The sequence below is a fragment of the Gossypium hirsutum genome, chromosome D11 (assembly GCF_007990345.1).
Source record: "Gossypium hirsutum isolate 1008001.06 chromosome D11, Gossypium_hirsutum_v2.1, whole genome shotgun sequence".
NCBI lineage: Eukaryota > Viridiplantae > Streptophyta > Magnoliopsida > Malvales > Malvaceae > Gossypium > Gossypium hirsutum.
The window spans coordinates 12,821,840-12,893,928 of record NC_053447.1 but is presented as its reverse complement, the minus strand read 5'-3'; the positions used below and the strand labels follow the sequence as shown (position 1 = coordinate 12,893,928).

Genomic DNA, 72,089 nt, shown 5'->3' with positions numbered 1-72,089 from the left:
AAGGAGCATGATTGCGTATTCTACCTTACCTGAGTCCTTCTAGGGAGAAGCATTAAAGACAACAACTTACATTCTGAATAGAATACCCACTAAAGCAAATAAAAAAACACTTTATGAGCTTTGGACAAGTTAAAAGCCTAGTCTAAAGAACTTTCACATTTTAGAATGTCCAGCTGAGGCAAGGCTTTATAGGCCACATGAAAAGAAATTGGACTCCAAAAAAGTGAGAAACTAATTTGTTGGTTATTCTAAGCGATCTAAGGGCTATAAGTTTTATGATCTCACAATTAAGAATATTTTTGAGATGAGAACTGCAACATTTTTTGAGGATGTTGAGTTTAGAGAGAGAAATAAGGTTAGAGACATTACTTTTGAGGAGGAATTGGATTCTAACTCAGTTTCTACTATCACTTTTGACGATGTTCAGGTTTTCATACCTATCATTGATCAAAAAGTGAATCCAGAACCTCAACAAGACAATGTTGAACAATTTCCTATTCAAGATGATGTAATTTTTCCAAAAGAACAAACTCAACAACCTCAAGAAAAAGTGCCATTAAGGAGGTCCACATGAGAAAGGAGAAATAATATTCCAGATGATTATGTTGTATTTCTCCAAGAACATTAATGTATGCTTGATAATGATAAGCTTCTTTGGAAACAAAAATCCTGAAGTGATTGGTTGTCACTCAATGCCAAAACACTAAGTATTTTCATTGTTTAGCTAATACAAGGCGAAGATTATTTCATATTAAAGCCTTGAAGTTAGAGGATGGGTCGTGGTGTTATGATGAATATAGGCTAAAATACGAAGCTGTTTCGTTTTATAAGAGATTGTATATTGTTGATGTACCTAGTTCAGGTAGTTTCTCTGTTAAAAATATGTTTCCTACTGTTGAGCCTGCTTTATTAGAAGCTCTTGGTCGAAGTTTGTCTACTCAGGAAGTTTAAAATGCATTATTTGGTATGGCGTTGCTTAAAGTTCCGGGGGTTGATGGCTTACATGCTCAGTTCTATCAATTGCAGTGGAATGTGGTCAATGAATCTTTGGTTTCTTTGGTTAGGAAAGTCTTTGAAGGCTGTAATCTAAAGGGTTTCTTTAACAAGACTTTACTTGTTCTTATTCCTAAAGTAACTGCCCAAAGTCTATTACATATTTTTGACGCATAAGTTTATGCTGTATGCCGTACAAGATCTTCTTTAAGGTAATTGTGAATTGTCTCAAACCTATCATGCTGGTCTTTATTTACATATGGTGGTAGCGATCTATATGAAGAAAGCATATGATCAGTTAAGATGCGATTTCATCAAAGACACTCTTGAAGATATTCAACTACCCAATTATATTATTCGCATAATAATGCATTGCATTTTGGTGTCATCAATGCAAGGCTATTTTACTCAAATAACCCAAAAAAATAATTAATTACATAAATGACCCTAATTCAAAAACAATTACCTAAATAACCTGAAATGAAAAATAAAATTGGGTTATGGGGACTAGATGGCCAGCACCACTATTTATTCTGTTAAAAAAGTATTTTTTGAGGTTTTGAACACTAGATGGCTGGCACCCATATATTTTTTTTCAAAAAAATATTTTTTGGTGTTGGCACACTGATGGCCGACACCTCTTTATCTAATTAAAAAAAATTATTTTTTGGGTTTTAGATGCCGGCCAACAAAGACCCAAACTCACCCAACAAAGAGATGGGAATATTGCAACATTAACCCCTCATTGTTTTCTCATCTTTTTTATTTCCCATGTTTAATTACATATTTTATATTTTAAAATAATATTGAACTACTTATCATGTTTGTTAATTATTATTGCATCACTCACATTATTATTTAATTTAAAAATTAATTTAAATTTAATATGCACAATTAAATTTGATTTTCTTTTATAAAATTGGAACTTGCTTTAATTATTTTCATCTTTTATAATAATTCAAATAAATATTGCTAAATTATTTTTTCTTTTATTTTAAAAAATAACATGTAATATATTTATAAAAAAACTTACCTTCTAGATTAAATTAATTTATAAAATTAAATTTTAAAATATAAATATAACGTGTAAAAATAATGTAATTATATTTTAAAATTTAATTTTATAAATTAATTTAATTTATAGGGTAAGTTTCTTTTATAAATATATTTTAAAATAATTGTGCATATTAAATTTAAATTAATTTTTAAATTTAATAATATGAGTGATGCAATAATAATTAACAACATGATCAGTAGTCCAATATTATTTTAAAATATAAAATATGTAATCAAACTTGGGAAATAAAAAATATGAGAAAACAATGAGGGGTTAATGTTGGAATATTCCAATTCCCTTTTGTTGGGTGAGTTTGGGCCTTTGTTGGCCGGCACCTAACACCCTACAAAATTAATTTTTTTAATCAGATAAAGAGGTGTCGGCCATCAGTGTGCCAACACCCAAAAATAAAGTTTTTGAAAAAAAATACACGGGTATCGGCCATCTAGTGTTTAAAACCTCATAATTTATTTTTTTAATAGAAAAAATAGTGGTGTCGGCCATCTAGTCTCCATAACCTAATTTTACTGTTCATTTCAGGTTATTTAGGTGATTGTTTTTGAATCATGGTCATTTATATAATTAATTATTTTTTTGAGTTATTTGGGTAAAATAACCTCAATGCAAAGATTGTGGAATGGAGGTTTTACGGATGATTTTACCAACGAGGGGTGTAATGTAGGGTGACCCGATCTCGCCATATATTTTTGTTCTGGCAATCGAGAAGCTTGACCATGCGATAAAGTTGGCGATGTCGAATCGAAAGTGGAAGCGTATAAATTTGGGAAGAGAGGGACCGTCTCTCTCATCTATTTTTTGTCGATGACCTGATGTTGTTTGGGGAAGCAAGTTAGGAGAATGTTGTAACTATGAATTATATTCTTGAGCAATTTTTTGTATACTCAGGCCATAAAATGAACTCTAAAAAAATCAAAAATCAGCTTCTCGGTTAATACAGAGGCTACGATTAAGAGAATGCTTGTTAATGTCTTAAGATTTTAGAAGGTGGAAGACTTGGGCACTTACTTAGAAGTATCGATGTTTCACAAAAGAGTCACTAAGAGCACGTTTCAGTTTGTTATTGATAAAGTTCAGAGGAAAACAAATGGTTTTAATGCCAAGTTATTGTCGTAGGTAGGAAGAACGACATTGGCAAAATCGGTGTTGTTAGTTATACCGGGTTATTTCATGCAGTCAACAATCATTCCTATAGGTGTTTGTGATAAAATCGATTAGATTGTTCGGTATTTTGTTTGGGGTTTAACAAATAGTGGAAAGAAGATGGCATTGGTCAAGTGGGATATTTGTTGTCAACCTATGAAGATGGGGAGCTTTGGTTTGAGGAGGTTGGTGCCTCAAAGTACCTCGTTTTTTTATGAAACTAGCCTATCAGATCGTGACAAAGCCAGATACGCTATGGGTCAGAGTTCTGCGCAGTAAGTATAAGATGTTGGATGTATGCCCTCTCTTGGTAAATAGATCTAATGTTCTTATGTATTACGCTCAATATCCAATGTTTGGGATCAGTTTAGAAAGAATTTGTATTGGAGCTTAGGGAATGGCAGATCAGTTAGTTTCATTCAGGATGTTTGGATTGTTGACTTGGGGCCTCTACATGAACATCTATATTCTAATGTAGTTATTTTGGCACATCTTAAAGTGGCTGATTTCGTGGATCCAGATGGATGTTGGAAGTGGTCAAAGTTGAGACATTACTTTAGTAGTGAGATTTTGGATTATATTGTTGTATGCCACCCACCTAATGATACTTTGGGCAATGATACATGCTTATGGAGGCCGAATGTTAATGGTAGGTTCTCAATTAAAGCTGCTTATAAAAGTATTGTGCAGCTTGATGTCTCCCATGTTAACACTAGGTGGAAGGAAATTTGGAATAATGCCTTACCTCCAAGAATTAAACACTTCCTATGGTTAGTGATGCACCGAAGACTTCTTACTAATTGTAAAAAGGTTAGGAGAAGGTTGACTAATGAAGCAGGATGTTTAATCTGTGGAGGCTCTCAAGAAACTGTCTTACATGCATTACGAGACTGTGCGTTTGAGACTGAAGCCTGGATGAAGAAAATTTTAGCTGATTGTGTCTTTATATTTTTTGAGTTGGATTTGGCCGAATGGGTGAGTGCCAATCTTCGAGGGGAATTTGGGATTGGATCTGGTGGAGTTGAGTATCGAGTTATCTTTGCGGTTTTGTGTTGGATATTGTGGAAAAATAGTAATAAGTATATTTTCCAACAGGTGATTGGCAAAGTGGAAGATATGGTCAGAAGCACCGAGTGTTTCGCCGTCAATGTTTGCGAAACAAATCTCAAGGGTAGTAAATCTAGAGACTCCCGAGCTGTGATGGCTAGATGGTGCTCACCCAATCATGGATGGATCAAAGTCAACATGGATGGAGCAGCCAATAAAAATGGAAATTGGTCGAAAGCTGGGATGTATTATGGGATTTATCTAGGAATAGGATTAAAGGGTTTAGAAGATTTGTTGGGAGGGGCTTGGCTGTGAATTCAAAGCTGTAGGCGATTTTACATAGATTAGAAATAGCTTGACTTAGAGACTATACTAAGGTGATTATAGAAACCGATTGCATGATAGTTGTGGATATAATTAAGGAATGCTTGGGGAGTACACCCTCAATGGCTCTTGTCAAGAAAATCAAGGAAGTGTCTTGATTGTTCTCGACAGTGAAGTTCCAATTCGTGAATAAGGAAGGAAATATGATGGCTAATTAGTTAGCTAGATCATGTTGCTCTAATGATGTTAATTTAGTTAATATTGATGTTCCCCATTCCATGTTAGGAGACTACTTTTAGAAGATAAAATAGGTGATTCTCATGAAATAATAATTTGATCCAAGGTAATGTTATGCCTTCTCTTATCTTAAAAAAAAAAAAAAAGAGAGACTTGGAGGTGAGATTAAAATATGAGCATTACGAATTTCCAGTTTATCCAATATCACCACGTTTTAAGCAAATAGTCCATCATCCATTTTAACCGTACCAAACCGGACACTACGTAAGTATTTGCAGACATCCATCTCCATTTTCACAGGAGATATTCTTTCGAAAATACAGTCTGAATTTAGTATAAGATCATACAATTCTATTTATTACTATTCAGATTTAGCATTAATTTTATCTATATTAACTCCATCTTCATTATATGCGGTATAGTCCAAAATTCTTCTTCTCTCATCCTATAAAACATCAAAGAGTACATTACAGAGAGGCTTAAAGCCCAAAGTAATAGAACAGTAAGCACAAGGCCTAATAAGCCCAGCCCAAGCCTAAGGGGAGTAAACCCTAGACATCTCAAACACTCCAGCCACCGCCGCTGCCTGAAACAGGGGAGGAAAGACTGTGATCGGAGAAGCCCAAGCAAACATGGCTGAAATACCCAGGACCAGCAGTACCACCGCAGAGGTTGCCGTCGACACGGCGGAACCATGGCCACCGACTGAGCTTTTGTCCAAATCCTTCGAACGGGCATCAGCTTCCGGACAGCGAGGTTCCGGGGCAGCTTGATCGGCCTTTTCATGCACGAGCCATCGAGGCCGCCACTCGTAAACGGTGCTCCACCCTGAACGGAGGTCTTGCTAGATCGTTCAAAACAGACGCCGAGCAGACATGATAAGGTCCACCGGCGGGAAAAAAGCAGAACACCACCCATCACTGGCGAAAGAAACTCGTCACAAGAAAAAGGCCAACACTCGTGGTCAGAGATGTGAGCGGCGCCCGCCCGCCGGCCGAGCTGCGCTCACGGGGGGACCGAAACGGCAAAAGAAAAGACGAGAAAACAGAAAAAAAGTGTCGGCGTTTTTTGAATGGAACTAGATGGTTTTATACATGTCCTAAAACAACCAATTCGCAACAATGAATTGAATTGGCTAACATCAACATCCAACAGCTTGGCTTTCTCCATTCCACATGATTGGCAAGCAAGACAAGGTGTTAAGAGTAACCATTTTCCCCTTTACATAACGTTTCCAAGTAGTCATCTCACAACTTTTGCATAATGAACATCATTTATCCAACTAAAAAGGCATAAAGTCGTACGAAGTATGGCGGGAGCCATTCACAATTTCCTGAAAAAGAATATCTTAAATCGTAACATACAACCAATGGAGGATGCAACTCAAATAGTAATTCTATAGTTGTGTCTGCATCGGCAGAGGATTGCACAAGCCTAAATAGTGCCCACACGATTGCTTCTATTGAGCAACAGATGATGAATCAACAAAATTTCCATAATAGTTGAGAGATGAAAATGGAAATTTTAAATGATCTGTGCTTGTAAGATTTCATAGCCCTCATCAGCTACAGTGATTAAACAGATAGACATTGGCAGAAAATAATTGACATTTTATGACAAACTAACTCCAATTTTGGCTAATCAACAGGACGCATCTTCAGTTTCTTAGACCCTGGTCTCTCAAAGTCAAAATTCAGAAAAAAAGAATCAATCAGTGAAGGATGCCCACTTTGATAGTAATGAGTTCCCACTTGAGAAAGAAAATAAAAAACCTAGACACCTGAAAGTTCATGAGGCAAAATTAATCTAACAACAAAGACCAGCATCCTTCCTGATTGAATATTTAGATTATGCTCTATCAACTCCACATGTCAAAATCTTTTAAAGGAGTTATGAAAAATTGTATAGATCTCTCTATTCAAAACATGATATCTATAACTACAATAAAAATCAAACAAACTAACATGTTTTAAAATATTGATATAAAACAATAAAATAAAATTATTTATTTAGCAGTATGGAGTCTATAAATAATATACTTTTCTTAAGATATTGGAAAGTCGGAGGTGACTTCTCAAGTAGTAGAGCAAAATCTTTAGAATGGGACCCATGCTATTTATCTTCCAACTACATACTTTATTCTGTAACTAGGAAAAAGTCCAAAACTATCCAAGAAAGAAAGTGTGATTTTTTCTTAAGTCCAAATAAATTACATGAATTTTTTAAAATATTTTTTATTCACTTCTATCATATGATTTTACATGCAATATAAATTCTCTATTAAAAAACTCTGCTTTAAAAAATTTCCTTCATAAAATAGACGGCGGGATTTCGTCTTCAACATCTAAATATATCCATGTTTCAATTATATAATATAAACCTTATAATTAATATTTAATTTAACAAAATAACTAAATTCAAATATAATAAAATTTATATATGACTCTCTCTTTTTTTCCTCTTACCAATCTTTTCTTTCTTCACAAATCATGATAGATGAGTGATGGCACCCGTCGTTGCTGTAACTCCACTAGTCACCAACAGCTTCTTTTGAAAAGTAGGTAGCTCTTCGTCAGCTTATTACTCTGTTTCTATTTCGAAAATATTTTAGAATAATAAATGATTTCACTAGTCGATTTGGACACGTGTTGTCTTAAGTTTTATAAGTTTTTTTCATTGTTTAATAAGTCATCAATTTTAGAAAATTTTCTCTACTCTTCCGGCCCGACGGACCGCCCGAAATATGGGAGGGTTCGGGTAAAAATATAGGCCCGAAATATGAGTTTGGGTAAAAAATGATGCCCGTTTAGAAAATGGGCCAGGCCTCGATAACCACTTTTTTGGCCTGAGCCCGGCCCAGCCCGGCTCAAATATAATAAATATATATTTTTATTTTTTAATTTTAAAATAATTTTTTTATTTTTAAAATAAATTTTTGGTGTTTATTAAAAAATGGGCCCGGCCGGGCCTGGCTCGGGCTTAGGAATTTTTTCCCGGGCTGGGCCAGGACAAAATTTCAGGCCCATATTTTAGGCCGGGCCTAGGACGCGGGCCGAAACTTTTTTCTGGGCCCAGCCTAAACCCGACCCAGCTCGGCACATGAACACCTCTACTCTTATCGCATATTTTTTAGTCTTGTTTATGAATGAAGCCTTACCTTTGCAAGTAATTTTAGGATGGTTTTGCAGTTGTCCTTTCTAGTTTGGTAGATACTTGGTTCTTTTGTCGATTTTTGCCCATCATTTTGGACCATCCGGGGTTGAGTTCTTTATTATATTAAGTGCTTAAAATCACTCTAAATATGTCGTGCTTGAGTTGTGATAGAGCCAATTGCTAATGTGCTTTAATGTTCTATTGATGTTGAGGCTGAAGCCTTTATTGTATTAATGGAGCTTGTCCTTTATCGTTTTTTATGGGTATTTATTTTTTCCCCGAATTATATGATCCCATTCATGAAATGAATTAATAAATTTTCTTTAAAAAAGTTAAAATTTTAATTTATACTTAAGTCTTATTTGACAAATAATTGAAAAAAATAATTAAAAGTTTCGCTAATTTAATATTTTACATACATTTGATAATTTAAAAGAAAATCAACCCCATAAATTTTTTTTCATAAGAAGAGACACTTATAATTTAATAAAGAATTTTTTGTCAAGAAAAAAGAAATATTTTATAACAAATTTGATTTTTTTATAAATAAGATGAAATGTTTAAAAAATAAGAATAAAATTTTTCATTATTTAAAATTTATTCTTACCAAACAATGTAATTAATTTTATTCTTACCAAATAATCTAATTATAATCAATATTTAATTTTAAATAATATATCAAATAAATTTATAATTTGAATGTAGTACTTAAATTTTCAACACTTACTTTTTCCTCACTTAATTTTTCAGTTTATGAAACAACACATTGGTTATAACATATTTTAATATTATTTATTAAATTAAGCATCTTCAAAACTTATTTTTTAGAATATGTTTTTTAAGAATATCTTGATACTTGTAGGTGTCAAGCTTGGGGAGGATGTCAATAACACTAAGTTTTTTGTGCCTTATCAGAATCATGGTAATTATTACGAAATGATTAAAACATCTCAACATTGGTGGGAATTTGTGCCATTAGATTTGTTGACCACGTCTCATATTGGACCAATCATCTTCAACATAGGCCACCAATTGTATTGATTGATGATGATAATATTGTGACTTTTTATATTTACATGAAATGGTTTACATATATGTGTATTCATTGGGATATCAACATGCTCCAATGCTTCAGATTAAATGTCCAATTTCACAATATCGGAGGAGGAACACAAAAGCACTGGCCAACCTGTCGCAATAGGTCAAGACAGAGGAGGGAGAAATCTACGATTGCGTTGTTGTATAGTTGTACTTATCGACAAAGTTGTTAGATCTAGGGCAAAAAGGTTTGTAACTGAGGCATCGTGTTCTTGCAAAAGTTACTTTGACTATTGTACCTGTCGAACATGATGGGGCATTTGACTTTTAAGACACAAAGGTTGATCCTAGATTTTCCAAATTATGGATGAAGATTCAATGCACCAATTATACACTAACAAGGAATGATATTTTTTTTATTCTATCATATTACTTTAACCATATAATTTGATGTATTTATGTTACGCTTTCCATTGTATTTAATTCATACAAAATTTTCATTCATTTTATTTCAGTTTTAGTATTTATGGTGATAAAACATTGGAGAAACAATGAGACACAAAGATTTATTACGACACGTATATTATAGTATGATCAGAAAAGATTCACCCTAACGATTGATTCGAGCGACCAATATAAACATCTATATATGTTTTTTATGTCGTGTATGTCCCCATGGTTAAAAAGGTTTGTGCGTAAGTGTGCAAAAACCCAAAGCCCATTTCTTTGGTCCCTAACATTTGACTACTTGGTGACATTTTCTGGTCAAAATAGTCATATGAACCCATCAAATGCAGTAACCTATGGCCTATTTAACTGAGTCACTAGGTATCATTTTTCTCGAAAACAGGCAACTTTGGTAAAAGTGCTCCAATGGTTGAACAAACCCATTGAAAATTTCTAACTCAATAGAAAGCATTAACCCATTCCCCTAAATCATAGAAAGTGTGAGTTTGCGGTGTTAAGTAATGGTACATTATAGTTAGTATTTTTTTTCACTCAACTACTTTTTCAAAGCACTAACAATCCTTAATCTTTCCCTTAAACATGTAAACACTAACCTTTGTAATGAATGCAAAATGAATGTGTCCGTGTAAGATATTTGTAGGGTTTAGGGTTGATGAGGTAACCTAAGAATACTAAACTCAACATCCAATTGGTGTCGTAGTCCCTGTAGTCAATTGTCTTCTCAAAAAGTAATACCATCAATAATATCTAGAAAATGAGTACTTGACATACAACTTTATTGAACTAGACACACATGAGTTATGAGTTCAAGAAAAAACTTAGGGTTTAGGAATCTCTATTAGAGTTTCGAGGAAAGTAACAAGTAACACACTGAACTCGACATTAGTGGCTATTAAGTTCAATAAAAAATAAAGTTGTGACCCATGATTTGGAATATCGTTTAATAATATTCGTCTACAATTTGTATCAGGTTTTATTTATTTTCTTGATAGATTCCTTCTTTACTGATACAGAAATAAATTTTCGAAGTAGATGGTATGCACAATGTATACCTATTTGTTTTGATTAGTCTTGGAGTCAATGTCACGGTGTTGGTAAAATAAAAATCGTTATACAATTTACAGAAATGGGTTATTACTTTGTCTACAATTTATTTTGGATGTTACTTTGTCAAAGTTGATTCATTTGTACAATTTCTGTTTGACCGAGTGAAATATTTCCAACCACCATCAGACCTTTTAGTTTCATCAATAATTGTGATCAACATCCATAATTTTTTTATACTTGATGCATGTAATGTGATGTTGATGTTTCAAATAAACCTTAAACCACCAAATTTATGTTAAGTTTTGATTTATATTTTAACCTATGTACTGTTATATAGAAACCTTAAACCTTAAAATTAACCTTTATATCTTTTATTTTTATGGTTTAGAGCTAGAACTTTATGAAATTTCAACAAATTTATATATAATTTCTATCTTTGTTTAAAAATTAACTTATGAAATTGCCAGTGTAGGATATTTATAAGTTAAACATTAATCTCAGTGACATTGACGTAGTTGATGCGTTCGACAACCTAGTGGATGATAGTTTTGTGTTAGATTTCGCCATTGTGAATCTTGGATCAATGCATCATTGTCCCTCAATTTATCTTTCATACATAATTCGCATTATATACTAAATAATTTGTATATAATTCACATTATTACTAATAAGCCTAAGTACATGCTAAAGTAAGGTCCAAAATTTATATACTAAAGAGCTTGAACTTGAAGCTTGAAAAGTGATGTGATCCAAACTGAAACAAAAGTCTTCGAATCTTTACTACTTTTGTCTTTCACCTACACGTTTAAAACAAACGTGTTAAGCTACGTGAATAGCTTAGTAAGTACCTAATTGAATTCAATAGCTTACCAATTCATTTATTTAAGCATATTTTAAATCTTTTTAAATTAAAACAAATTAATAAACCACTTATATTATGAACTAACATAATTTTACTTATTTCATACAACCTACTATTAAATTTACCAAGTATTTAGCTAATTTCATTATTTATTTATATTATTTGGTCCTATTGTAACAGCCCGTTTTTAGTGAAATTGAAACAATGGTTTCGGGACCACAAATTCGAGACTAGAATAAAATTTATTTTAATGTTATTTAATGGTGTACCATATGATAAGAATATCGTATAAAAATTTCGTTAAGAAAATTTTATCGATTACATGTTTAATTGATAAAAGGACCAAATTGCATAAAATACAAAAAATAAATAAAGAGGAGTTAGTAGACCATTAAGAGGAGTTAGTAGATAAGTATGATGATTCATCCAGAGAAAATTAAATAAAGAAAAGGACTAAATTGGAAAGATGAAATAATAAAAGATGAGATTTTAATTAAATAAGAATTATCATCATTTTATATCATCTTTTACAAATAAAAATCCATGGAAACCCTAGATATGGGTATTGAGTTCTAGCAAGCTTATTTTGCTCAATTAGGTATGTATTCTTGTATCGTTTTTAATGATTTTTATGTTTTCGAGATCGTAATAGCTTAATCTAGCTATCTCGGGGATTAATTTGTAAAGTTATCAAAGTATTAAAGTTTTTCCATGGATGAATATATATGAATTATGAAGTTTTATGATATAAAATGAAAGGTTGTTGATAGATAAACAACTTTTGTAAAGTGAATTTTAATGAAATTGTGATTTAGGGACTAAATCGTAAAGATGAAAAATTCATGGAAAACTTCTAAATTTTATGAAATACATGGGTTATTATTGTTACATGTAAAAATCAGCTAGGCTTGGAATAAGGATTAAATTGCATGAATTTCATTTTCTGAGCCTAAGGGTGAATCATAATTAATTAAAAGTATATGGGCAAAATGATAATTTTACCTAAGATGTGAATTAGATTGAATTGAATATGGATTGTATTAAATTTAGTTAAATTTACTCGTATAGATCTAGATAGACTAAATACGGAGTTAGATCGTGGAAAAGAAAAAGTGTCAGATTAGTAGATTTTGCATACACAAACACTTGTCGAGGTAAGTTCGTGTAACTAAATTGTATATTTATATGTTTAAATTAAATGTTGTGTATGTGAATTGTGTAATTGTCATGCATGAAAACCAAACACTTATCCGACAATGTCCGACAGATATTAAGTCTCGTTCGAATAAAAGAAATTCTATGGATACAAGGTTTCTGAATTGGTTGTATTCCTGCATGTGTTGCAGACACACCACAGCTCGAAAGAGCATCCCATTATTAGCTCTCATGAGCTTCCCGTTATATGGTTCTTGAGAACTTCCCGTTAATAGCTCTTCGGAGCATCCCGATTGGTTGTGATCCTACATGTGTTGTGGACACACCGCAACTCTTATGAGCATCTCGATATATGGCTCTTCGGAGCTTCCTGACTAAAGGCTCTTTCATGAGTTTCCCGAATAATGGCTCTTCAGAGCTTCGTGATATTGGCTCCCTTGAACTTTTCGATTACGGCTTTTATGAGCTTCCCGTTATACAGCTCAAATGAGCTTCTTGTTACATGGCTCACATCAGCTTCTTGTTATATGGCTCGAAGGAGAGCTTCTCGTTTAAGTGCTCGTATGAGCATTCCCGAATATGAATTGACAAATTATAGATTTGTAGAGCTTTTGTGTACTACCCATGTGTCCATCGATATTTTTAATGATTCAATGGGAAAAATCCTAACATGAGAAAACTATGAGTTCAAAATGAATCATTTCCCGTATAACCTTTAAATACATGGAATTGATATAGTTGAATACAAGATGTGGGAAATTTAAGAACATGGAAATTTGATACTTGATGAGCTCATTCATGTTTCTTGAGATTCATACGAAATACATGACTGACTTGTTTGATGAGGATATGTGTTTAGGCTATTGGCTAAATTGCTTTGGAAGTGTTTTGTATGATTACCTTAAATGTAAATGAATGGTAAGTAATTTCCTGTTATACGAACTTATTAAGCTTAAAAGCTTACTCTGTTTTATTCTCCCCTGTCTTATAGTATTTGGAAGCTCGTTGGATTAGAAGCTTGGCAGAGATCACTCACACTATCCATCAACTTATTTCGATAAAAATAGTAAATTAATTTGATTATAATGACATGTATAGGTTAATTAGCTAATGTTGGCTTATAACTATTTTGTTGTAACTAGCCATTGGAATGACTTATAATGGTTCTATTTTGATATATATAAGTAAATTTATCATGTTAGAAGCATGAAATTGATTATGCATTTATGCATTTGGTACCTAGATAAATATGAGTATTAGGATGTCATAATAATAAATTATAATTTGAGGTGCTTAAGAGCACATTGGTTGTATGTGGTAATATGTATGTTTAAGACATGATTTTAGCATGTTTTGAGTGCTTTGATATGGTTTGTAAATGTGAAAATTTGTTGTGATAGGTTGATTCCAAAATTGCATGAGAAATATGGCTTAAAAATGGCCTTATTTCGTCCACATGGGTAGAGACACGGGCATGTGTCTCTGCCGTGTGTGTCACAGCCGTGTGTTACATACGGCCTAACACATGGGCGTGTGTTTTGGCCGTGTGTCCCTTGCATCTTTAAAATTTCAAAACAGAATGCTCAAAATTTCTTACACGGTCTGACTCAAGGGTGTATGGCTTGGTCGTGTGACCCTTGCACTTATTTAATGCAAGTTATTAAGTTCACACGGCCTAGCACATGGGCTTGTGACTTGGCCTTCTGACCTAAGTCAGAGAGTTACACGGGTATGGACACGGGCTGGGACACGGCTGTGTGCCCTATCTCGAATGCCCACACGACCTGAGACTTGGGCGTGTCTCTTGGCCGTGTGAGCCACACGGCCTGACCACACGAGCGTGTGTCTCCTGCATCTTGGAAAAAATTTAAAATTTTGCGAAATTTTTTTTAAGTACCTAGTTTAGTCCTGACTTGTTTCTAATACATATTTTGGGCCTCGTGGGCTCATATAAGGGACAATATGATTAAATATGATTTATTTCTATTAAAAATGTTAAATGATATGAAATATTTGTATTTGATCTGTAAATTCGGTAATGCTCTGTAACCCTATTCCGGCGACGGATATGGGTTAGAGGTGTTACACCTATAATTTTCATGTCATATATCATTTTTATTGTTTATAGACCATGAACATTATCTTACATAATTCATGTATTTCGCTTTTCAATTTTATAGACCATTAAATTAAATTCATTAGTCTATTCTTTCATATAATCATACAACTTCTTACATTTTCACTTACTTTATGGCTTATCATATCATATAACTTTTCATTTATGTATCACTTGTAACTTATATACTTTACAGATCATAATCAGAATACCGGTAAGAGAACTCCCAAAATCCTTAGCCAAAACAGAACTCTCGGCTTCTAATGAAACTCTGATAACATAACTCCAGTATCCAATCTGTACACCATGTTTGGAAGAACATAAACATGAATATATCGTAAAAAAAAACTCTAATATCCATTTCACCCACTCTAACCCTTATTTCACCAACCTTTTTCCCAAATGAACCTCCAGCCCCTCACCACACCATAACCATATCATGTATCATTTCATTTATTCATTTTAGTTCCTTGACATTTAACTTCACATATAATTATATACTAACTTTTCAATTTCCTTTCAGTGGTTGTATATGTAAACATTTCATTTTAATTTCACATGTATTTTCTTTTCTCTCTTACATTATTAACTTATTTTTCTATTTTCGTATTCGTCATTAAATTCATTATACATATTCAAATACCAAAGTATGTCTTATTCCATAAAAAAACTATTCACTTTCATTCTTACTAATGTATAAATTTTGGCATTCATAACTTACTTCTATTTACACATAATTATTACAATAATTTAACTTATTCACATAACTTCTAAACTTCTTTCATCATAGTATACTTTCAAATTAATATATTACTTAGTTATTTCATACTAAATTTAAATACTCAAACATCTAAATTAAGGTAAGCAAACATAAATTCAAGTACTTACCTATTTCTTCACTAGAAATTAGCATTTCTCTCACTTTCCCAAGCTTTCCCTTCACTTTCATCTTCATTTAAGTGGTCTCCATGATTGAAAATATTTCCATAGCACTTTAGGATATGAAATTAAACTATGGTTTTAAGAAAAAAAACTCAAGAAAAATGCATGGGAATTTTTTTTTCTTTCTCTCTCTTTTCCTTTTGCCTTTTCTTTTTTTTTCTCCCTTTCTTTTTTTCCCTTTTATTTTTTCTTCCCCAAGCTGCTGCCATTCAACCTTCCAATTATGTAGAAAATTCTACACCTATTTTATTTCTTTCAATTCCATCCTTATTTTATCAACCAATCACATTTCAACATATTTCATGCTTCTTTACCATTAATTTTATCTCTTCTTTACACCTCAGTGCATGTAAATTTTAATCTCATCCTCATGTCTCCAAAAGTCTATTAATAATGGTAAAATTGTATCTAGGCCCCTCTCACAAAATGGGAAAATTACACTTTAGTCCTTGTGCTTTTCCACTTTATTCAATTTAGTTCATATTTCAATTTTCCAACTTCACATATCAATATATATTCATGCCATATTCATAAAAATATTTCTTAAATTTTGCCCCTTTTCTTAAAATGGTAAACTTGCACATTTAATCCTCCAACTTTCAAAATTTCTCAATTTGATCCTTATCAAATTTCATTATTCATACTTTCTCTCACAATACTTAATTCACCTTTAAAATACTTATCCTTTCTCAAATACCAAAATTTTAGGGTATTACATCTTAAGTTGTTTTCCTATTACCTACATAGTTAAAATTTGATATATTATGTTTTTAAGTATGAATGTATATGCCTTGGACTTATTTTAACATGTTAAATTTGTAGGAGTACCTTCGGTTCAAAGCCTAACATGTTAAGGAACATTTAGAAGCATGGTTGCATGACTTGGGATGTTATTTTTCAACATTTCTAGGCTTAAGTCTTGAAACAAAACAAACTTGTCTTGAGATAGGTTGAAGAAAATTGAATGAAACATGTATATTTGGTGCATGTCTCGAGACATGTAAGCCAATAGCTATAATTTGGTTCTAGATGTTTCTAGTCTCTAGGCAAGGACTCCATGTCTTAAGATATAATGCCTTATTTTGATATTTTAACACAATTATCGAGACCTAGCTCCTTGTGTGACTACCTAGTGACTTCGTAATAGGACCTGCTTGAGCTTAGTTTTTATGTATAATGACTTATAAACATCTCAATTGTTTTATATCATATTTATAGTTCAACTTTATATGGAATCTTATTTTATGAATGGTTGTTTGAGTCACTCTTGTGAAAAATATGGCGCTTTATATCCATTCATTTTCTAGATTTGGTGTATGGTATTAAACATGGAATGCGTCATTTCACCAGTCTACTAGTTTTATTTAACCTTACAACTTTTCTCATATATCTTTGTTTTATATTCAATGCCCAACTCTATACTTGCCGCACTATTTCATCAACATTTTAATTTTTTTATTAAACACAACCTCGTATCTATTTTTCTATAAGAACAACTAATCCAAAAACAAGTTTCCCAATCAACATCAATAAACTAATATTTTAAAGTATTCAGAAGATTTGTAAGGAGTTATACCTCAAGTGATGAATAAAAAAAGTTACTTCGCATAGATGCAACTATGATTTTTCCCGCACTACTTTTGCCACACCACAATCTCCTAGAACATCTAAACGATCTTCCATGCAATTACGACAAACATTGCAACTAGGATCAACACCCATTAATCTATGAATTTGTTAGTAATATGTTATGGCAACTACCGAAGGAAATGGTAAATGCATCGGGGACTTTGTGTATTCCAAATCACTTTCTAGTTGTAACACAAAAGAGACTTATAAACATTTGATATAGAAAACAAACTAGTTTCGTTCTGCAACCAACTAAAGGAATCAATACCAACTTGACTATGAGGTGGTGGTGTCACATCAATAGAAAGAAGCTTTTTATACAAGCATCTATGTCCACAACTCTAAAATCCTTGTAATTCTCCTTCAAAAGTCCAACATCTGATAATCAATAGTTAATCCAAAACTTTATTTTTGCACCATTTCTTACAATAGAAGAGATGTTGTCCTTCAAAGTTGGCTAAATTCTATATAAATGAGAAATTTTGTCTATCAATCTAGTCCAAACATCCCTCTCCCATTTTATATTTATTCTGCAACATGGACACAAGAAGCTCATTCCTTTGTTAAAATGATAAAGCCAAAATTAATCATAAAAGCTTCATTATGTTCCTTAAGTGGCATTAATCTAGTATTGAATTTGAATGAAATATTTTATATCAAAATGAATTATTGCAAAATTCACCATCTAAGTTTTATAACTGACTCAATCAACTTATTAGCAACGGTTTTGATTGTGAATTGTTTGCTACATAAGTGTTGAATTTGAATGAAATCCTTTATATCAAAATGAATTATTGCAAAATTTACCATATAAGTTTTACAACTGATGCACTCTATATTTATAACTAAAAATTTTAATGGAAGTAGGTAAAACTTACAAAAAAAAAAACTACCATTTTAAGTCTGAGCTGTCTTTTTTGGAGGTATATTTATAAATTAAAGTACTTTCCACTCTTGCAAAGAATATCAAGTGCATGTGTCATTTGAAATTAATTATTGTTAAGTATGACTCCTATTTCAGTCAAATTTGAGAGATAATTTTCTAGTTAAACTGTGTTTATTTGTTTAAATCAAACTCTGATTAGTTTAGATTATGTTATTATTTGACCTATGAATTTAGCCTATAAATAGACTCTTTTACAACCTTAGAAAATACACCAACTAGAGATTAGAACTCATAATACATTTAGAGAATATTGTGTTTAAGTTTTAAGAGTTCTTTGTTTTCGAGGTTTAGTTTTTATCTCCATCTTTTGTACTCTTTGGCCGTGATTTTTTTTATCCTGTTTAGAGGAGTTTTTTCGCGTTAAATTTGTGTGTTCAATTTCTCAATTTCTTCTGCTATTTTTTACTTGTTGCTTAATTAGGTCGATCCCCAACAATTACTTTAAATAATTTTAACTAGTTATAATGTTCTTAGTGTTATTTTGCCAAATAAAAGTTGTTTCATAATTATCAACATATTTATAACAAATATAATATATTTCCATCAATTTATAGTAAATAAATCTGTTAAGAGATTTTCATTGGAAAATTAGTGAAGTTATTGATGTTAAAGGCAACCTTGGAGGTGAGATCATGATGCCATAAGAGCATTTGGAATAATTTAGTTCATGGTTTTTTTTATGTTTTCTTTTCATTTTAATGTCTGGATTAATGATTTCTTTTCTGTTATATGAAAGACCTATATATATTTGGGGCTTTAAATATTGATGTGACAATCTTGATTTATTTTTATTTTTTCCCTTTGCTGAATCTTGGTTGAATTTTTTGAAAGATAATCGATGATTTAGATTAGGTTTGGTTGTGTAGGCAACATTTTTACAGCGCATGATAATGATGATGGTGATGATGTTTGCAACATTAGAAGTTAGCGTTGAACTAATAATTAGGAATGAAAATAATTGGCATAGTGAAATTTAAAAGGAAAAGAAGAAACGACAACAACAGGAAGATTCATGGGTTCCAGTCCATCCAAGATACCCATCAACTTTTCAGCAGCAGGTGAAACCCAAGAAGAGAAAGTGCAATAGAGAAACTAGCAGTGGTGCTTCATCCACTAGCTACATACCTCTGGCATTTAAAGAAACAAAGAGGGATGCCTATATTTACTATTATAAGTGAGGTTTTGGTGTTGTTAATGGGTTAAGTTTCAAAATCCTATCATATCATCTATAGCTTTGGAAACTAGCGAGTTGGTTATCTTATTTCATACTTTTGGATTTGAAGTTCGTTTTAATATTTTTGACATTAATGAAAATTTTAGGCTTATCGTTTCTCTTTCATTTCTAAGTGATAACTGTCATACCTATGTTGATGGCATAATATAATATATTTAGTGTTTGGATTTTAATTTTTATAAATGAATTAGGGATAAATTTTAAATTTACACGTGAGATTTGATTTAACATGAATTTTGAGTTGATATAATTTTATGACTTAAACTTTGATTTCAAGTTAATTGTATGAATAAAATTTAAATTTAAGTTCTTTTGTAGAAATAAAAAATACATACTTTTATTTATAAATATAATCAATTGTACATGTAATATACAAATATAAAATAATGTTAAATCAATTATCGTGCTAATAATTTTTTAAAATTAAATCAAATAAAAATATTACTAATGCAACTGCATAATATCAAAATGACTATATTGTATTGAAATTTAAATATGAATATTTGAGTTATTGTAGTAATTATGATTTAATTTCATTGTGGCTATTGTGGTTGTAGCTAGTAGTTAAAGCAAAGTTATCATTATTGTTCAATTGTTATCTATTAAAGCAAACTTACCATTATTGTAAACATCTCAATTATTGTATATCATGTTTATAGTTCAACTTTATATGAAATTTTGTTTTATGAATGTGTAACACCCCTATACCTGGTTCAACCCAAGGAACCTGATATAGGAATATTACATTTGGTGCCAAAGTGATTTTGGCTAATCACTAAAATATTTGAACATTACAAAAAATAAAGTTTTCATAATTTATATTTTAGTTCCTACTACTTGGAACACACTTGATCTTCCTAAGTACATGTCATTCTATTCCAAATTATTAAACATACCCTCTTGGCACTTGGAGATGTGATGAGATGGATGTCCACGACCTCAACTATGACTCTTCAAAATCACTTTACCTACGCGTTGAAAATAAACGTGTTAAGTTGGTGAAGACTTAATAAGTACCCATGATATTCAAATTCTGTTAAATTTCTTAATTTCTAATATCTCGTTTCTTTGTTTATTTATCATATTCATTTATAACTTTTTACTTATTTCGCAATTTAGTCCTTAAGTCCTCAAATCAACCAATAAAAATCACTATTCTTCTTACACATGTATCATATTCCACTATTTAGTGTAAATTTTCATGATTTCCTCACAATTTCTTTCACAATTTCTTTTTACATATTTAACTTACTAATCATTGTCTTTTATATACTTCCTCAAATACATTCAAAGTACTTACGTCATCACTTTACTAATTCAATATTTCGAACATTAATCGGAGATAAACCTTTACCTTGTAACGAAAATTATTTACCTTTTTAGCAGAGGCCTAGTAGACTAAACAGAACACTTGGGATATACAGAACTAATACAGAGGTACATTATTATGCACTATTAAACAGAAAGCACTAAAGTGCTATACAGAGAGCACTAATGTGCTAATAATCGGAGAACGCGCTAGGGTCCCTTAATGACATGCCACTAATATCCTAGTAGTTCTAATCTCGTCTACTTGGGCAAATTATGTCATGCACATATATCACTTTTACACTTTCTACATAATGCTTTTATATACTTTACAATTTAATCATTGTACCAATAATCTGTATACTTATATCTTCCATTATCTTTAATACATGTAATATATCTCTAAATTCATTATTCATCCATAATTCACTAATAATCCTTATAATGTATTTCACATATCACTTTTATATCTTGTGTAATTTAGTCATTAGCACAATATTTTGGTGTAGCAATATATTTTACTCTTAATAACAAATATAATTTAATTCAAAATTTATTAATATTCCAAAATTCACTACAACATCAATTTTTCTCATTCTTAGTGTTATGCACTTCACTTTTCTATTTCTAATATAAATTTTCTCAAATTTACGATTTAGCCCTTAATTTCCACAACTTAGGAAATAATTGTTGTTTGGATTATAAAATTCATATATTATTTTATTTTTCACTATGTGCTTTATTATCAATATTTCCTTGTAAACTTTTATAACTTTCCAATTTAATCACTTTTTTTCATAAAAGTTCTCTATTCATTATTACATAATTTTTCTTTGACATCTCACTTAATTCACATAATTAATTCCACTATCTCATTTTCCACATCAAATTTCTATGTATTTCACTTGTATTATTTCCACCACATATATTTCTCAAGTCTTTCAATTTAGTCTTTGTTTCCATAAAATTTCTCATTTTCCTATAATTTCACTTATCTAATACTTTGTATTTTTTTTTTGCTAACACATAACCCAACTATTATACTTTTACTATAATTTCCTCCTTCACTTAAGAAATTATTTCACACTATATATATATATTACTTAATTACCACTTACTTTACAAAGATCACATTTTAATCCTTAAATAACAAGGAAGTTCATGGGTACTTACCTCTTTTCTATCAAAATCTCTTGTTTCTCTATTCTCCTACCACTTGATTCACTTACTCAACTTCTCTCTTCATCAACATGTCAAAAACACAATATTTCCTCATGAGAAATCCTTACTTTAACACCATTTTTTTTATGCTTTTCTATCACTGCTAAACTTAAAAATAACATAAAAACTTAGCAACCATACATTATTCTCTTGAAATCAAACTTTAACATAAGATTAGTTTTCTCCCTTGATGGTTATGGAAATTTTTTTGATTTCTAAGTGAAAATAGTGAATTTTTAGTAAAAGGACCAAATTGAAAAGAAAAGAAAATTTCTTTCTTTCTTTTCTTCTTCTAACGTTAGTAGCATGGAAAGATGAAGTTCTTTCCTTATATACTAAATAAAATAATAATTAAATATAATTAAATGTAAAATCAAAATATTAATAAACTAATATTTAATTAATTAATTTAAATATTACCAACTTCATCATTACTCTTCAAAATTATCTTCCTTGCTAAATAACCATTTTGCCCCTTATGATCATTCAAATTTCCTCCATTAAATCATCACTCATTTTAGTAAAATTGTGATTTAACCCCTCATACTTTTTCCACTTATTCAATTTGGTCCTAATTCATCCATTTTCCTTAGTTTCTAGATCCTTTCACCCTTAAAATATTTTCACTATTGGTCCTTCAACATTACCATATTTACACTTCAACACCTCAAATTTTAAATATTTACTCTTGGGCCACAAAAATTTTCTCACTTTTGCGATTTAGTCATTTCTTGAACTAATATACCATAATATACTTCCCAAATAGATTTTGTTGACATAACTCAAAATTTCCCTTTTTGTCACTTTATTTCCTTATTTTGCTATATTAAGGATAATATCTTTCTTACTGTAGCAACTTTCAGGGTGTTACAGAATGGTTGTTTGAGCCGTTTTTGTGACAAATGTGGTGTTTTATATCAGTTCATTTTCTAGATTTGGTGTATGGTATTACACATGGAGGATGCCATTTCACTAGTCTAATAGTTTTTGTTTAACCTTATAATATCTTTGTTTTATATTCAATGCCCAACTCTATACTTGCTACACTATTTCATCAACATTTTAATTTTTTTATTAAACAGAATCTCATATCTATTTTTCTTTAAGAACAACTAACCCAAAACAAGTTTCCCAATCAACATCAATAAACTAATATTCTAAAGTATTCAAAAGATTTTTAAGGAGCTATAGCTCAAGTGATGAATAAAAAAAGTTACTTCGCATATACGCAACTATGATTTTTCCCACACTACTTTTGCCACGCTACAATCTCCTAGAACATCTAAATGGTCTTCCATGCAATTATAACAAACATTGCAACTAGGATCAACACCCATTAATCTATGAATTTGTTAGTAGTATGTTATGGCAACTACCGAAGGAAATGGTAAATGCATCGGGGACTTTGTGTATTCCAAATCACTTTCTAGTTGTAACACAAAAGAGACTTATAAGCATTTGATATGGAAAACAAACTAGTTTTGTTCCGCAACCAATTGAATGAATCAATACCAACTTTACTATAAGGTGGTGGTGTCACATCAACGTAAAGAAGCTTTTCGTACAAGCATCTATGTCCACAGCTCCCAAATCCTTACAATTCTGCTTCAAAAGTCCAACATCCGGTAATCAATAGTCAATCCAAAACTTTATTTTTGCACCATTTCTTACAATAGAAGAGATATAATCCTTCAAAGTTGGCTAAATTCTATATAAATGAGCAATTTTATCTATCGATCTAGCCCGAACATCCCTCTCCCATTTTATATTTATTCTGCAACACACGGACCCAAAAAGCTCATTCCTTTGTTAAAATGGTAAAGCCAAAATTTTTCATAAAAGCTTCATTATGTTCCTTAAGTGACGTTAATCTAGTATTGAATTTGAATGAAATCTTTTATATCAAAATGAATTATTGCAAAATTTACCATCTAAGTTTTATAACTAACGCAAGTCAACTTATTAGCAACCACTTTGATAGTGATTTATTTGTTACATAAGTGTTAAATTTGAACGAAATCCTTTATATCAAAATGAATTATTACAAAATTTACCATATAAGTTTTATAACTGATGCACTCTATATTTATAACTAAAAACTTTAATGGAAGAAGGTGGGGCTCACATTCCAAATATCTTAAAACTTACAAAAGAAAATTGTCATTTTTAAGTCTGAGTTGTCTTTTTTGGAAGTATAGTTATAAATTAAAGTGCTTTCCACTCTTGCAAAGAATCTCAAGTACATGTGTCATTTGAAATTAATTACTTTAAATAATAGTTATAATGTTTTTGGTGTGATTTCACCAAATAAAAGTTTTTTTATTAAACAGAGCCTTATATCTAATTTTCTATAAGAACAACTAACCCAAAACATGTTTCCCAATAAACATCGATAAGCTAATATTCTAAAGTATTCAAAAGATTTTTAAGGATCTATACCTCAAGTGATGAATAAAAAAAGTTACTTCGCGTATATGCAACTATGATTTTTCCTGCACTACTTTTGCCATGCCACAATCTCCTAGAACATCTAAACGGTCTTCCATGTAATTACGACAAACATTGCAACTAGGATCAACACCCATTAATCTAAGAATTTGTTAGTAATATGTTATGGCAACTATCGAAGGAAATGGTAAATGCATCGGGGACTTTGTGTATTCCAAATCACTTTCTAGTTGTAACACAAAAGAGACTTATAAGCATTTGATATAGAAAACAAACTAGTTTTGTTCCGCAACCAACTGAAGGAATCAATACCAACTTGACTATGAGGTGGTGTCACATCAATGGAAAGAAGCTTTTCATGCAAGCATCTATATCCACAACTCTAAATCCTTACAATGCTCTTTCAAAAGTCCAACATCCGGTAATCAATAGTTATTCCAAAACTTTATTTTTGCACCATCAGAAGAGATATTGTCTTTCAAAGTTGGCTAAATTCTATATAAATGAGCAATTTTGTCTATCAATCTAGCCCGAACATCCCTCTCCCATTTTATATTTATTCTGCAACACACGAACCCAAAAAGCTCTTTCTTTTGTTAAAATAGTAAAGCCAAAATTTTTCATAAAAGCTTCATTATGTTCCTTAAGTGAAATTAATCTAGTATTGAATTTGAATGAAATCTTTTATAACAAAATGAATTGTTGCAAAATTTACCATCTAAGTTTTATAACTGATGCAATTAACTTATTAGCAACGACTTTGATTGTGAATCGTTTGCTACATAAGTGTTGAATTTGAATGAAATTCTTTATATCAAAATGAATTATTACAAAATTTACCATATAAGATTTATAACTAACCCACTCTCTATTTAAAACTAAAACTTTAATAAAAGTAAGTGGGGCTCACATACCAAATTTCATAAAACTTACCAAAAAAAACTGGCATTTTAAGTCTGAGCTGTCTTTTTAGGAAGTATAGTTATAAATTAAAGTGCTTTCCACTCTTGCAAAGAATCTCAAGTGCATGTGTCATTTGAAATTAATGTTCATGGTGTTATTTCACCAAATAAAAGCTGTTTCATAATTATCAACATATTTATAATAAATATAATATATTTTCATCACCAATTTGTAGTAAATAGAATTGTTAAGAGATTTTCATTGGAAAATTAGTGAAGTTATGGATGTTAAAGGCAACCTTAGAGGTGAGATCTTGATGCCATAAGAGCAGTTGGAATGATTTGGTTCATGGTTTTTATTTATTTATGTTTTCTTTTCATTTTAATGTATAGATTGATGATTTCCTTTTTTTTATATGAAAGATTTATATATATTTGGGGCTTTAATTGATGTGACAATCTTGATTTATTTTTAGGTTTTTTTCCTTTGATAAATCTTGGTTGAATTTTTTGAATGATAATCGATGATTTAGATTAATTTTGGTTGTGTAAGTTTTGATTTAATAATCGGAGAGCGCACTAGGGTCCCTTAATGGCATACCACTAATATCCTAGTAGTTATAATCTCGTCTACTTGGGCAAATTATGTATGCACACATATCACTTTTACACTTTCTGCATAATGCTTTTATATACTTTACAATTTAATCATTGTACCAATAATCTGTATACTTATATCTTCCACTATCTTTAATACATGTAATATATCTTTAAATTCATTATTCATCCATAATTCACTAATAATCCTTATCATGTATTTCACATATCACTTTTATATCTTGTGTAATTTAGTCATTAGCACAATATTTTGCGTAGCAATATATTTTACTTTTAATAACACATAATTTAATTCAATACTTATTAATATTTCAAAATTCACTACAACATCAATTTTTCTCATTCATAGTGTTATGCACTTCACTTTTCTATTTCTAATATAAATTTTCCTAAATTTACGAGTTAACCCTTAATTTCCACAACTTAGGAAATAATTGTTGTTTGGATTATAAAATTCATATATTATTTTATTTTTCACTATGTGCTTTATTATCAATATTTCCTTGTAAACTTTTATAAATTTCCAATTTAATCACTTTTTTTCATAAAAGTTCTCTATTCATTATTACATAATTTTTCTTTGACATCTCACTTAATTCACATAATTAATTCCACTATCTCATTTTTCACATCAAATTTCTATGTATTCACTTGTATTATTTCCACCACATATATTTCTCAAGTCTTTCAATTTAGTCTTTGTTTCCATAAAATTTCTCATTTTCCTATAATTTCACTTATCTAATACTTTGTATTTTTTTTTTTTGCTAACACATAACCCAACTATTATACTTTTACTATAATTTCCTCCTTCACTTAAGAAATTATTTCACACTATATATATATATTACTTAATTACCACTTACTTTACAAAGATCACATTTTAACCCTTAAATAACAAGGAAGTTCATGGGTACTTACCTCTTTTCTATCAAAATCTCTTGTTTTTCTATTCTCCTACCACTTGATTCACTTACTCAACTTCTCTCTTCATCAACATGTCAAAAACACAATATTTCCTCATGAGAAATCTTTACTTTGACACCATTTTTATGCTTTTCTATCACTACTAAACTTAAAAATAACATAAAACCTTAGCAACCATACCTTATTCTCTTGAATCAAACTTTAACATAAAATTATTTTTCTCTCTTGATGGTTATGGAAATTCTTTTGATTTCTAAGTGAAAACAGTGAATTTTTAGTAAAAGGACCAAATTGTAAAGAAAAGAAAATTTCTTTCTTTCTTTTCTTCTTCTAACGTTGGTAGCATGGAAAGATGAAATTCTTTCCTATATACTAAAGAAAATAATAATTAAATATAATTAAATGTAAAATCAAAATATTAATAAACTAATATTTATTTAATTAAATGTAAAATCATTACTCTTCAAAATTATCTTCCTTGCTAAATGACCATTTTGCCCCTTATGATCATTCAAAATTCTTCCATTGAATCATCACTCATTTTAGTAAAATTGTGATTTAACCCCTCATACTTTTTCCACTTATTCAATTTGGTCCTAATTCATCCATTTTCCTTAGTTTCTAGATCCTTCCACCCTTAAAATCTTTGCACTATTGGTCTTTCAACATTTCCATATTTATACTTCAACACCTCAAACTTTAAATATTTACTCTTAGGCCACAAAACTTTTCTCACTTTTGTGATTTAGTCCTTTCTTGAATTAATATACCATAATATACTTCCCAAATAGATTTTGTTGACATAACTCAAAATTTCCCTTTTTGCCACTTTATTTCCTTATTTTACTATATCAAGGATAATATCTTTCTTACTGTAGCAACTTTCGAGGTGTTTCAGAAAGGTTGTTTGAGCCGTTTTTGTGACAAATGTGGTGCCTTATATCAGTTCATTTTCTAGATTTGGTGTATGGTATTACACATGGAGGGTGCCATTTCACTAGTCTACTAGTTTTATTTAACCCTACAACCTTTCCCATATATCTTTGTTTTATATTCAATGCACAACTATATACTTGCCGCACTATTTCATCAACATTTTAATGTTTTTTTTTATTAAACAAAGTCTCATATCTATTTTTCTATAAGAACAACTAGCCCAAAACATGTTTCCCAATAAACATCGATAAACTAATATTTTAAAGTATTCAAAAGATTTTTAAGGATCTATACCTCAAGTGATGAATAAAAAAAGTTACTTCGCGTATATGCAACTATGATTTTTCCTGCACTACTTTTGCCATGCCACAATCTCCTAGAACATCTAAACAGTCTTCCATGCAATTACGACAAACATTGCAACTAGGATCAATACCCATTAATCTATGAATTTGTTAGTAGTATGTTATGGCAACTACCGAAGGAAATGGTAAATGCATCAGGGACTTTGTGTATTCCAAATCACTTTCTAGTTGTAACACAAAAGAGACTTATAAGCATTTGATATAGAAAACAAACTAGTTTCGTTCCGCAACCAATTGAATGAATCAATACCAACTTTACTATGAGGTGGTGGTGTCACATCAACGGAAAGAAGCTTTTCATACAAGCATCTATGTCCACAACTCCCAAATCCCTACAATGCTCCTTCAAAAGTCCAACATCCAGTAATTAATAGTCAATCCAAAACTTTATTTTTGCACCATTTCTTACAATAGAAGAGAAATCGTCCTTCAAAGTTGGCTAAATTCTATATAAATGAGCAATTTTATCTATCGATCTAGCCTGAACATCCCTTTCCCATTTTATATTTATTCTGCAACACACGGACCCAAAAAGCTCCTTCCTTTGTTAAAGTGGTAAAGCCAAAATTTATCATAAAAGCTTCATTATGTTCCTTAAGTGACATTAATCTAGTATTTAATTTGAATGAAATCTTTTATAACAAAATGAATTGTTGCAAAATTTACCATCTAAGTTTTATAACTGACGCAGTTAACTTATTAGCAACGACTTTGATTGTGAATCATTTGCTACATAAGTGTTGAATTTGAATGAAATTCTTTATATCAAAATAAATTATTACAAAATTTACCATATAAGGTTTATAACTAACCCACACTCTATTTAAAATTAAAAACTTTAATGGAAGTAAGTGGGGCTCACATTCCAAATTTCGTAAAACTTACCAAAAAAACTGGCATTTTAAGTCTGAGCTGTCTGTTTTGGAAGTATAGTTATAAATTAAAGTGCTTTCCACTCTTGCAAAGAATCTCAAGTACATGTGTCATTTGAAATTAATTGCTTTAAATAATAGTTATAATGTTCTTGGTGTTATTTCACCAAATAAAAGTTGTTTCATAATTATCAACATATTTATAATAAATATAATATATTTTCATCCCCAATTTATAGTAAATAGATCTGTTAAGAGATTTTCATTGGAAAATTAGTGAAGTTATGGATGTTAAAGGCAACCTTGGAGGTGAGATCTTGATGCCATAAGAGTATTTGGAATGATTTGGTTCATGGTTTTTTTTTTTTTTATGTTTGCTTTTCATTTTAATGTCTGAATTGATGATTTCTTTTTTGTTATATGAAAGACCTATATATATTTAGGGCTTTAATTGATGTGACAATCTTAATTTATTTTTATTTTTTTTCTTTGATGAATCTTGGTTGAATTCTTTGAAAGATAATCGATAATTTAGATTAATTTTGGTTGTGTAGGTTTTGATTTAATTTTGTTTCAAACTCACACAATCAATGATTTATATCAACAATTATTTATATGTTAATAACATTGTTGTCCATTTTTCTATTTAATTAGTCGCTAAGTTGACACGTAATATATGCGTGACATAGATAAATAACACGACAAATTATAATTAGATATTTTGCATAGTTGCAAATTATTGTTCATACAAGTATCACTGATTATATTCAAAAATAATCATAGATAATTCTTTGGATATTTATCAAATATTGAAATAATGTAGTTGAATTAGTATATATAGCCTTTAACAAATAATTTACCAATAATTTTTGTAATGCAGGATTAAATCAAGTTCAGGATAACTGCTTGGAGGATGCTACAATGAATTCCTCCCCATTGAATGAAAGTAACAAAAATGATGAATATGAGCGAATCAAATTCAAGGAAAATAAGAATGACCTTGATGTATGCAGTTTTGTTGATTTTTGAGCTACTTCATTTATTCTTAACTTATTATTATTGATATCGTGTGTGTGTGTGAACAGATGGCTGCCAAAGCTGAAAAATGGATGGGAGTTCTGGTTAATAAAGAAATTGATAACAAAAGCTATATGGGTAGTGTTGTGAATTACTGTGGTGAAACCAAATTATTCCAGGTTTTATTTTATTTCCTTTTTCACATTTTAAATACATGAAAACTTATTGGGTGTTCTCACATACTGTTCTTTTGTAGTAATATTAGTACATATATCTTAAATTTCTTATTGCAGATAGATTATGAAAATGATGTATCTGAGGAAGTGGATTATCAAGAGTTGCAAAAAATTGTAGCTCCTCCACCGCTAGTTTGCGAATATCTGGAAAGGATTAATCCAAGGTAAATAAGCCATCACTTATAATTTACTAAAACCTCTTATTACAATTAACACACATATATAGATATATATATATTTAGTCTACATTGATAAATCTTGAATCTATCCATAAACTTAATTAGAAGTGCAATAAAATATATCTAATTTAAATTAAGGCAATAATATATATGAAATTTTAATTTGGTTTAATTTTTACATATGAAACTTTAATTTTGATTTAACTATTCACATTAAATAAATTAAATAAATTCTATATCACATTAAATTTTCATGTATATAATCACAAAAAGTTAAAATTCATGTATCACATATTGTATTAGACCAAAATGTATGTAGTTTTGATATTTATGTCCTACATATTTGTTAATTACTAATGCTAACTCAAGGTAGGTGTAAAATACATATATGAATGCATTGTATATACACATCGGGTGAAAGATAGTTTCACTTTCATATCCATGTTTTAATATATTTATATATATGTATATATATGTATTAGACGCAAGATACAAACATTTTTACAGCGCATGATGATGATGATGTTTTCAACATTAGAAGTTAGTATTGAACTAATAATTAGGAATGAAAATAATTTGTATAGTGAAATGGAGAAGGAAAAAAAGAAACAACAGAAACAACAGGAAGATTCATGGGTTCCAGTCCATCCGAGATACCCATTAACTTATCAGCAACAGGTGAAACCCAAGAAGAGAAAGTGCAAAAGAGAAACTGGCAGTGGTGCTTCATCCACCACTGGCTACATACCTCTGGCATTTAGAGAGACAAAAAGGGATGCCTATATTTACTATTATAAGTGAGGTTTAGGTGTTGTTAATGGGTTAAGTTTCAAAATCCTATCATATCATCTATAGCTTCGCAAACTAGAGAGTTTGATTATCTTATTTGGTACTTTTGGATTTCAAGTTTGGCATTAATGAAAATTTTAGGTTATCGTTTTTCTTTTTCATTTTGAAGTGATAACTTTCATGTCTATGTTGATTTGGTATAATATAATATATTTAGTGTTTGGATTTTAATTTTTATAAATGAATTAGGTATAAATTTTAAATTTATAAGTGAACTTTGATTTAACATGAATTTTGATTTGATGTAATTCTATGACTCAAACTTTGATTTCAAGTTAATTGTATGAAAAAAATTTAAATTTCAGTTGTTTTGTACAAATAAAAAGATACATATTTTTATTTATAAATATAATTATTTGTATATGTAATATACAAATATAAAATAATGTGAAATAAATAATCATTCTAATTATTTTTAAAATTGAATGAAATAAAAAAATTATAATGCAACAAAGTTACCATTAGTGTTGGTTGTTGTGTGAATAGGAATTCTATATCTTTCTCTATGGTTGTATGTGTTGGGAATCTACCTTTTACAATAATCAAATATCCTTTGGAGGCCAGAAAAAGGAAAAGAGAGAAGAGAAGTCATTTTTACCATTAAATTACGGATAAAATATTAATTTAGTCGAAAATTACAATTTAATCATTAAATGTGGACACAGATGTTATAATAAATTCAAACAGAATGCAGAAAAGTAAAGGGTGTTGACATCCCCGTGATTACCGATATCACTCTTAAATTAATTAAAAATGCAAGTGAAAAAACCATATTTGGGTACCGAAACAGTCCCCATCCCGTGGACCACAGCACACCGCCACACTTTCCCTAATACGTACAATTTTGCATAGCCCTCGGCCCCTCTCTTTTCTTTTTTTTTGCTTTAGCCCACGGACAGGGCCACACCTAGCTTCACAAAAAGCACTCACTACCCACTACCACGTGTGGGAAAAAGGTAGAATTTATGCATGTGGCGAGATATAAGTGGTTTGTTTTTCTTTAAACAAACAAAACAGTTGATATTTTTATGTTTGTTCAGGAAGCTACGGAGGAAAAAGGCGAATTGCAGATTGGGAGAAAGAGAAAGAAAAAGGAACAATATTTCACTGAAAACCATGAATACTGTCTTCTCAGTTGACGATTTCTCCGACTCCTTCTGGGCCGCTCCGGCTTCCGACGATGCGCTTGGGATGACCCGAAGCCATTCCGAGTGGGCGTTGGAAAGGTTGCTGGAAGAATTTTCCGGCGCCGGCGTGGCGATCTCTGGGTCGCATGCGGGCGAGAATGTGATCGGTCCGTCCTTGATGGCACCTCAGTCGTCCGTTTCCAAAGTGGAAGAAGGTGACGTGGTGGAGATAAAAACGCCTAATAGCCAGAATCATAATCATCCGCCGTCTGATCAAACGCCGACAGTTCCGACTGCCTCGGATGATTACCACACGATCCTCAAGAGCAAGCTAGAACTAGAATGCGCTGTGGTTGCTCTCTCTCGTGTATTCCTCTCTTTCTCGGCAATCTCCGTTTTTCAATTGGAGTTAATATTATATAATTTAATTAATACTAGAATTTTTTTTCTTTAAATGAATAAATATTCAGGCGTTAGCTGTGAAGGCAGAAGATTCGTCTGCCGAAGCTGAAAATCACGGGCTTCCATCGGGATCAAAAGTTCAAGGTAAGCTTTTGCTTTGCATGCAGCTTATTTGAATTGAAAATCATGCCCTTCAATTTTGGGTAATTAGCAGTGTTTTGCTTATGAGACTGTGTTGCTATAATGGGTGGTTGCAACCATTAACGTTGAGCTTAGATTGAGTGTTACTTTATACAAGTTGGTCTCTTTATGTGTTGGAACAAGGCTATACCTATACTGTGTTGAAATGAATGCTGTTCATCAAGTCTGGATTTGGGGTCAGCTAGTGGCATAAAGAATGGCATAAATATTTATGTAGTTTGTGTCCTTTAGGTTAACTCCAACAACGATTGTCTGGCTGTTTTGTGAAGTGTAGGGAAACATTCTTTCCTCCTCCTTTTAAGGTATTTCTGGAGGCTTCTTGCATATATCAGGTATGATTTTGTCTAGTGATGGTAATAGTGCAGATTCCTATGGAGTGCCATGTTATTCTATCTCCCATTTATGCTAGTGCTGAACGAGTAAGAAAGGAAAAAGAGAAAGAAAAAAAAAAGATGGTGGAGCATATGTAAAAATGGAATTAATTGCTCTACTAGATTCGATAAATTTTATTAGTTCCTGATTAACTTCACTAGGCGGTCAAACAAGACAAGTAGCACTGCTCTGTTTATGTTTCGTTTTTCTTCATTGCTATATTTTCCTTTCAACTTCTGTTTCTTCCAATATTCTATGATCTAAACCCTAAGCAATATGCTAAAAAACTTAATAGCTCCTCGTCAGAGCTCTTCATGCATTAATTTGTTTCCCTTTACCCATTACTTCAAATGATAAATATCTTTTACCGTTCCAGGTTCCTCAAAGGTACAAGGACAGGGTGAAACTGATGTTGCACATTGTGGAACTCTGACAGGGTCAACTACACAGAAAAAATCAGGGGTGCAAGTGAGGCAAGCCACAAGTGGATCATCAAGAGAAGACTCAGATAGTGATGAACTTGAAGGAGATACTGAAACAGCTGATAACATGGATCCGGCTGATGCAAAACGTGCAAGGAGGTAACATGTTTTTAGTGGTGGCTTGCATTAGTAATTGGTTTGAAAGGTTTAAAATCCTATTTGTTCTGTTCTTTATTCTATGTTGCTTAACATATTTGCCACCACTTCTCTTTTCCTTTGTTCAAATTTAATATGCTTTGTCTTTCCCATTGAGTTATAGTTATAAGAATTAATTGCTTGTCTTGAACAGAATCAAATATATATTTTGCAAATACAAGTTGAGCCTGATGATTCTATAGATTTAATTAAACAAATTGCTATTATCTCTGTCAAATATTAGTCCCAGCTCTTGGCAGGAATGTATATATATATTTTTTCCTTTAGGAAATCAATATATCTGTTTAAAAACAATAGTTCAGAGCAGTTATCAGCTGTGTCATTACAGGATGTGTGAATTAATAAATCCATACTGTTTTTTCAAAAAAAAAAATTCCATACTGAAGTAAAATTTTAATTTGCTGATGCAATCACAAATTACCCTCTACTAATTAGTGAACTACTGATGGCTCAGAATGCGGTCAAATCGAGAATCAGCTAGACGCTCTAGAAGAAGAAAGCAAGCACAACTGAATGAACTTGAAGCACAGGTATTGCCACACTGTTTGTTCCCCCTTCCCATTGATTCACTCATGCATTACTTTTTAGTCTTTTTTTAACCTCTTAACTGGTTTTTCTAGGTTGGTCAACTAAGAGTTGAACATTCCACATTACTTAAGCGTCTAACTAACATGAATCACAAGTATGACGAAGCTGCTGTTGATAATAGAATTATGAAGGCTGACATTGAGACTTTAAGAGCAAAGGTAAGCCATCACTGTTTCTAATTTTGCATTTGTTAATCATGATCTTGTTATCCTGCTGCCAGAGTGACTATAGTTCTTTAACTATTTTACTCTCGTTATAAATTAGTATTGATTATGATTGGTGCAACTTTGGTTCTGGGTTGTGCAAGATTGATGGTTCTATTTGAAAATTTCAGGTGAAAATGGCTGAAGAAACAGTTAAGCGGGTGACAGGGTTTAACCCTGCTCTTCTATCTAGACCTAATGTCCCTAGTGTAGGCATGCCTTTTGTTAGCAACCCATCGGAATCGTCAGCAGTTGCTCCTCTACCATTTCAGTCAAACGCTAACCAGTTTTTTAACCAACCAGTTCCTAACATTGTTGCATCCATTCATCATCAGAGAGTGGACAACAGTTTCAGGGGCAACACCCTGGTTCCTCCTGATGTGAATTCACAAACTAAAGGAGTGAAGAATGTCAATGAAACATCTGTATTGCAGCATGGACCCAGCTTGGATTGTGTTCCAGATCAGATTGGCCCTGGTGTCAGTCCATGTGGACCTATGCCTGGTTGGGAGCCTGGATTATTACCCGATGCTGGTGACAGGAACCATAAACAATGTTGAATATTAGTGCCCCTCTTGTTTCCCTGAGATGGCTCTTTTCTCTAAAAGCCGCTTAGATAGTGGTAAAATTATGATGCCGTATTGGTTCTCACTGAAATTTTGTTTTTAGTATCTTCTTCTCCAGTGGGTGACTATCTTATATCTGTATCATAACATGGTTGTACTACTCAGTTACTGGAATAAACTTATTTGGTAAATAATTCCTTATGAAATTCATATCTGGTGTTTAAGGAGCTAAATCTGCTTTCAAGGTTACTCCATTTCAGGTATTAAAGATGGATAGTTCAGAATGTGCACTCAGATTTTGTGCTGGGAGTTGACGATGCATGTAAACCCAGCGGATGAATGGCATTCCAATTGTTGAATAAAGATAGATTTCTTTAGTTTAACAGTAATTATAACATCCTCGCTTAAAATATATATATAGAAGTCCTTAGATAAGTGATTTATAAATAAATAATAGTATAAGAAATCATGATTGCTTTTAGACGTAGACAATTGCTAGTAGGAGCATGTGGTTAAGTTAAAAATTCAGTATTGAATTTAAGGACTAAATTGAATAAATTGAAATTTTATAAACTAAAAGTATAATTATTTTATCTTTATTTTGATGGAAAGGATTTAATGACAATTTTATCATTACTAAAAAATCAATTATTTCATAATAACATTTAAATGATATTTTTATTAAATAATAATTAAATAATATTTTATTTAAAATATTAGTATTTTATTAAGTACTATTATAATATAAATAAAGAAAAATATGAACATCTTTATTATTTCTTCTTATTCACGAAAGTTGGGGAAATAAGAAAAAGAATTTTCTTTCATCATCTTCCTTCAAATTCTAGCATAAGGTATGGTTTTTCTTCAAATTTTTTTTATAGATTTTGAATTTTTGAAGCTTGTTTTATATATATGTACCAATAGTTTTTTATTTTATTTTATTAAGTATATTGAAAGTTATCATTAAAGGACATTGATGGAAGCTTAGAAAACTTAAGTGAAATAGGAACATTTTTGGATAGGAAATGATTAGAAGATGAATTCTAACTTGTTAGAAGTGTGAAAAAGAAATAAAAATGGATGGAAAGTTTACTTGGTACATTTGGTCATGGTGAAGGTGAAGTAGAGAACCTTGACCACTTTGTATAATATTGGTGCTAAATGATAACTTGTGAAGCAATGAGTATTTTGGTGAAGACGGAATTGAAAACGGATAATCAAGTCGAAAGATATGTGAATTTCGGACTAGTAAACTTAAGTTGTCAACTTGATTAACCATGCATATTTAAGTTTCTTTTTATTAGTTTTAGGGTACGTTTGGTTCGCTGTAATTGAATAGAAGCGTAATAGTAATTCAATTGTTTGGTTGAATGTAATGGAATAGAGGCGTAATAGTATTCTTGTGTTTGGTTGATGAATGTAATGATGTTGTAATAGCATAAGGAAAAAAATTAAAATGACTAGAATACCCCTTAGCAGAATTTTTTTTAGGTAGATAATTATTGTTATTGTTATTAAATTTTAATAAGATTATTAATATAAATAATAAATAATTTAATCATATTTTAACATAATTATTATTAAATATAATTTAATAAAAATATATAATTTAATAAAATTCTTAATATTAAATATTCTTATATGAATTTTCTAAAATCATAATATATAATACTATAAAATATAATTTAAAATAATTATTATTAAATATAATTTAATAAAAATATATAATTTAATAAAATTCTTAATATTAAATATTCTTATATGAATTTAATAAAATCATAATATATAATACTATAAAATATAATTTAAAATAATTATTATTAAATTATATTTAATAAAAATATATAATTTAATAAAATTCTTAATATTAAATATTCTTAAATGAATTTACTAAAACCATAATATATAATACTATAAAATATAATTTAAAATAATTATTATTAAAAATATAATTTAGTAAAAATATATAATTTAATAAAATTCTTAATATTAAATATTCTTAGAATTTACTAAAATCATAATATATAATACTATAAAATATAATTTAAATTAATTATTTTTAAATATAATTTAATAAAAAAATAATTTAATAAATTTCTTAATATTAAATATTCTTATATGAATTTACTAAAATCATAATATATAATACTATAAAATATAATTTAACATAATTATTATTAAATATAATTTAATAAAAATATATAATTTAATAAAATTCTTAATATTAAATATTCTTATATGAATTTACTAAAATCATAATATATAATGCTATAAAATATAATTTAACATAATTATTATTAAATATAATTTAATAAAAATATATAATTTAATAAAATTCTTAATATTAAATATTCTTATATGAATTTACTAAAATCATAATATGTAATGCTATAAAAATAATGTATAATCTACTTTTATTATTTTTAAACTGCAATACATATTTTAATGTGCTAAAATATCATTAGTGAAACAAATAATTTAATTATTCTACAATAAAAAAATATTAGCAGTAATAAATAACTTGAGAATTATATTTTGCATAAACATAATATTCATATATTAACAAAAGGGTACATGAAATTCATGAAATTCATGAAATTCTATGTCATAATCCATATGTTATACAGTTTTACAACATTAAAAAGTTATAACATTGTAATGACATACCATCCCAAATATTACAAACAAAAAAAGTTACAAAAATATCATCAATTGAACCATGATTTTTAATGGTCAGCAAGAAATCTTCTGACCCATTCCAACCGCACATCAGAAGGTAAACTAAAGAAAACGAGCATTTGAGTTGGATGATCTGGAATTTTGCTCAATGCTCGATAGTGCTCATCCACAGTTAAACCTTCTATTTCACACAAGGTTGGATATAAATTTGTTGCTTTTTCTTGGATGATCTGGAATTCTTCTGACTTTTGTTGAACTACCACATCGGAGGCAATACTCCTACTGATTTGTTCGCCTATGGCCCGCATGTTTTCCGCCAATAAAGTGGCAGCATCATGAAATGAAGAAGAAAAATGATCACTTGCATCAAAATTCTTTTTTTTCTTCTTTGAAGATGTGGAATCCCCTTGGTTTCTATCTGGTCGCGGTTCCGTAGCAAAAACATCCATGTCATCCAAAGAGACATCAGCTTCGCAGTCATAGAATTCGTTTCTGTCTTCATTAATATTTGTTGTAGGTACATCCTGAACATTTATTTCTTCAATAACATCAGCGGCTGTTTGAGCATCTCTCCCATTCGCTCGATCTCTTGCGTATATAGCAGTAAGTTGGTCGTAGTAAGGGAAACTACGATGTTTGAACTGACCAGCTTCTTTATGACTCTATAAAAATGAGGAAATCATTTTAGTTATAAGTTTGGTAAAAATAAGATAATAAAGACTTAATTCTTACATTTAAATAAGAGTTCCAAACCGCATCTTCAGCAACAACGAGCTGCCTATGCTCATCCCAACCAAAACCGCTATTGTTTTGGCCGTTAAGCATGTCATACACGATTGACCAATCCCTTTTTAATAACCTAATCCTTGATCCAATATTAGGTCTAGCCTTCAACATTGCATTGGGTAAAGCATTTTCTAACATTTTTTCCAACTCGTTTAAATAACCGGCTTTGAACCCCGTATCAGCATTAAATGTTCCAACATTGTGCAAGTCCACCATATAGGAAACCAATGCTGCATCTTCTTCTGGAACCCATTTCCTTTTGGTTCCTCGAGAAGCTTGTGAAAAAACATTTGATTCTGAAACACCTGACATAATTATCTTAAGAAAAAAACAAATTAAAATTAAGTTTAATATCATGAATCAAAAGGTGAACACTTTATAAAATTAAAATTAAGTTAAATATCATGAATCAGAAGCTCAACATTGTATAAAATTATAACACATGATGAATGAAAAGAAAATAAATTATAATTCAACAAGTTGAGTACAATACAAAAAACAATTCAAACACCACCAAAGTTTCACAAACTAGATACATAAAATAACATAAACAAATTAACTCAAACTCATTTTGTCCCTAAACCTAACTAATTTCTAGATGCTTGCCATTCATCGAACATTTGGTTGGCTAGTTCCATCCTCCAAGTAGCCCATGCATTTGATGGATGAATATTTACGATATTCGGTTCATCGTCATCTACCACATTACTAGGTAATCCTTCTCCCACCTCCGCTTCAATAGGATCAATACTCATATGGGTTCGAATAAAATTATAGAGCAAGCAACATGCAATAATGATTCTATTGTGCACCCTTACAGGATAAAATGATGGACTCCTAAGTATTCCCCATCTAAGTTTTAATAACCCAAAGCATCTTTCAATAACATTACGTGCTGAGGCATGTTTCATATTAAAAAATTCTTGCGGAGTACTTGGCTGATAACCCTGACGCCACTCATTCAAATGATATCGTTGTCCTCTAAAAGGTGCAAGAAATCCCCCACAATTTGTGTATCCAGCATCAACTAGATAATAACAACCTATAAAAAAAACTTTTTTTAAAATGATTAATTCCCCAAAAAAAGTTTGATCTTAATGAATAATTCAAAGTCCTCTAACTATCCACTTTACCATGAGGAACTTTTAGTCCATGTCTCCTACTAATGGCATCTCGAAGAACCCGTCCATCAGCAACAGAACCTTCCCAACCAGGAAGAACATAAACAAATTGCATATCAGGTGTACAAACACCTAGCATATTTGTTGCTATGTCACCTTTTCACGTTCGATATCTAGGTTTATCAACTTTTGGAACCCTAATCTTGATGTGGGTTCCATCAAGAGCACCTAAAAAATTATATATCACATGTTATAAAACCTTGAGTTAGGATACTAAATTTAAATCTAAATCAACTAAATTATGTACAAGTTATATATAAAACTCAGTCCAATACCTTAAACCATTTCCACCTTGTGTCTGAAGAATTAGCTGTAATTGGCTCTGCCTTTTTAAATAACACATCTTGTAAGTGTATGACAGCATTTAAAACACAATGAAATGATCTGCTAACAGTTTCCCCGGACCTATTAAAGTGATGCTTGATAACTCGATTTTTAAGGTGATGGGAAATGATATGTAAAAACATTGCCACTTGCTCATCAACAAGCATGTTCCTTGACGACTTCAATCCCCCTAACGTTTGTAACATCTCACATAGTTTAAAAAAGGCAAATCTATTCATCCTAACTTGTTCAATACAGGTCTCGTCACTAGCATATATAAGCCTTTTCACATAATCCCATTTTGCATAAAAATCTAAAATATAGGACCTAATCCTTGGTCTATAAGTATGTAGGCTATGGCTGGCACCCAATGTAAGTAAGAACCAACTCGCAATTCTACAGATTTGCAACTATATTGTCAATGCAATACCAATTCTTTTACGCCTCACACTTTATGCAATTAAAGGCAGACGAGCCATTACTTCAAGATATTAATGTGTTCCATATTGTCAAATCGTAGTAAAAGGGTATCATTTCTCCAATCATAATTTCAATAACAGTAAAATAAAATTAAATAATTTAATTGCTAAAGAACTTACAGTGATTGTGTGAATACAAGACGCTCAACTGTGGGTGGAGGAAGCAATCAAACAAGCCGCTTCAATAAGAAGCAATAACACACTATTAAAGAAAAATGAACAATACAAATTTAGAACATTTGCTTTTGATAGAAATATTGACAACATCAAAACATAACACATTCAAATTTATGGATTTTCTTATCCCAAAAGTTGTAGTTTCAGATTAATATATCAAACCTAGCAATACATCTCTCAAATCATATATTAATATTCTCATGAAATAAATTTTCATTTGTTTTCTCAATAAAGACAAATCAATTGAGACACAACCCACCAGGCTTTGGCTACCAAGATTGCATGACATGCCTACCAGTTATGTTTGTAACTTGTGCTTTAAAATTAAGTTCAATTAATTGCTTAAATCTATAGCCCCTGAAATAAGAAGAATATAGAAGGCTTGTATGTGAATAGATGGCAATATGACAGCACAGAAAATGAAAAAGGTTTGGCTCTTCAACAAAAGCAACATGTACAACTCACAGGATCCACAACACAGCTTAATCGAACAACAACATTCACCAACCAAATGCAAGCCATGTCAAACAACATACAGATATTTGACCTAAGAAATCACATTGTGTTACAAACACTTTATAGTGCAGTTTTGAAAATGCCTCCATATCCAGGAAAAAGGATGGGTTTTTGAAGAAATCCAATAGTCAACCTAAAAGAACAAACAAGATGCTAACTACAACCATCACAAATGTGAGCATCACTTCTCCTACTTTGAAAACACTTTCTACTTGAAAAGACAACAGACTTCCTTGCTTTTACTATTATCACATTTTCCCCTTTATTTTTTCAGTGCCAACCGGGAAAAAATTATTTCAGCCTCATCTAAATAAGACAAACTTCAGCAAAACAATAGACTGCAGATCAGGATCAAAACAATCTTTTATCGAAATTCAAACCAAAAACAATGAGCTTCACTCTATACAAGAAGCATGTTAAAGTCATAGGCTTTCATAATGAAAAGTGGGATTCAAACCATAATTGCATAAATCAAATGAATTAAGTTTTATTTTATGAATATATTAAATCTTTGATCACGAAAATTGGGATTCAAACTTCTAATTTTTTTTGAGTTGAATTATAGCTTCGAAAAAGTGCAATCTTTCATCATTGAAATTGGGATTCATGATTAAATTCAACTAGTTTAAGCTCTAGTTTTCAAAAAAAAAAAAACCTTTAGCCTTTGACCACAACAACTAGGATTAAAACCTTAGATGCCACTTTTTAATGATAGTTACATGATTCGACTAATTTGATGAATCAAGTCTTAAACTTTCTAAAACCTCATGTTAAAGGTGAATGCATGATTCAATTGAATCTTTCATCATAAACATTAAAAACATAAAAGGGAAAACATGTTGAAAGAAACATAATGTCAAAAGACTTCCCTACTCATTGCATTTAAAGAACACAAGTCTGTTTTTAGTCGACAAAACAATCAAATGAGTTCTAAAAATAAACAACATTTAAATGATTGGTATAATATTCATTATATTTGCTAATAACCGGTGGGAATAAACAAATAAAATGATAAACAAGAAAATAGAAGCTACAAGAAATACTAAAAATAAAGCTACGTCAACAATGGTATCATGAGGAAGAAAATTAAAAATTCGAATTAAGTAAAAAAAGAGAGAAAAATCTAAATGAGAGACAAAGAAGGGGACAAAGGGCTAGTTTTGTTGGAATAACCGAAGTTGCCGGATTTTCCACTAAAAATTAGAGCTAAAATTCTAGGAAAAAAAAAAAGAGGATGGTTTAGTGCAACTGGTAAATTCAGATCAAAGATGAAGAGAAAAATAAAAGAAAATACAAAAAAAAGATAGAGCATATAACCTAGAAATAGCCGCCGATAAAGTGAAGAAGCACTTGCAGAAACAATTGGGCCAGAGATCTGAGACGGTGGAGTTGGCGAAAGATGCCAAGATGAAAGTGAAACGAGAGAGGGTGGAGGTGACTTTGCTGGCAGCTTCTGTTTGATGTTGGGAGGGAGAGGGTGGAGGTCGCTTTCGGGTTGGGAGGGTAAAACAGGGTTGAATAGTTAAACGTTGTTTTTGGAAGGGAATAGAAATCTGCCATTAAGCAGCCAATTTTGGGAATACACACGTAATGTAATAAGCCCGTAATAGGGCATTACACCCATCCAAACAAATGATTAGGTGGGGCCCATGAAATAGGGCTGTAATGGCATAGCCATTACACCCAACCAAACATGCTGTTAGTATTAGAATGGATAAATGACATTGTTTCATATTTAATTGTTTCTATTGTAGCTAAAAATGAACCGAACATCTTGAAGGAGAAAGGCGAAGAGGAGTAAAGCGATTGAAACTTTGGTTTATGCTAATGTCTTATTTTCATTACATAAAGCATTAGAGTATTTAGTTTACTATGACTAGTTATATTTATTTTATTTTATTTTATTTTATTTTTATGAGTTTTGGATGAGTTTGAATGATTTAGTTAATATTTATAAAATTATGTTTCGAGATGAAGACTATGTTTTTCAAATGATTAAATTTGCAAATTCATTGTTATGATTTGAATTCAAGTATTATGATTTTAGATGATTGAGCAAAAATATATTTAATATGTTTTGAATTGGAAGTGATAAGTGATTTGAACATGAAACGAAATTGAAACGAGAATTATATAAAAATGAAATTGAAATGGATTATAAAATTTGGTTTTTACCCCGTTTGACTAAGTTAGACTAGATCATATATAGTTGGCATGCCATAGAACCTTTACGTTAAAGTATTTAGAACTCCCCAATTCCCAGAGGGTCGAGGGAGGAAAGGCCAAATTAATCAAGTTTTATTATTATGAGCCCCAATTCCCAAAGGGTCGTGAGTCCCAATTCTAGAGGATCGTGGACTACTCTAGTGGTGATCGTTGTCAAACAACTCGAGATGACGGATTCGTGTATTTGGTTATGAGCCTAAACCTTAGTGCGGGATCTAAATTGAAAGAAAATAAAAAAAAAGTTGAATTTATTTGAATTTTCATATTGTGCGAATTAAATTAATTACGCGATTTCTAATTTGAGTTAAAAAACTTATTTTTTTATTCGGTTTGTCAAAATCGTAATATTAAAGTTTATTAATATTAGAATTTTCTTTTATTTTGATGTTATTAGTAATATTTATAATCATGTTTTAATTTATTTCTATCAATTAATTTATGTCCAATACTTATGTAATAATTTATATGATATTAGCATCATTGAGCATAAAAATTGCTTAGCGCATAGTTGTCTCTTTTTTGTGCACAGGTAGTTAAATTTGATAGGTTATTTCAACAGTACCCAAAAAATCGAAGATTAGCTCTAATATTGAGGAGTTTCTTTCTATTTTTTCTTGGCCTTATTTACCCTATAACTTGCCCATTAGGTGCTATGGTAAATAAGGGGACCCACTTTTCCTTTCCCAGTCCAATCCCCCTTATAGACTAATTTTACTTTATAGTTAATACAAATGGCATATACCTAGAGGTGTTCATGGGCCGTGCCCAAAAAAAATTCAGCCCGCTTCCTAGGTTTGGGCTTGGCCCAGACCGAAATATGCGCCTGAAATTTTGTCTAGGCCCGGCCCGGGGAAAATACGAAGCCCGGCCCGACCCGGCCCAGCCCGTTTATTTTTATTTTTATTTTTTTTGTTGCTTAAAACTAATTGTTATTAAAATTATATCAAATTATATTTTTTTGTATATAATGAACAAAAAAATAAAATAAGATTACTTATTTTTTTCCATTAGATTAGAATTCACTAACTATTTAATTAATCACCATTAAATTAGAATTCACTTACTATTTAATTAATTATGAGTTTATTCTTACAGGATTAAAACACTAGTTTTCTCGATAATAAACTTTAGAAAAACCCCTCTCTTCCAAGTTGAAAATTCCAACTCTTCCTACTTCTTTCATATTCCCTCAACTCTCATGGAAAGAAGAAAGGAAAGAAAGTCTTCATGTCCTTTTTTTTGCATGGTTTCCTTTGATTTTCCAAATACTCACAAGTCACAACGTTCTTTGGTGCAAGGGTTTTGATTCTTGAAACCTGATAGAGCACCATTTTCATTGAAGGTTAATCTTCGATTTTTGTGAATTTTTTTAATTATTATTTTTATTATAAAAAAATCAAGAACTTTACTTGAATTTTTTAATTATCCTAATAATGCCATCACGCTAAGAATAAAAAGATAAAAAAAAAGTTGAAATTCTATCCTGTCACCTAAATTTTATAACAAAATATTTAAACATATTTAATTTTATAGCAATAAGCAACAAACCATAATATTCATATATTAATCCATCAACATATTTAATTTTATAACAAAATATAAATTGTAAGCTAAATTAAATTTTAAACATTTAGAAAGAGAGTATCTTAAAAAGCAACCGAAGAAACATCATCCTCATCGTCATCATCATCGTCATCGTCATTTTTGCAACCAATTTCTAACATGAAATAAGAATAAATAATTAAATAATCAAATTGATGAAAAAATAATATAAAATTCGAACAATAAAACGAGAATAATAATTACCTGCTGAAAATTCCTTAGCTCGCATCCAATCATCCAAGCAAACAACGGCTTGAACCGTTTTTGGCTTAAGTGAACTCCTCAAAGGTGTGATAACTTTCTTGCCCATGCTAAAAGCCGATTCAGAAGCTACAGTCGATATTGGAATTGCCAAAAGATCACGAGCCAATAATGACAGCTCATTGTATTTGACTATTCAACTCAAACTCCGGTTCTTCCAAATAAATGTCCAACTATGACTTTTCACTCCTAGTGCTAGATTCATTTAAATACCGTTTATAATCATCACTCTCATCAAAATATCTCCCAAAATCAGTACTATTATCATTGTGTTCATCAAAACCAGAATCAACAGGATTTTTATCCGAAATATTAGAACTCCCAGCCAAAGAGGAAGACGTGGATTTGGATTTCTTAACATACTCATCAAACAAGAGTCTAAGATTGCTAAGAATGGTCTCAACAAAATCTGAAACATGAATACCATAGATTGTATTAAAGCAATACTGCACATAATTCAACTTGTAACGAGGATCTAAAATTGCAGCACATGACAATATTAACGAATACTCAGCCCAATACTTATTAAATTTCTCTTGCATTTGCTTAACCATTGGAGTTAAAAACGAATAAGGAACTTTAACTGTATCAAGCAAGACCTTGTGAACCTTCCAAACCCCTCTAAAATAAAGATTAGTCGTTGGATAATTACAACCAGAAAAAACACAAGTTACATCATAAAAGACTTTCAAAAATTTGCAAAGAATAGCAACATTTCTCCACTCCTCGTTAGAAAGTGCAAACATTTGATAATCTTTATCCCATTGGCCCCAATAATCTAGCACATCTTTATAGTAAAGAGAAGATTCAAGCATCAAATAAGTAAAATTCCATCTCACACACACATCTTGACGCAACTTTTTGGTCACATTCAAATGAAAACTTTTGTCGGCCACATCATAAAATCTTTTCCTACGAATTCCTGACTTTTTTATGTACCTAATCCCATTTCGAATCTTACCAACAACATCATCAGCAAGTTCCAAATCAGCTTTAATTATAAGATTCAATATATGTGCACAACATCTAACTTGAAGAAAAACACCATCACATAAAATAACTCGATTTGCACGAAAACGATTTTTAAGACAAGAAACCGTAACATCATTATAAGAAGCATTATCCAAAGTGATGCTAAAAATTTTCTTATCTATACCCCATTGAGATAAACATAAAACAAGTTCATCCGCTATGTTCAAACCATCATAGCGGATGAAATAAAGCTCTAAACCTTATGATTCTCTTTTGTAGCTTCCAATCTTTGTCAACCCAATGAGCAGTAACGCAAATATATTCATCATTAGTATGCTCCGAATTCCAATTATCGGAAGTTAGACAAATTAAACCAGGTGCTTTAGCCAACTCTTCTTTAACACGATCTCTCTCTTTTGCATAATATATTAGGACATCCCTAGCAACTGTATGTCTACTTATATTCTTAAAATTAGGACTAGCAATTCTCATCATGTATCTAAATCCCGGTTCTTCAACTGTCCTAAATGAATGCTTGCCACACACAAGAAAAGTAGAAATAGCTTGACGACACTCATCAGCGTCAAACTTGTAGTTTTTTTATAGATGGAACACCTTCTGGTGATGGTTGAATGCCTATGGTGTATTGAGTGATGTCCTTAGAAACTTTTTTCAAACAAGTATTTAAATGACGTCTTAAATGAGAGGTTTTACTAGAAGACTTAGCAGAGAAGATAATCTTACAGTGATTTCATTGTGCCTTCAATTCGTTTTTGTTCTCGCATTCAAGCTTTGTCATTTCATCCCACGCCTTTGAAGTGGTAGACTTTTGACGTTTGAGAGCACTTTCATACTCATTAAACCCATCGTCCACAAGTATAGGAGTGTTCGAACTAGCCATAGTCATAAAAATTCAAGTCCTGAAATCTAGAAATAATCTTATTTATAACTCAGTTATTGAATATATATATACATGTATTAAAATTAAATAACTGAACATAAATATTGTATAATAGCCACGATTGAGCAGCCAAGGATGAAGGAGAGCAAGGCAATAATGTGAAATTTCGAGCACAGCAGTGTCATTATGCCAAACAAATAGGTTAAAATTATTGAATTTTTACTTACTTCAATGACATAAAAAATTGAAATGAAAGAAACGTAAAAAATGAGACCAACAAACAGAACAAGTATCCATCATGCTGTCTTTTATTAACACTAAGTCCATGTGGTCAGCTAGAACTTCATATCACCCCTGAATCACAACATTTACAACCAAATTCAGTGTCTCTTAATTAAGATGTGCATTAGATTGAATTTAGATTTTTTTTTTAACATTTACAACACTAAGTCCATGCAGTCTTTTATTAACACTAAGTCCATGTGGTCAAGTGAGTGAAATTGAATTTAGATTTTTTTTAAAAAAATTAAGTATTTCCTATTTTATATTAAAGCAATACTAATGATATGATATGGCAATAGCACCCTCCATATTTATACAATCACATTAGCAAATTAGTCCTCTCGACAAACAACAAAAATAATAATAAAAAGGTCACAACCATTAATTGAACACACCCTCCCTATTCAAGCGCCCCAAAAAGGGTAAAAAGAAAAACACAAACACCCCCCTCTTTCCACTTAAGATAATGAGAATGATGCTCTATTTTAGTATAAATTATTAATATAAAATTATTGATTTTATGTATTCTTATATTTTAAGCTACAATCTATGTTGTAATTTTAAACTTATCCAATTTGTTATTAAATGTTTTTTTAATAAAATTCATACTAAATTTTGAAATAATTTTAAGCTACAATTAGTTATCTTTAAAATTACCTTGTATAAAAAAATTGAAATAATTTTAAAAAGATATCATGGTCTGCAAATGAAAACTAGATAAAATAGTTTAACTTTGAAAGTCCGTCATGTAGAGGAAAACGCAAACAAAATTAAAATACAAACAAAAAAAGGAATAAGAATTGAATGGAACAAAAACATTTATTAGATTTCAAATTTATATATAACGTAGAAAGCATACTATTGTATATATAATATAAACCTAAACTAGAAAACATCCTTTGCGTTTAAACAATTGAGATAATCATACTTATTCTATAAGCTAAATTACATATGTACCAAAAAAGAAATTAATGAATTTCAAACTGCATAAACCCAATCCAAATTCATAAATAGAAGCATCTCTATTTCTCAATCCCATTATTTTCCTACTAGTAGATAAACAATTTTAGCTTACGGGAAAATCTGCTAATCTGCAAAATGTTGTACAAAGTAAAATAAAAGAAAATCAAATTAAATTAAATTCTAAAAAGAAAATGTAAATGAAAGCTTACGGGAAAGGAAGCTAAGGTAAGCCAAATCGATTTCAATGTCAATTGTTTCTGCAATAAAACAAAGCAAAAACAAAAAAGATGAGATTAAATGAAGAAACTAAGCTTGTGATCTCAGTAAACATTATAATAAATTCATTCAACTCAAATCCCATGCAATTTCAAAATTCTGAGAACTTCATTCCAAATATAGCATGAATTAAGCAATTGTAAGTAACCGTATTTGGTCTAATGCCCTTAACTGTCACATGAGAGAATAGATCAAGAGCCTCATTTAGTGATCCCTTCTTACAAACTACAAAGACAGGACAGTGTTATATGCTACAATATTGGGTTCAAAACTTAATTCAATGACAATGAAATATACTATTTATATTGGTAATTTAATGGTATAGTTTTTAAGTAAATAAAAATGTTGCAAAGAATACTATACTAGTAGAAGGCGTAGGTTATGACTTGATCCAATAGAGTCAAAACACCTTTCGATCTAAAAGGAATGGTGCTCGATGAAACTATCCAGATTCCACACTATGCTGTGGGCTGGGGAGGGAGCTGCTCTGCGAAACTAGGCGTTCAGTGTTCTTATGGGGGAACCATACTAGAAAGAGAATAGAAAGGGCCTTCAAAAAAGAGCGAGTGATGGGCAACCTTAGTCTATATGTTGCTTGTGAACCGCCAAGTACCACTCTCGCAACAGTACTGGCGTTAAAGGATTGGTCCTTCACTTGCTGATCGTTCGCGAGTCGAACTCGCTCTCTTGCCACACCTTTCACTCACTCGCTTTAGTCGGACTCAATCACTCTTTTTGTTGCAAAGAATAAGATGTATACACCATACCGAATGTGTTGAAGTATAGTTTGTAAAAATGTATCAAACTTTCGACACTAGTACGATATGAGCATATAACTCTTCCATTATGCAAAAATAATATTTAAAGAACATGAAGATTGTAGAATATAATTTGCGATTCATAAACAGAATAAATATTCAGCAGGGCAGGTTAAAATATTTTACTGGAGATGCCTATCTATAGTGCAGCCAAGAACATAGAGCTAAAGAGGCAAAGTATTTTTTCCTCTTTTCTGAGTGATTTCCTATCTTCTAAAATTACTTTTATTTCTTTTTTCCTGATCCAACTACCAGACTATCTACTATGTAAGTTAGCTATACCCTTTCCCTAAACACCCACTGCCTTACCCTTTGGAGGTGGGATTCGGATCTGCATACTTCAACCATTGGTGCCTAATTGCCTAAGAAGTTCATCTTTCAACCATTGGTGTGGTAGTAGTCAAATAGCAGAAATTAAATCCCCCCCCCGAAGATTCAGTGTCTCAAAATCAAAATCAGAAAACCGTTAACAGCAAAAATCAAAATCACAATCAAAATAAAAAAAGTAAAAAGCAAAAAACTACTTCGAATTGGGTTAACAGGAAATAGGGTTAACAGCAAACTCACCTTTGAAATTCAAAGGTAGAAGACGTAGAAGGCTAGAAGCACCGTTAGAACGGAGGTGGAGTCGTGGAGGACCGGAGGTGGAATGGTGGATCGGTGGAGGTGGATTTTCGATTTGGGGGAAAAAAGGGAGGAGGGAAAGGGTTAGCAATTTATCAGATGCACGGGGTCGAGGAAATGGGAAATGGGAAATGGGAAATGGGAAATGGGGAGGGGAAGGGAAACGGGAATGTATTAATGTAATAATAAATTTTAAAAATAAAAATATATATAATAATTATATTCGGGCCCGGACCAAAAAAATTTGCTCGAGGCCCGACCCATTTTTTAAACAGGACTTATTTTTTGCCCAAATCTATATTTCGGGCCTATATTTTTATTCAAACCCTCCCATATTTTGGGCGGGTCATCGGGCCGGGTCGAGCCGAACCGCCCAACCCATGATCACCTCTACATATACCTGGATTGTATATATATAATCTTGCGTCATAAATTGAATTGAAATATTTCCGTCATGTTTTATTTGTTAGTACTTTATAACTAATGTTTGGATGAAATGGCGTAAAAATTTAATTTATTAAAATATTTTAAGAAATTAAAGTGCTAGAAATTGATTTAAATGTAAATATATAGTAAGATTCAAATTTTGCTGAAGATTTTTACTTAAAATAAGTAAAAATGCTACCGAAATTTTTATAAAATAATATTACCACTACGCTTTCATTTTTTATTCAGATTGAACAACTAGATCAAGTATAAGGTGTCACATAATTACATGGTCGAAATTATCAAGGATGGAGCCACGTCACTATAAGCTAAATCTGGGCTGCTAGGTAATCGTTTTTCTCAAGGACTGAATCAAGCCGAAAGACGTGTATATATATGTACGCATAAAAAATAGTTACACATGACATAAATTAAAGAATTAAAATTACCATGAGCTATTGTTTAAGAAAGTTCAATCCATCCTATTTGTCATCAATAAATTATTCATCCATACATTACATACATCACATTACAAGGTGGACATATCGAGATTTGCCCCAGAGAAAAATCTGCACATTATAGACAGTATATGAAGACTACTGTTACATATTGTTGAAATGGGACAGCTGGAATCGCTGAAATCTGATCTTCTGGGATCATAAGACCTGATTGAAGACCCTACTGAATTTTGGTGTTAGATTGAAGACCTGATTGAACTTTGCTCTGGAAATGCGTTTCCAATCTGCAACCAAACCTTAGCAAAGTCAAAATCACTACAGATAACAAATAAATAAAAAGAACTGATGAACAAGGAAATGGTATCGCCTGATTGAACATGTATAATCCTGATGAAAGCAAAAATAAATAAAAATAACAACATAAGCACAAGGAAGTGATCATGCCTGGTTGCACATTTATAGTATATGGTATCAGGAGAATTATACGTGCGTGCATTGGCAAACATCCTCTTGACATCAGCTACGAACATCTCAAGTGTTACATAATATTGCTCTGATTCAACTCTTTTTGACATAGTCTTCAGATCTAGATTACAAAGATAAACAGTCAAGCATAACAATAACTGCTGTCCACAAACGAGCATCTCTGTAAACTGAAGCCTAAGTTATCATGAGAAATAATTTGATGATGATATTCTATACCACCTGCAACTGTAATAACCTTGGCTGTTGGTTCACTAGGAGTGGTTTATGAAATCTGAGGAAGCAGCACAAATTTGATAAAACCTTACCCATGGGGTCTTTGATAATGTCATAATAATCAGGGACATCACGGGCATCAACTGGTTCCTTGAATGGCCAAGCATCAACATGGTCATGCATTGACTGCTTGAACAAAACCAATTTGCTTAGAATCTAAGGAAAATCATGGCAGGAGATGCTCTCATATAGACATCTAATGTCAAATAAACACTTGGAGAGAATCAAGTTATCAAGAGTAAAAGCAAAAGGACAATGACTTATTAACATTTATAATTATACTGTAATTAGGCCATTGCAAGAATCCTGAAAGTGGAAATTAGCTTCCCCTGCATCTTAGACAAGGTGTTTGATTGCGAGAAGAGGGGGACAAGCATGCTTTTTTTACAAGCCTATTAACCACAATAAGGAAACACGGCAATGATTATTCAGAATTATACCCAACAACAACAATAAGAAGAAGAAATTATATAGTAAACATAATTATGAAGGCACTAATGAAGATATATGCAGATGAGGACCAATTAAAAGTTCAGAAACTTGCCTTCAAAAGTGAGCGCATGAAACCAGTTAAATGTTTCTGATTTGTCGCGTTGTCTGCAGAAACAATTAAGGCTCTAAATCGAGTATGACCCCATTGATCAGGAGTCCAACCAGCTTCCTCTGTTACCAAATCAATACAAATTTATCAACGAAAATAAATAGGAGAAATTTGTTGCAAGTTATTAGATAAAACATAAACTCAAGATATCTTCCTTATTGGAAACTTAAAGTTTATCTATGAGGAGCAAACATATATTCACCCAAAATTATCAAGCTAGGAATATGCATACGTTTCCAGTAAAGTATTTATATAATGTCTTCCAACATCCAAGGATGAATAAATGAACACAAAACCCAAAATTAACTAAGACAATGGAAGGCCAAAGAACTTACTCAAGCCAGGGATATCCTCAACTTTGACGACTTTTTTAGGAATACCAGCTTCCTTCTGAATCAAATGAATCTCTCGTTACTGCTATGTTTGAAGTATATATACATCATTTGCAAAGACTCAACCATAAAATTATTAGAGAGGAAATGACTGCAGGTAAAATAAAATATTGGTTAAATAATTAGAGACCAAAAACTGAAGTGGGAAAACAATGTGTACTTCCCTAGATCTAACTTAAGACAATTAGCTTCACTTGCTGATTATAGCATTTAGAAATTAACAAATTAAATGGCAAGAATACCACGTCCAGAGGACAGGAATGCAGTTTAAGAACAAACATTATATTACATACAAAATAAAAAAGCACAAAACCAGAACACTTACAAAATAAGTACCTTCTCAACAAAATGTAATATGATGCCTTGGTTAAAATTGAAAATGCAAAACAAACATTACTCGAGCCTAAAATAGACTTTTAACGTAAAATGTAATTTATTAACATACAGCACATTTGGATTAAATATAAACAGCACGAAAACAGAATCAGATCCGGGTATACCTTCTGAAAATCAATTCCGGGATAAACTATTTGACAGTTTGAGAGCTCTCTAATCTTTTCATCAATTGCCTATCAATCCCAAATAACAAAATCTTAGTAAAAGATTTAAGATAAAGTCAGAATACATATGTGAACAGTGAGAAGGAAAATATAGATGTAATGTTAGGAAAGAAAGAAATTTGGTTAAAAGTTCTTGGTTTAGTGCAGATTGGTTATTCAATATCTTCACCCACCATTGAAACCATATATAATTTTGATTACATATGATATGTCCCAATTAGCTTTTGAAAAACAGTTAATTTTTCAGTAACCCATTCACATTGAAATCGCAAAATGCACTCTGCTGGGACCTGTATGTGCATCTGATGAACTACCACAGGTCAAATAAGGAGTACAACACTTTGGATAGTAATCAGTGTTGCAGGCTTCCACAGATTTTGATCTCAAAATATCGAGACAGGTGGCTTCCTTGTGAAGACAGCAGGGTATGACATAGGAGATTTCAACCCCAAACAGATCCCACATCAGATGCGCAGTACGAAAAACTGATCTTATTTTATGAAGGACCTTGAACCCAACTTTTCAGGTGAATTTTGAGAACAAAATCATGAAATCCAATGGGAAAATTTAAACAATACCTCACAACTCACAAGTTGAATTGGGTCTTCATAGAATGTAATGGTAATTGCCATTAAAATAAGAAAAAGAGGTACAGTGACAGAGCAAATAATAAATTTACCTGCCTCTGGCGTCGAATCATAGTTGATAAATCAGTATATGGAAGCTTTGGATCAATTTTACATTCCATAAGGATACCTCCATCATAGTCTTTAATATACCTAGAAAAGTAAAGAAATATTTAAACATAACCTAGAGAGATATCAAGGACATAATTAACAAAGAGTTGAGAGAATGGGGAAGCATTGAAAGGTTAGACATAAAAACCTGTCTCAAAAGAAAAACAAGATTCTCAGTATTCCAATAAGGATCATTTCATTTTAGTTCTGACTATTTCATATTTCCATTTTTTTAAGGAAAGTGTGCACCCTCAACATTTGAACACTCAAAATAACATATAAGAGGGAAAGATTTTCTACTACTCCTTATTTCTTAGTAATTACACAAAATAAGCAGCCTTTGAGTCCCAAGGATGAGCAAGGAAAAAAGAAAAAGAAAATGTTACGGTGGCATATTAACCATACCCTTGCCATCGATCCCTCTCCAAGTGTATCTCTTTGGTAAAACCCTGCAAGTAGATGAAATTGAGAAGTCTCTTGAGATTGCATTTATCAATTCAGATAATGCAAACTATCATACAAAAGTGACATAAAGAGCCGTAATTCTTTTGCCATATCTTGCAGGTTATTTGCACATAAGATTTTTCACTAATCCGAAAAAGTGCAACAAAGCAGAATGATAGACACCTTCAGCAGAATCACGCTAATACATTCAAAAAACATTTTAAAATTTAATTTCAGTTGGATTAATCTACCCTCTTGCAAGAGTCCTAAAGCTTTCCTTTTTATATTTTTCAACCTAATTTTCTTACAGAAAGAAGTCTTCCATAGGAAATTATATACTTAAAAGACCTAGGAAGAAAATGTTTTACGCCTGTAATTTTATGCTACAGAAAGTATGAAATCAATCCAGCAAAAAAATCAAAAGAAAAGAAACTATCACACCTGTTTGATAAAATAACCAACAGCATTATTGTCAGCATATGTCAGAAAATGTGTTAGTCCATCAACATCACGTGCATGCTGTTTTAAATGATTCATCAGTCTTGTGCCATAACCTTTTACTTGTTCATCTGCTGTGATTGCACAGAAAGCTATTTCCCCGAACTTTTGGCTGGTATTACCAGGAAAACAAGCATCAGTGAATAGAACATATGAAGCATTAACATCATCAAAAGAAAATTCTAAGGTTGTAAATAATAGATGTTAGAATTGTCCTGAAACTGTTGCATGAGATGAACAGGCAGACTGTGATAATGTCATCACTCATTACCTTAAGAATCTCAAATTTTAATTATAATACTGGAGTAGAACTCAATATTAGGGAAGGCACACTAGAACAAAATTTACCAAAGAAGAAATGAGCCAAAATAGGAGAATACACTGAATAGGGAACTGAAAGTTGATTCACTCACAATAACATAAGACCAGGAATGCAAGGTATAAATCTTACCTGACATATGGACGATATGTGATGCCACCAACAACCTGATTACGTCTGATAACCATCACAGATTTATGGCTTCTACAAAATCCAAAGTAAGAAGAACTGAGACCTTAAAATGCACAAAAGCTGATGATTTCATTACCAAGCAAACTTGAAGGTCATTTCATTAAAGAACAATAAGCCAGCTAGAAGCAGCAGGAGAATTAATCAAGATATTCGAGAATCAAGATTGGGCTTATGTCATGTATTCAAAAATGTCAACCAGCAACTCATATATTAAGATGCCTGAATGTTTGACCCAAACCAATGAAGAAATCCATAATAAAATGAGGTCTCCCATCTTAAAGTGTGTGCTTCTAAAGTGTCTATCTTGATACCTGTCCATAACAAGGCGAACAATATACTCCTTAGGCATGTTGGGTAGTTGTCTTCCAAATATGTTCTTCAACCCAATCAACCTGAGTATAAAAAAAAGATATATATAGCTTAATTTTCAACCAGTTCACAAAGGTAGTATGGTGAGTTGCAAGAAATCCAAAACCAAAACACCCTACCCCGTAGTCATAAATGGCTACTAATAACTAAAGAAACCATGCACAATCGAAGATTTTACAACACCATCCTGAAAAGAAACGTAACATGAATGCTTAAAAGAGAGAATTTAGATACCAAACCATATGCTCATCAACACCGTCGTTTGAATAGCAAACAAAATTAAGCCTTCCCGCTTCCTCCTGCAAATTGATTTTTTGTTTTAAATATATACATCGTAATTCACGAGAAAAACAACCTATTGGGGCAAAGAAATTGCGTTCAGTTTCTATCATCACAACTCAAAACGTTGGATACTTTACCTCTCTTTTCAAGCTCTCTTCTCTAGCACTATAAGCTCCACTAGTCTGTATATTCTCAGTAAATATCTTAACGTCTTCCTTGGTTGAAATCCCAGCTATTGAGCTCCCACCTGCTGCGGCAGCACCCGTGGGCCCAACTGGTCCTGAACCAGGGGCTGCACCGTCTTTTCCTCCATCGGCACTCTCTAGCTTGACAGTGGAATTCTCGGTCTTGAGCTTCGTGTTCCGACCCGAACCAGAGCCGCCCCCGCCAGACTCTAGGCGAGCTGTCGTGAAAGTGCGGATGGAGGAATCGTTGTCGTGGTCGAAGTCGTCCTCGTCGTCGTCTACGACGGCGTCCTCTGAGTCGTCAGCATCAGAATCGGAGTCGGCGCCCCGTGCAGAAATACTCTCGAGGTCGTCATTGGATGTCAAAGCGCCGTCGCGAGTGTCGGCGGAGAAGGATGACGGAGGAAACGAGGAAGGAGGCGCGTGGTCCTCGGACGCGGCTGCGGCGAGTTTGCGCTTGTGGAGGGAGGAAGTAGCAGAGGCTGAGGCAGAGTGAGATGGGGATGGGGTCTGGGAGCTACGAGAGCGGTTCGGCGCGGTTAAGTGCGAGTCCATCTATGGAAACTCGAACTGAGTCAACTCGATCCAATTAGGGTATCTTTTGAAGTAGCGGGTAACGCTAGGGTTTTGCAGAGGGAAGGGTAGAAAAAACCAGCTCAATTGAATGTTATTGTCAGTTCCAAACTTGCCGGTATCGATGTCTACACTTAACGGAGGCGGTGTCGGTTCTCCCCCTTTACTGGATTTGTAATTCGTAAATAGGGTTTTATTACAGTTGGCCCAAAACGTTGGGGTCAATAATTATCTATGAAAATTAAATTAAGGACTAAATTCCTAATTTATAAAGAGTATAAGGATTTGTGGAAGATTTTAACCAATTAATAAAAATGTTTGGTTTTTAAGGAGGTTTTTTTTTTTTTTTTTGTGCCCCGAAAGGATATTTTATCAATGCTTTTAAATAATCGAATTGGTGCAGAAAGGTCACTGACTTATTAATTCGATTAATTCTTTCAATCTGATTAAAAATTATTAAAAATTTAAAAAATAAAAAATTCCATTTAAACAATTTACATCATTTCTCCTCTCTAAATTAATATCTCAATCAATTCACAGCCCAATCATTTTACTTACTAATCTACTCCTATTCAAAATGCACTATATTTCATTACTGTAAAAGACCAAATATAGAAGTAGATTCCCAACACATACAACCATAGAGAACTATAAATAAAATAAAATCCAACGGGTTGAGATATAGAATTCCTATCCAGATTTAGGGTGAGTTTGGGGTGCGGTGCGGTGCGTTTAGTTTACTCTTTGTCTCACGCTACAGTATCTAATCTCACCGCCACCATTGTTTTTACACTAACCGCAGGTAAACGCACCGTCTATCCAAACTCACCCTTAATAGACAACAGTTGAACAATAATGGTAACTTTGTTTTAACTATGGACTCCTATCACAATAGCCTTTATGAAATTATATCATAATTAATACGATAATTCAGATTTAATTTTCAATACAATATAATCATTTTAATATTAATACGATAATATTTTTATTTGATTCGATTTTAAAAACTATTAGCATGATTATTGATTTAACATTTTTTTATATTCATAAATTACATATGCAAATAATTATATTTATAAATAAAAATATAGATTTTTTTCATTTGTACAAAAGACATACAATGAACTTGAGACCAAAGTTTCTATTATAAAATTATATCAAATCAAAATTCATATTAAATGAAAGTTGAGATGTAAATTTAAAATTTATCCCTAATTCATATATATATATATATAAATTAAAACCCAAACTCTAAATATATTATATTATGCCAATCAACTATCGTTTAAAAATGAAAGAAAAATAATGATAAACTTAGAAATTTCATTAATGTCAAGAATATTAAAAACAACTTAAAATTCAAAAGTAGGTAGGTAGGTTGGAAAGCTATAGATTAATCATTCAAAAGTCTTTAATTTAGTATCATTTGGTAAGGTTAATTAATCATATAAATCGTAATCTAACAGTTGTAGTAAATTATAAGGGATGATTTATTTACTTTAAATTAATTCTTTGAAGATATTCGTAAATTAGTGGTGGAGGAGCTACAATTTTTTGCAATTCTTGATAATCCACTTTCTCATATGCAACAACAAATTTAAGATATGTGAGAAAACCCAATCACTTTTCTCCACAATAACTCACAACATTGCCCACATAGCTTTTCTTATCAAATTCCTTATTTACCAAAACCCCAATCCATTTTTCAACTTTCTGTTCATAGAAGAAAAAAATTAGCAACACATATCGTCATTGAAATTTGATCCTTTGATATTCATCATTTTTATTACTTTCATTCAATGGTTATGTGGTAAGTTTTTTGTTGATGATTATACTAATTAAACTATATTATTTCAGTATTTGATAAATATCCAAAGAATTATCAAGGATTATTTTTGTTATATAATCGGTGATACTTGTATGAACAATAATTATAGATATTAATTAGTTTATATAAGCTACTTAATCATTATCAATAATATTTTATTACTAATGCAATTATGCAAAAAATCTAATTATATTTTGTCTATGTTATATGCGTACGTCACGTATATATTACGTTTTAAATTAATGATTAATTAAATAGAAAAATGGATAAAATGTTATTAACGTATATAGAGTTGTTGATCAAAATTATGGATTGTGTAAGTCTGAAACAAAATTAAACCAGAACTTAGATTTATCTTTCAAAAATTCATCATATGCGAGGAGATTGAACGCAATGTCAGACAATTCATTTGGGAGCATTCTCGAGGCAATAGGAAGACGACCCTTGTTAATTGGCAATCTGTCTGTCAACCCAAGACATCTGGGGGACTTGGAATTCGGCAGTTGAAGGACCAAAACACTTCATTCATGATAAAATTGGGGTGTAACATTCTGACTAATACAGATGATTTATGGGTCCGTGTACTCAGGGCGAAGTATAAGGTGGAAGGCTTACCTACTGACATTAATCGAAGGAACTACTCTTTTCTTTGGAGAGCACTCTCGAAAATTTGGCCCCTCCTCTGTGAGAACATTATCTAGTCAGTAGGTAATGGTAATACCATAAGGTGGTGAAAGGACAATTGGATCCTTGGAGTTGGACCATTGTTAAATCATATTCCATCACAAAACAACCTCGATGAAGAATGTCTCCTCCAAGACTAATGACTGAGGAAGGCTTGTGGAACTTAGATTTATTCAGGGTTTGACTGTAGGATGAGGTGGTAAATCATATTATTAGTATTCCTCCCCCACACCCTTTTATTGGGTTGGATAAAGTTACTTGGCTGGGAACCTCAAGAGGACCCTTCACTATTAAGAGTGCTTATAAAGCAATTAAAGGAAACTTGTGGAACTTGAGAGATGAAATTTGGAATATACCATGGAAGTATCAAAGGCCTCAGAGGGTTCGAATGTTTATTTGGTTGGCTTTTAAGTAATAATTACTAACGCAAGTGGAGAGGCTAAAGTGTGGTATAGCGAACGATGATTAATGCACGATCGGTGGATCAATTCCAGAGGATGCCATCCATGCCATCAAAGATTGTAAGGTAGAAAAAGAGTTATGGTTGCATATTGTTCTGACAGTGAAGCAAGCCTGGTTTTTCTCTGGGAACCTGCAGGAGTGGCTTATGTCCAATTTGCAAAATAATCAAAAGCTCGTTGTCGAGGAGGTAGGTTGGCCAACTCTGTTTGGACTTGTCATGTGGCACATTTGGAAGAATAGAAGAAATATTATCATTTTTCAAAGAGTGTCATAGAATGCTGAAAAGATCATCAAAGTTTCATATAGCTGGGCAAAGCAGTACGCATCCTTGCCAAAAGGATATCCTAATGCGAAACAAAAGACGAGAGCTGAAGCTAACTTGACAGGTAGTTGGCTGAAACTAAGAACTGATGGTTTTGTTAAAACAAATCCAGGCTATGCTGTTGTAGGAGGGGTACTGAGAGATAAACACAGAGACTAGATCATCAATTTTTATTGACAGTTGGGGAAATGCTTAATACTAGATGTTAAATTATGGGGTATCTTGGGTGGTTTACCATTGGTGCGGGAAAAACAAGGAAACGAAGTGTTGATACAAACTGATAGCTTGGAGGTTATTGAAGCTATCCAAATTTTGGAATCAACATCCTCAAAATCAAATATAATCGTGCGCATTCACCATCTCTTGAAGAATATCAAAAAATGGGAACTTGAATACATCTCTAGAGAAGAAAATGCAAACGCAGATCGAATAGCTAAAACAACCTTTAATAGGGTAGAAAGCTTACATGTGTTTACTGGTAACCACTGAACTAACTATAAATATGACAAAGGCAAACAGACCTATCGAACAATACTATAGCTACGGTGAGTAAAGATATCGTATCCACGAGGACTAAAAGTATTAGTAATTACCGTTTTCTATTATTTAGCCAACAAATTGGAGTGATGTGTTTTAATCTAAAATTACTAAACTAATTTAACTAAAAACGCAACAGAGAATGAATCACAAAAATAAACGAGTATTAACCAATGAGATAGACAATACCCAGGAAAGAATCCACCTAGACTTCACCTATTATTATGAATCTAAATTAAACAATTTTCTATTCACTCATGTCTTGATCCGTAGAAATCCCTAAATTATGTTAATATTTCTTTCGAGAGGAAGAACAACTGACTCTAGGTTGATTAATTGAAATCTCCTTCTAATTAAAACCCCTATTGTCACATTAACTCAGTCTATGGATTCCCCTATTAGATTTGACTCTAATCCGGTAGATTTATGTCATCCTATTTCTAGGATTGCATGCAACTCCACTCAATTATGCTAGATCTACTCTTAAACGGGGACTTTTCCTCCACTAAATTAAGCACATTAAACATGAATTAATATCCCAAAAATATTAAAACAAGAAATAAGTATACATAATTGAGAATAAAAATCAAGTATTTATCGCGTAAAAACAGACATTAAATAAAAAGATTAATCATAGGTTTCATCCTCCCTAGGTATATAGGGAATTAGTTCATAATCGTAAATAGAAACATCTCAAAGTCAAAATAACCACAAAACATAAAGAAACTCAATAAAACTTCGAAAGAAATTAAAAGGAGATCTTCGATCTTGATGGAGATCCGCTTCAGAGTTGATTTCGATGGTTTTCTTCGAGTGTTTTCTTCGATCTTCTCTGATGGCTTCCTTATGTCTTCTTCTAATTGGTATTGATAGACTTAAGAATGCTCAAAACACCTAAAAATTGTATTTTTCCACGTATTTGAGAAGTAGGGTGCAAAATCGACACGGGCTAGCAAATAGGCGTGTGTCCAGCCCATGTGGAAATGCCTAGGCTGTGTGGCTCTAGAAAACAGCTCTATTTGTCTGATTTTGTCTCATTTTTCGCTCCTTTTGCTCCCAAATGCTCTCCTAAGTATAGAAACATAAATTTAAAAGATTAGGAGCATTAAATTCACTAATTTGCATAATTAATCATCCAAAAACGCATTAAGAATGTGATTAAAATATGTTACTTTTATAGCTTATCATTTACAGATAACCCCTTTGGTATAGCTTAATTGGTTGCATCTTTTCTTATCTTTCACCAAAAAATAAAAAAATAAATCATCAATCCAAACATTAAAATGAAAATAAAACATTTACAACCAATAAACCCATTAACCAAATCATTCCAAATGCTCTTATGACATTAATATCTTACCTTTAGGGTTTCTTTTAACATCCATAACTTCACTCATTTTCAAATAAAAATCTCTTAACAATTATTTTTGCCATACTATACACTAAACCAAATCAAAGACCATTAAAAGATTAGAAATTGGCGATGAAAATGTATTATATTTATTATAAATATAGCATGATAGCTAAAATGTTGATAATTATGAAACAACTTTTATTTAGCAAAATAACACAAAAAATATTATAACTGGTTAAAATTATTTAAAGTAATTAATTTCAAATGACACATGTACTTGAGATTCTTTTCCAGAGTGGTAAGCGAGAAGTTATTTTATGAACCATTTCCACCACATTATTCATGGTCCCACTTAATAAAAAAAACACATCATATTTGATTTGAAAGCTTAGTCCAAATGTACATATGGTATGGACAAAAAGAAGAAGAGATAATATGTCTTCTTTTAATTGGACATGACTATGGATGATGTGGTAGAAAGAGTCCATAAAATAATTTCTCATGGTAAACACATTAATTTATAACTGTACTTTCAAAAAAGACTGGTGAGACTTAAAATGGTAGTTTTAAAACATTTGGAATGTAACTTTCATGAAATTGGGCAAGACCATGGTTGATGTGGTGAAAGGAGTCCATAAAAATTTCTCATGATAAACACATTAATTTATAACTATACTTTCAAAAAAGATTGGTGAAACTTAAAATGGCAATTTTAAAACATTTGGAATGTAACTTCCATTAAAGTTTTTAGTTACAAATAGTGAGTGTGCCACTGATAAAACTTAGATGGTACATTTTGCAGTAAATGAAATAAAGGATTTTCATTCAAATTCAACACTTAGATTTATCCAAGTGCTAGGTAGCTTGCCCGACTCGATAGGCTCAGTCTGATTTGGACTAAGTTTGTACAGAGTTTTTTTTTATTTTGAAACGGCTTAGTCTAACTCGAATTCAATTTAAACAGTAAAAAATATTTCAAATTTAAATTTAATTATAAAATATATATAATATCAATTAAAATATATAGTTTTTAATATTTTTTTTAACAGTGAAATGAGCTTTTTGGGCGGGTTAGGCTGGGCCTAGGCATGGAATTTTTTTCAAAACTTGACCTCGGTCCGGCCCATGGACAATTTTAGTCGCAAATGATTCATAATTAAATTTGTCGTTAATAAGTTGAGAGACTTGTTGTTAATCAATGGGCAATAATGGTATTGGATTAATGCGGTTTAAGGAACATAATAAAGCTAAATATAAAATGAGAGGGGGATGTCTGGACAAGATCAACAAAAAAAAATTGCTCTTTTATATAGAAATCACGCTCTAAAATTTAGCGAACTTTGATGGACGACATCTCTTGTGTTGTAAGGAATGGTGGAAATATGTATGTTCTAAAGGCTCAAAATCTCACAAAAAATTATGGTCTTTGATGTCAAACTTGCAAATCTCAAACTTTAAGATAATACTTCAATTTAGGGGAACAACCTAAAATTTTTAAGTTCTAGAAAATAAATTTATCATGCTTGATTCTCTCATGTACAAATATCTTTAATTTCTAGAAAATAAGTTTAAATCAACCAATGCACAAATATCTACAAATTAATCCAAGACACATCAATAAAAATCCCAAATCGACAAAAATTCATTCTAATGGAAGTATGAGAAAATCACTTAAACACAAGACATAATTTAAGAATTTTCTAATAATTATATAAATAACCTCCCCACACTTAAGATGTACATTGTCGTCAATGTACACACATATATAATCACAATATAAGTAGAATATCACAAGAGAAGGAGAAAACTGAAACTACCCTAAATATAGGATGAAATCGCCAGAATGGTGAAAAGCGAAATTGTAGGTAAATTTAAATGTAGTGCATGATTCCGCACAAACTAATAAGAAAATAAACACAAATAGTGAAGAAGATTAAAAGGTTACAACTCAATTAGAAACAACCATAAAAATAAAAATATAGTTCAAAATATAAGAGACAAAATAAGTCTAATAAAATAAAAATAAACATAAACATAAAATAAAAAGAAAACAAATAAAACCAATGATCCCCATCGTTAGAGGCATCAGTATCTTGAGTCGCCAGTGCTGAAGAGGATATATGGAGGTACTGACAGATTTACTGCAATGTCGCGTCAATACTATCGAACCTCTGAAAGTAGTGCTGCTTGAAACGAGTGAACTGCTCGGAGAGGTCCTCTAAGGTAGCAGCAGAAGTAGTACGGTAACTCGAAGGTGGATGATGAGGTGGATCCTCATGATGGAATGGGACATCATCAGTGAAGTCTTCAAGCTCATATTGATGATCAAAATGAGATAATCGGTACTGAGGAGGATCTACTCCACGAACTCAATAATCCTTGCGGGGACATCTGGCCTACTAGTGTAAATGAGTAGGACTGTTCTACTGTGTCGAGGAGACCGAGGTGACGTGCGAGTCAATTCATATAAGAGCCTAAATAGATAGGACCCATCCTACTGCGTTCTATCTAATGGCGAAAGGCGAGAGCGATGAAGTAGGCTAAATCAAAAATACGCCTTGTGGCCATGCTCCAAAGGAAATATGCACCGGTTGTACCGACAACTCCAGTGTTCTCTCTCCTACCGGCCAATGTGTGAGCCAATATGGCATGGATGTAACGCAATGCCAAAGAAAGAGAAGTTGCATTCAAATGACTCGGGTCATAACGCGTTGTACTTGCCGTGAGGTCTACCCATAAAAGATATGGCGAGTAGTAGATGTGTCGGTATAATCGGAAAAAGCTCTCGGCACTCATGAACTCGTCAGTGTAGAGTCCTAATACCACTTCGAACTCTAGGACACTTATATGTCGCACTGTGCCACCGAGTCTGAAAGTGGTGGTGTTTAGCTCGTCATGGGTCGCCATCACCTACTGTAGGAGAAATGTCGAAAAAAAATCCAAAGTCAACTCCATGTATGTGAGCTCGATGATGCAAAAGAACCTCTCCCATGGAGTTGTGGCAATTATGGTGAGCACGCTATCAACTAACTAGACCTGCTCCAAAGCAGCCCAATCAATACATCGGCCTAAGCCAAGTGGCCTCAGTCGAAGAAGCTGATATAAGTCCTCCTGGAGACCCAGTGAAAATCAGATATAGGGGTGGTGTGCATCGACGAAAACGCCCAAAGACAAAGTCACGCCCAAATTCTTCTACTTTTTCGAAGCGGGGACGGTGATCTTAAACTTGCTTCGTGTGTTCGTCATGGTATGCCTGAAAAAGAAAATAATCCACTATTAGAAAAATAAAATAAGCATCACCAAATAAACAAACAGAGAGGCCGACAAAACAATCGTGTAAATTAAAATACGACACTATGTATCATTTTATGACGCGCATCAAAATCCAAACAGCCTAAATAGAAAATCGACTCATAAAACAATATTTACTAATATCAATCATGCAAAAATTAGGTACTAATTCTACTAAACATGCAAACTAACTCAGAAGTACAAAAAATAATAATGAAGAAAAATAAAAATAAGAAACGAAATGGAAAACTAAAATAATAATAAAAATAATAATATACAATTAATAATAATGATAAGCAAAATAAGAACACGTAATTAATGAGAATAATAAAAAGCATAAAAAACATATTTCGAATACTAAGAACAATAACAATAATAATAAAAACAGTAAATAAATAATTATAAAATAATAAACTAATGATAAGAAGATTAAGAATAAGACGAAAAATAAAATAACGAATAATAATAACTATAACAATAATAAGCCAAAACAGTAACTTAAATAACAATAAACTGATGATAATAAAACTAAGAATAATAAGAAACTTAAAAATAATAATTAATTAATAATAACTAGAAAAATAAAATAATAATTATAAGAAATAATAAACAATTAAATAATAAAAACTAAAAAAAAAGAAAGGATAAAAAATGGTTCACTGACGGTGGTTGGTGAAAGATCTATAGTGGCGATGGAGGGATTTGAACGATGGTCGACAAGAGGGTGGGTCGGAGTAGGGAGTTACTGTTAGGGGAAGGCCGAGGATGGAAGAAGGGAAAGGAGAGGGGTTTGCGCGTGGGGGCTCGAAGAGGGAGAAGGGGAAAATCGGGGTTGGGGAGAGGAAGAGTGGATGAAGGGTGATGAGGCTTGGTGTGAGGTTGTGGCGAAGGGAAAGGAAAAAGAAAGGAGGAAAAGATGGACGGATGGCATGACAAGGGGACGAATGGCGGTGGTCGGTCTGGTAAGGGACAATGAGAACGGCGGTAGGGGTGAAAAACAAAAAGAAGACAAATTGAAAAAAATTAATGGTTTTTGGGTTAAAAATAGGACACGGCCGTGTGGGGTGTTCTCAACCCGTGTGCGTTTTAAATTGTAAGCTCAGTCTTCACACAACCTTGGACACGTTCATGTGTCCAGGCCGTGTGTGATTTCCTTCGCTTCTCCAACACCCATATGAGAGGCCATGTGGGTTACATGGTCACCCACACACCCGTGTGGCCTGACCATGTCACACACACGGTTGTGTCTCTTGCCCGTGTAACTCTCTGACTTGAAATAAAATTAAAAAAAATAGCTCCAAGGTTCACACTGCCGTGTGGACTATTTTAGGTCGTGTAACCTTTGAATTTTTGAAAAATTAAGTCCCAGTATCCACAGGGCCAAGGGCACGCCTATATGTTCAGGCTGTATGGGTCACATAGCCATGTCGTCAGGCCGTGTAACTCACTGTTGAATGCCCCATTATACACATGACCTAGGACATGCCCGTGTGTCCAGGCCGTATAGGTCAACTTTTTTAGAATAAATTTAATTAATTTGAAAATAACATGAAATAAAGTTAAAAGAATTAGCAGAATGTTAGGCACTCGGGTTGCCTCCCAAGAAGTGCTTATTTAGAGCTTAAACTCGACTTTACCTTAAATTCGTACGATTACGGTGGTTCACGGAGCTAAAGCTCCTCTTTCTCGTCAACAATGTTATTACTGAAATAAGGTTTGAGTCATGTATTATTTACCTTAAACGTGCCGAGTTCAGAATGAGTTACCTCGATTGTACCGTATAGAAAGACATTTAGTACCGTACATAGGGTTGATCCGTTTGACTCAAGCTCCAAATGAGAGATTCGTGGATCCGTTTTTTCAGCGGTACTTTGTCCCCAACCTTATATTGGTTTGTTATCATCACGTGCTCATCATAGCGTCGCTTCAGCTCTTCATCGTGCTTTTTCAGTTTCTCCTTGACATGTGTTCGCCGTTAATCTAGTTCATCGATCTGTAACATTTGTTCATAATAAATTGTTCTGTTTCTATCTTTGAATGAAACATGGCTCCATTACGTTTTTTCGAGGGGTTTCCTACAAAGAAAGTTGAGCCACATGGTCACTAACATTAACAGAAGATTTAAAATCATCTTGATCACTAGATGTTCTCACAGAATCACAAGCTTGGAGAGTAATCATTTTGTCAACACGAAGTACTAATTTACCCGTACCAAAATCTATTATAGTCCTAGCAGTTGCTAAAAAGGGTCGTCCTAAAATTAAAGGTACCTCACTACCCTAATCCATGTCCAACACAACAAAGTCAATGGGGAATATAAATTTATCAACTTTAACAAACACATCCTCAATAACACCCCTAGGATATCTAATGGTTTTATCCGCTAATTGAATACTCATCATAGTTTGTTTAGGTTTCCCAAGACTTAGTTTTTTAAACATTTTATAGGGCATGACATTAATACTAGCCCCTAAATCAGTCAAAGCATTATCAATATTTAAACTACCAATTAAATAATAAATAGTAAAACTCCCTGGATCTTTCAGTTTGTTGGGTAGTTTATTTTGTAATATGGCCGAGCAAACTGCATTGAGCTCCACAGTTGATGAATCGTCTAACTTTTGTTTGTTTGCCAACAATTCCTTTAAAAATTTGACATAATTGGGCATCTGCGAAAGAGCTTCAACAAACGGTAAGTTAATATGTAATTTTTTTAAGAGTTTAAGAAATTTACTAAATTGTTCGTTCGTGTGGTCTCTCTTCACCGCGTTAGGATATGACACTCGAGGTTTATACTCTTTTGCAACCAGCTTTTGCTTTTTCTGGTTTATCTCAACCTTATCGTTATTCACCATAGTTTCTTGCCTCAGTTCTTGTTCAAATTCAACTAACCCTTCTTCATCTCGAACAGTAATTGCATGAAGCTGCTCCCTTAGGTTAGTTTTGGTATTGCTAGGCAAAATACCTTGTGGTCTTTCTGAAATTAATTTAGCAAGTTGACCTATTTGGTTCTCAAGTCCTTGAATCAATGCATGTTGATTCTTCAGTGCTGCCTCAGTGTTTTGAAAACAAGTTTCTGACACTGAGATAAACTTCATCAACATCTTCTCAAGGTTCGACTTTTTCTTTTGTTGGTAAGGTTGATGTTAGAAGCCTGGAGGGTCTTATGCTCTCTGATTTCCTTGACCACCCAAAGAGAAATGGGATGGTTCCTCCAACCTGCATTGTAGTTGTTACTATAAGGGTTATTTTGAGGCCTAGAATTATTACCCACATAATTGATTTATTCGTTCTCTGTGTTAAGAGCGAAGGGTAAACATTCTAGATTGTTTATTCCACCTCCATTTGTATCGCATTGCATCACCAGATGTACCTGCGTAGAAACATATAAACCATTAATTTTCTTATTTAAAAGTTCTACTTGATTCGATAACATAGAGACTGCATCAATATTAAAGACACCTGTTGCTTTAATCGATGTTGTCCTCATGACTTGCCACTGATAATTATTCAGTGACATCTTCTCTTTAAATTTATAAGCCGCTTCAGGTGTTTTATTGTTAAGTGTACCACTAGCTGCTGCATCGATTAGTTGCCTAGTTGAGGGATTCAAACTGTTGTAAAAGGTTTGAACTTGTAACCATAAGGGTAACCCATGGTGAGGGAACCATGCATCATATAAAGTCTCTAAATTGATCTGTACAAAGGAGGAGATATCATTCCTCAACTTGTCTATCTTAGCCGGTGGGACGTATTTCAGAAAGAACTTTTCGGTCATTTAGGGCCATGTAGTAATGGAACCTCGTGGTCAAGAGTTTAACCATTGTTTAGCTTTGTTCCTCAACGGGAAAGGGAATAACCGTAGGTGAATGGCGTCATCAGTGGCACTATTAATCTTGAAAGTATCGTAAGTTTCCAGAAAATTTGCCAAATGAGTATTTGGATCTTCATCTTGCAAACCGTTGAACTGAACAAACTGTTGTACCAATTGAATAGTGTTCGGCTTTAGTTCGAAATTATTTGCAGCAATAGTGGGTCTCACAATACTCAATTCAACTCCAGTTAGAGTGGGCTTAACATAATTGTACATAATATGAGGAACAGGAGCTACTGCAAGAGGTAGCTGAATATTCTGATTATCACCCATCTCCTCAGCAATAATAATTTCCTCTTGTTCGTCTATTAAATTTTTTCGACTCTGCCTTGTGTCTCTGCGGTTTTTGCGAGCTGTACTTTCAATTTCACTGTCAAATAACAATGGTCCCAACGGGTTTCTTCTAGTCATAAACCAAAAGAACCTGCCAAAAGTAAATAAATGAAAAAAAATTAGAATGCAAAAATTAAACTGAAAACAAAAAGATAATAAAAATAAAAATGGCTAAATTAATATAAATAAAGTGTTCCTAATATTTTAGTCCTTGACAACGGCGCCAAAAACTTGATGATCACTGAACTAACTATAAATATGACAAAGGCAAGTGCACCTATTGAACAATACTATAGCTACGGTGAGTAAAGATATCGTATCCACGAGGACTAAAAGTATTAGTAATTATCGTTGTCTATTATTTAGCCAACAAATTGGAGTGATGTGTTTTAATCTAAAATTACTAAACTAATTTAACTAAAAATGCAACAGAGAATGAATCAAGGAAAAAAATTAATATTAACCAATGAGATAAACAATACCCAGAAAATAAACCACCTAGACTTCACCTATTATTATGAATCTAAATTAAACAATTTATTCACTTATGTCTTGATCCGTAGAAATCCCTAAATTATGTTAATAACTCTTTCGAGAGTAAAAACAATTGACTCTAGCTTGATTAATTGAATTCTCTTTCTAATTAAAACCCCTATTGTCACATTAACTCGATCTATGGATCCCCTTATTAGATTTGACTCTAATCCGATAAATTTATGTCATCCTATTTTTAGAATTGCATGCAACTCCACTCAATTATGCTAGATCTACTCTTAAATATGGACTTTTCCTCTACTGAATTAAGCACATTAAACATGAATTAATATCCCAGAAATATTAAAATAAGAAATAAATATACATAATTGAGAACAAGAATCAAGTATTAATTGCGTAAAAACAAACATTAAATAAAATGATTAATCATAGGTTTCATCTTCCCTAGGTATCTAGGGAATTAGCTCATAATCGTAAATAGAAACATCTTAAAGTCAGAATAACCACAAAACATAAAGAAACTCAATAAAAATTCGAAAGAAATTAAAAGGAGATCTTCAATCTTGATGGAGATCCGCTTTTAAGTTGATTCCGATGGTGTTCTTCGAGTGTTTTCTTCGATCTTCTCTGATGGCTCCCTTATGTCTTCTTCTAATTGGTATTGATAGACTTAAGAATGCTCAAAAAGCCTAAAAATTGTATTTTTCCGCGTATTTGGGATGCAAGGTGTGAAATCGACACAGGCTGGCACATAGGCGTATGTCCAGCCCGTATGGCACATATGGGTGTATCTCCAGCTCGTGTGGCTCCTAAAAACAGCTCTATTTGTCTGATTTTGGCTCATTTTTCGCTCCTTTCGCTCCCAAATGCTCTCCTAAGTATAGAAACATGAATTTAAAGGATTAGGAGCTTCAAATTCACTAATTTGCATAATTAATCATCCAAAAATGCATTCAGAATAGGATTAAAATATGTTACTTTTATAGCTTATCATTTACAGATAACCTCTTTGGTATAGCTTAATTGGTTGCATCTTTTCTTATCTTTCACCAAAAAATAAAAAAATAAATCATCAATCCAAACATTAAAATGAAAATAAAACATTTAAAACCAATAAACCCATTAACCAAATCATTCCAAATGCTCTTATGACATTAATATCTTACCTTTAAGGTTTCTTTTAACATCCATAACTTCACTCATTTTCAAATGAAAATCTCTTAACAATTATTTTTGCCATACTATACACTAAACAAAATCAAAGATCAGTAAAAGATTAGAAATTGGTGATGAAAATGTATTATATTTATTATAAATATAGCATGATAGCTAACATGTTGATAATTATGAAACAACTTTTATTTAGCAAAATAACACAAAAAATATCATAACTGGTTAAAATTATTTAAAGTAATTAATTTCAAATGACACATGTACTTGAGATTCTTTGCCAGAGTGGTAAGCGAGAAGTTATATTATAAACCATTTCCACCACATTATTCATGGTCCCACTTAATAAAAAAAACACATCATATTTGATTTGAAAGCTTAGTCCAAATGTACATATGGTATGGACAAAAAGAAGAAGAGATAATATGTCTTCTTTTAATTGGGCAGGACTATGGATGATGTGGTAGAAAGAGTCAATAAAATAATTTCT

At 31.9% G+C, this 72,089-nt stretch overlaps 4 protein-coding genes and 2 long non-coding RNA genes across 8 annotated transcripts; 2 read left to right on the top strand and 4 right to left on the bottom strand.

Moving 5' to 3' along the window:
• The first annotated feature begins 29,178 nt into the window (after window positions 1-29,178).
• On the top strand, window positions 29,179-31,385 carry LOC107923761 (uncharacterized). The gene is made up of 5 exons (XM_016853925.2): window positions 29,179-29,315; window positions 29,887-30,011; window positions 30,092-30,202; window positions 30,317-30,423; window positions 31,023-31,385. The coding sequence occupies exons 1-5, from the start codon at window positions 29,291-29,293 to the stop codon at window positions 31,237-31,239; spliced, it is 585 nt and encodes a 194-aa protein (XP_016709414.1). The 5' UTR covers window positions 29,179-29,290; the 3' UTR covers window positions 31,240-31,385.
• Window positions 31,386-32,237: 852 nt separating this feature from the next.
• Window positions 32,238-35,590, top strand: LOC107924603 (basic leucine zipper 25). 2 transcript variants are annotated; one of them, XM_016855128.2, is made up of 6 exons: window positions 32,238-32,781; window positions 32,885-32,960; window positions 33,766-33,970; window positions 34,482-34,557; window positions 34,648-34,773; window positions 34,950-35,590. In XM_016855128.2, the coding sequence occupies exons 1-6, from the start codon at window positions 32,257-32,259 to the stop codon at window positions 35,376-35,378; spliced, it is 1,437 nt and encodes a 478-aa protein (XP_016710617.2). In that variant the 5' UTR covers window positions 32,238-32,256; the 3' UTR covers window positions 35,379-35,590. The 2 variants fall into 2 exon arrangements, with proteins under 2 accessions (XP_016710617.2, XP_016710619.1); XM_016855130.2 differs by having other exon boundaries at window positions 32,303-32,781; window positions 33,826-33,970.
• A 3,097-nt stretch (window positions 35,591-38,687) lies between these two features.
• Window positions 38,688-38,921, bottom strand: LOC121223762 (uncharacterized). Its single transcript, XR_005921110.1, has 2 exons — window positions 38,799-38,921; window positions 38,688-38,728 (listed from the first exon to the last, which is right to left on the bottom strand). It is a non-coding gene; the product is annotated as an uncharacterized lncRNA (long non-coding RNA).
• A 6,370-nt stretch (window positions 38,922-45,291) lies between these two features.
• On the bottom strand, window positions 45,292-46,847 carry LOC107924578 (zinc finger BED domain-containing protein RICESLEEPER 1-like). Its single transcript, XM_016855094.2, has 2 exons — window positions 45,562-46,847; window positions 45,292-45,472 (listed from the first exon to the last, which is right to left on the bottom strand). Exon 1 carries the CDS (start codon window positions 46,431-46,433, stop codon window positions 45,792-45,794), a length of 642 nt encoding a protein of 213 aa, XP_016710583.1. The 5' UTR covers window positions 46,434-46,847; the 3' UTR covers window positions 45,292-45,472; window positions 45,562-45,791.
• Window positions 46,848-47,523: 676 nt separating this feature from the next.
• Window positions 47,524-50,622, bottom strand: LOC107924579 (uncharacterized). Its single transcript, XR_005921109.1, has 4 exons — window positions 50,398-50,622; window positions 50,140-50,272; window positions 48,946-48,993; window positions 47,524-47,845 (listed from the first exon to the last, which is right to left on the bottom strand). It is a non-coding gene; the product is annotated as an uncharacterized lncRNA (long non-coding RNA).
• Window positions 50,623-51,311: 689 nt separating this feature from the next.
• Window positions 51,312-57,501, bottom strand: LOC107924498 (histone acetyltransferase GCN5). 2 transcript variants are annotated; one of them, XM_016854982.2, is made up of 13 exons: window positions 56,629-57,501; window positions 56,444-56,508; window positions 56,152-56,232; window positions 55,781-55,852; window positions 55,273-55,441; window positions 54,793-54,836; window positions 54,330-54,429; window positions 53,591-53,659; window positions 53,034-53,088; window positions 52,642-52,760; window positions 52,130-52,223; window positions 51,783-51,924; window positions 51,312-51,622 (listed from the first exon to the last, which is right to left on the bottom strand). In XM_016854982.2, exons 1-13 carry the CDS (start codon window positions 57,229-57,231, stop codon window positions 51,559-51,561), a joined length of 1,677 nt encoding a protein of 558 aa, XP_016710471.1. In that variant the 5' UTR covers window positions 57,232-57,501; the 3' UTR covers window positions 51,312-51,558. The 2 variants fall into 2 exon arrangements, with proteins under 2 accessions (XP_016710471.1, XP_016710472.1); XM_016854983.2 differs by lacking the exon at window positions 51,312-51,622 and having other exon boundaries at window positions 51,789-51,924; window positions 52,044-52,223.
• Window positions 57,502-72,089: the final 14,588 nt, after the last annotated feature.

Coding starts and splice junctions, on each gene's coding strand:
- LOC107923761 (XM_016853925.2), top strand. CDS start 29,291: ATGGATGTTAAAGGCAACCTTGGAG. Junction 29,316..29,886: donor TGTTAAAGGCAACCTTGGAG/GTGAGATCTTGA, acceptor TTTGTAATGCAG/GATTAAATCAAGTTCAGGAT. Junction 30,424..31,022: donor CTGGAAAGGATTAATCCAAG/GTAAATAAGCCA, acceptor TAATTTGTATAG/TGAAATGGAGAAGGAAAAAA.
- LOC107924603 (XM_016855128.2), top strand. CDS start 32,257: ATGTGGCGAGATATAAGTGGTTTGTTTTTCTTTAAACAAACAAAACAG. Junction 32,961..33,765: donor ATCGGGATCAAAAGTTCAAG/GTAAGCTTTTGC, acceptor TTACCGTTCCAG/GTTCCTCAAAGGTACAAGGA. Junction 34,558..34,647: donor TGAATGAACTTGAAGCACAG/GTATTGCCACAC, acceptor TGGTTTTTCTAG/GTTGGTCAACTAAGAGTTGA.
- LOC107924578 (XM_016855094.2), bottom strand. CDS start 46,433: ATGCTTGAATCTTCTCTTTACTATAAAGATGTGCTAGATTATTGGGGC.
- LOC107924498 (XM_016854982.2), bottom strand. CDS start 57,231: ATGGACTCGCACTTAACCGCGCCGAACCGCTCTCGTAGCTCCCAGACC. Junction 55,853..56,151: donor GTTCGCCTTGTTATGGACAG/GTATCAAGATAG, acceptor TGGATTTTGTAG/AAGCCATAAATCTGTGATGG. Junction 53,089..53,590: donor CCGGAATTGATTTTCAGAAG/GTATACCCGGAT, acceptor CATTTGATTCAG/AAGGAAGCTGGTATTCCTAA.